This window comes from Sorghum bicolor, chromosome 1 (assembly GCF_000003195.3).
Source record: "Sorghum bicolor cultivar BTx623 chromosome 1, Sorghum_bicolor_NCBIv3, whole genome shotgun sequence".
Lineage (NCBI taxonomy): Eukaryota > Viridiplantae > Streptophyta > Magnoliopsida > Poales > Poaceae > Sorghum > Sorghum bicolor.
Genome location: NC_012870.2, coordinates 55,034,216 through 55,105,208, shown reverse-complemented (window position 1 = coordinate 55,105,208; position 70,993 = coordinate 55,034,216). Strand labels below are relative to the sequence as shown.

Genomic DNA, 70,993 nt, shown 5'->3' with positions numbered 1-70,993 from the left:
CAGCCAATCCAATCATCAGTAAAATAGTAGTAGTACTACTAGCATCCAGTCCAGGCAGTCCGGCCGATGACCACTGCCTCTCCCTGCCTGCCTGCCGCCGCCGTCCGTTTCGCGTTGCCACCACCATTTCTTCCCTTCCCGAGGTCCCCTCGCTGTTTCCTGGCTTTAAAATCTCTCGCTCGCTCGCTCATGACCGATCGAATCACCGCAGAATTCAGGCGGCCTCGCTCCCTTCGTTTCCGCTAGGTTTTGTTTGTTAACCGCGCCCGCCTCCGTCGCAGCTAGCGGCGCCATACTATTTCTCCTCGACGATCGCAGTGCTGCAGAAATACAGGCAGATATCGGTGTGATTTCGATTGCAAAAATCGCGGATCCCGCGCTGCCCACAACCTCGTCCTCCTCCTCGTCTGGTCGTTGATTAAACAAAAGGTAAAAGAAAGAACCAACGACAAGATCTGGCGGTACGGCGGTGCCGGCCGACATCCACCCACTGTGCTGTTCCCAGCGCGGCGAGGGCTAATACTCCACTCCTACTCCTATATAGGAACCACTCCCTGCTGGCCGCTGCCGTCGGTGCCAGGTCGTCCTCGGTCCTCCTCCTCCTCCAGCTCACTCTCCAGTGTCCACTCCACTGCCATCCCATCCTCCTCCTCCAAAGGTAAACGCGTCAACGCGACCAGCAGCTCACCTCGTCTCATCGTCTTCAGATCTTCGCTTTGGTTGGATCGCGTATCATATTTGCATGCATCTCGGATGTCCGTCCCCTGCGTCTTTTTCTTTTCCTAACTAAAGTTTAATTTCTCCTCGTGCTGCAGTTGCAGACTTGCAGTGCTCGACGACGGAGAGAGTAGCGTGGCGTGGGCGGCGGCGCCATGAAGTACAGCAAGGAAGATAAGCCCGAGAGGGCGGGAGGCGCCGGCGCAGGGTCCAGGGCGGTGCCGGTGACGCTCGTCGTCATCGTGCTCTGCGCCTTCTCCTTCTACCTCGGCGGCATCTACAGCACGGGGCGGAGCCTCCTGGACGCCATCCAGCCGGCGCCAACGACTCTGGTCACCCTCGGCGGCGGCGGCACCACCACCACAACGACCCGTCGTTCCTCCGACAACGACCAAGCACGGCCGGCACTGGCCGCCGTGGCGTTCCCCGAGTGCCCCGCCGACCTGCAGGACTACACCCCCTGCACCGACCCCAAGCGCTGGCGGCGGTACGGCAACTACCGCCTGAGCTTCATGGAGCGGCACTGCCCGCCGCCGCCCGACCGGCAGCAGTGCCTGGTGCCGCCGCCCAAGGGGTACAAGCCGCCCATCCGGTGGCCCAAGAGCAAGGACCACTGCTGGTACCGGAACGTCCCCTACGACTGGATCAACAGCCAGAAGTCCAACCAGCACTGGCTCGTCAAGGAAGGCGACCGCTTCCGCTTCCCCGGCGGCGGCACCATGTTCCCCAACGGCGTCGGCGAGTACGTGGACCTGATGCAGGGCCTCATCCCGGGCATGCGCGACGGCACCGTCCGCACCGCGCTCGACACCGGCTGCGGCGTCGCCAGCTGGGGCGGCGACCTGCTGGGCAGGGGCATCCTCACCGTCTCCCTCGCCCCCCGGGACAACCACGAGGCCCAGGTGCAGTTCGCGCTGGAGCGCGGCATCCCGGCCATCCTCGGCATCATCTCCACGCAGCGCCTGCCGTTCCCGTCCGCCGCCTTCGACATGGCGCACTGCTCCCGCTGCCTCATCCCCTGGACCGAGTTCGGCGGCCTCTACCTCCTGGAGATCCACCGCGTCCTCCGCCCGGGCGGGTTCTGGGTGCTCTCCGGCCCGCCCGTCAACTACGAGAACCGGTGGCACGGCTGGAACACCACGGCGCAGGCGCAGAAGGCCGACTTCGACAGGCTCAAGAAGATGCTGGCCAGCATGTGCTTCAAGCTCTACAACATGAAGGGAGACATCGCCGTGTGGCAGAAGTCCGGCGACGCCACCGCCTGCTACGACAAGCTCACCGCGATCACCACGCCCGCCAAGTGCGACGACAGCGTCGACCCGGACGCCGCCTGGTACGTGCCCATGCGCTCCTGCGTCACGGCGCCCAGCGCCAAGTACAAGAAGCTGGGGCTCAACGCCACGCCCAAGTGGCCCCAGAGGCTCGCCGTCGCGCCGGAGCGCATCAACGTCGTCCCGGGCAGCAGCGCCGCCGCCTTCAAGCAGGACGACGCCAGGTGGAAGCTCAGGGCCAAGCACTACAAGACGCTGCTGCCGGCGCTGGGGAGCGACAAGATCAGGAACGTCATGGACATGAACACCGTGTACGGAGGCTTGGCCGGCAGCCTCATCAAGGACCCCGTCTGGGTCATGAACGTCGTCTCCTCCTACGGGCCAAACTCCCTCGGCGTCGTCTACGACAGAGGGCTCATCGGCGTCAACCACGACTGGTAACTATACATTCAATTCCGGCCTCTTTGATTGGTTGGATTCATATAGTTCAGAATGCACCGACTATTACTGTAACTAATAATCACGGTTTGCAGGTGTGAGGCGTTCTCGACATATCCACGCACCTATGATCTATTGCATCTTGATGGCCTGTTCACAGCAGAGTCTCACAGGTAAGAAAAGAAACAATCAACTCTAGTATAATTGAGAATTCAAAATTCAGAAAAAAGATCCTCTTTTTCCAATTGCAGGTGCGAGATGAAGTTCGTACTCCTTGAGATGGACCGCATCCTTCGTCCCACGGGTTATGCCATAATCCGGGAGAGCACCTACTTCCTTGATTCTGTGGCACCGATTGCCAAAGGAATGAGATGGAGCTGCGAGAAGCATAACACCGAGAACAAGGCTGACAAGGACAAGATCCTCATCTGCCAGAAAAAGCTTTGGGCAGGAAAGCAGTGACGACAGGATCATCAATCCAGGTATAAAAAGTAAGGCCTTGTTTAGTTAAGAAAAGTGAAAAGTTTTCGGTACGGTAGCACTTTCGTTTGTTTGTGACAAATATTATCTAATTATAGACTAACTAGGATCAAAAGATTCATCTCGTAATTTACAGCTAAACTGTGTAATTAGTTTTTATTTTCGTCTATATTTAATGTTTCATACATGTGTCACAAGATTCGATGTGACGGGGAATCTTGAAATTTTTTTTGTTTTCAGGTGAACTAAACAAGACCTAAGTAGCCTTAACCTGGATGGATGGATGATGATGAGTAAATCTGCTGCTCAAGGGCATCCAGATCAGCTCAAATGTGCTGTGGTCTCGGTCAACAAGGCAGAGGCGCTTCACCGTTCAGTACACATGGAAGATGAACAAGTACTCTGATACAATGCAAGAAGGTTTACAATTATCAAAATAAATAAGCTGAGTAAAACTCCGTATAGGATCCAATAGTTAGTACTATTTGTCATTAATCACACAGTTAATTCTTTTTTTGTACCACAACAGTTAGGGGTGGGTCGATTCATACCATGATGAGCAAATATAAGTTACTCCACAGAGCATGGTTGGTGCTGTGGTTGTAATTGTAATAATTGTAATAGCGGGCCATATATTTATTTAACACATATGTGGATCAATATGATGTCTGAAAGCGACGGATTCTGTTGAGTGTTGCTATCAGTTGACGTCACAAACTCACAATGCATTATACTTGAGCAAGCAAGCAATTCCTCTGAAGTCGAAATAGAAACAAAGAAGGAAAAGGAATCGATAATACAATGTAGCCAAAGGGGGCAAAAAAAAGAAAAAAAAAGAAGAGGAAACACTGAGTAAGCCGTGGCAAAAAGTATTGTTAGCTGATTTGCTATGAGAGAAAAACACTGCTGAATGGCTGACAGATTCGGCTGATAAGCTCAAACGAACAAGATTGTCACACCTATGTGTGACAGCATTCACCGTCTCTCTTTTCAGCCTAGTTAGTCCATAGTTAGATAATCATTGTCAAATACAAACGAAAGTGCTACATTTTCTAAAACCAAAAAAAATTTCCAACTAAACAAGGCCTCATAAGAAACCTTTCCTTGGATAACAAGAGCGAGTCTGCATTCTACGGACAGCAAGGCGGAATAATTGGATAAATAATTTATATGAAAAACACGCTTGGATCATTCTTGAGAACTTAAGAACTTTCTGAATCAGATATGTAATGTTTCAACTATTTGATCTATGTGTTCCTTCAAATCTAGCTAGTAGTGTTACCAAATATCACCAATGGTTGTGCCTCTAGCCCTCTAGTAACTAAAGAGAACTATTTGAGGCTTACACTACTACATTATTTTTTACAGAGGCGGGCAAACAAAACGTCTTCAATGAAATGTGACAGTAAATCAGGCATTAACCGAGGCGGTTATTTTACCCATCTCGGTTAATGAATTAAAAAAACTAGAGCCCACCAGTGAGCCCATTCTGAGCCCACCGGCGAGCCCTATTCTAGCCCTAACGCCAGCCACTGCAGTGCCGCCAGAGCACACCATCCCGCCAGATCTGCCACCGGCGGGCTTCTCCCTGTCGGATTTGCGACGTGATGGAGCCTTGGAGGGAGAGGAGGGGCATGGCGCCAGTAGTCGAGGTGGATCCATCTCCTCCATGCCGGATAGGGGGGCAGCCAAGCCAGAGGAGGAGGTAGTCGCGACCCGCCTTGCCACGTCCATGCGCACATCGTGCCAACACCCGCACCGCGGCATGCCTCAACCACCACGCCAGAGGAAGAGGAGAGGCGCCGCCGCGAGGAGGCTGGATCTAGCTACCACGACACCAGATCCAACATCCATCTCACGTGGCCGCAAGATCCGGGGAAGGGGGCGCTTGAAGTGTCGAGATGGTGGACTAGAGAGGGGGTGAATAGTCCTTTCTCAAACTTATCACGCCGGCTAACCGAAACAAATACGGAATTAAAACTATCGGTCTAGCCAAGACTACACCCCTCTATCTAAGTTCTCTAGCACCTTGTAAAAGATCGTAAACAAGCAAATAAGATGCTACCTTAGCAATATCTCACCTAACCAAATCTAGGTGCAAGGTCACACAAACCTATGCCACTAGTACTTCAAACACCGAGGAGCTCCTACACAACTAGTAAGCAAAAGCACAAAGCTCCTAAGCTCACTAGCAAAGCTCAATAACAAGGCAACTAATGCCAAATTAGAGAGCATAACTTACTTAGCTACACAAACTAAGCAATATGACTAATAAGGTTACACAAACCAAATTAGCCATGCAAGAGGTCTACTTCTAGCTACACAAGCAAAAAGGTATCTAGCAAGCTACACAAGCTAACTAATTACAAGAGCAACTACACAAGTATAAGTATATGAATGTAAATACAAGCTTGTGTTAGGAACTTGCAAACCAACAGGAAGAACAAGGCTGACACGATGATTTTCTCTCGAGGTTCACTTGGTTGCCACCAAGCTATATCCCCGTTGTGTCGACCAACACTTGGTGGTTCGGCGGCTAAGAGGTATATCACGAACCTCGTCCTCACTAGGACACCGCAAGAATCTACCCACAAGTGAGGTAGCTCAATGACACGCACGATCCACTAGAGTTGCTCTTCGCGATCTCCGCGGGGTGAGCATCGTACCCCTCACAATCTCTTCACCGGAGCACCGCACAATCTTCTTGCGTGCTTCGACGGAGTCACAAGCCACCAAGCCGTCTAGGAGGTAGCAACCTCCAAGAGTAACAAGCACCACCGGCTTGCAATACGAACACCTAGTGCCACTCGATGCAATCTCTCAATGCAACACACTAGAATCGCTCACTCACACAATCGAATGATCACTATCAAGCATATGTGAGTTAGAGGCTTTACTAGCACTCCTCAAGTATGGACACTAAGTCCCAAGGGTGCTCAGCACCAGCCAAGGTCGGCCACCACCTCTATTTATAGCCCCAAGGGCTAAACTAGCTGTTGCCTCTTCACTGGGCAAAAGTCGTGAGCACCGGACTCGCTGTAGGGAGCGACCGGACGCTCAACCCCAGCGTCCGGTGCTCAGATGACAGCCACGTGTCACTAGCCGTTTGAACTCGACCATTGCCGCCAACGGCTAGCACGCGCACGCACTTGCACCAGCCATACCGGATGCTCTGCTACTTCACACTGGACGCGCCCTGTGCACACCGGATCCGTATGCAGAGAGGGTGTTTTTCACCCAGGGTCACCGGACTCACACCACCGGATGTGTCTTGTGCACACCGGACTCACACCACCGGATGCATCCTGTGCACACCGGACGCGTCCTGTGCTCATAGTTAACTAGTGCTTGAAACCGATAGCGCACTAAACACACAGGTGTAGCATCCGGTGCCTCTGAGGCCAGTGCTCAGTGAGTGTTTTTCTAGAGGACACCCTAGGAACTCCTCCTCCTTTGTAGATGTGCTAACACTACCAAGTGTACACCACCATGTGCAAGTGTTTTAACATTTTCACAAATATTTTTCCAAAGGAGTTAGCCTCTCAAACTTGCCACGCTACTCGATCCTAACACATGCAAAGTTAGATCACTCAAGTGGCACTAGATGACCAATATGCAAACAAGTTTGCCCCTCTTGATAGTACAATCATCTATCATAAGTCCGGTCATAAACTTCTCTACACACCTATGACCGGTGAAATGGAAATGCCCTAGGTTATACCTTTGCCTTGCGCTTTCCATTCCATCTCCTCCAATGTTGATGCAACACATGCACCACCCAATCACCAAATGATATGATCCACTTTATATCATCACGTGACCGTATTGGTTCATTGATCTTGACCTCACTTGCTCTTCACCATTGCCTAGGTCCATCGGCGCCAAGTCTTGCTCAAGCTTTACCGTCACAAGCGGTCTCTCGCTTCAAAGCCTCCGACTTGCCCTTCACTCTTGCAACCGGTCCATCAAGCCAAGCCTCCTCTTGATCTTCTCCACCTTGGTCACATGACTGCATTTCATGTCTCATATGCAATGAGCTCCTCCATTGTTGACGGTCCTTAAGTACCAAATATAATCATCAAATACATAAAGAAAAGGATCCAAATGCAACCAACACCTAGACTTAGGGTTTTATCTGACAGAATTCCATGAGTTTTGGTGTTTGTCTATTTCTGCAGGGGGGTATCAAGAAATAAGGAAGAAAGGCCCACATGTCAGGATTACATAGAGATATCAACGCACCGCGCAATTTTCTACCATCTAGAAGACTCCAGAAGCCACGGGAAGAAAGCAGAGGCCGAAAGGGGCCAGGCCCAGGGCGCCCGCCCTCTTTCCCTGGGCGCCCGCCCTGTCCTGGACTCCGTTCGGGACTCTCTTCGCACACGATGTTCCACCGACCTAAAGGATCAAGGATAACGTAGTACCACATCGCCTACCGACCCAAAAACGCATAGAGGAGAAGGACTATATAAGGAGACCCCCTGGCCCCTAGAGGAGACAAGAAGTTATCATAGAGATTGAGGGGTGCCCTCGAAGGAAAACCTCTTCTCTAAATAATATTTCTTTTTAGGCTTAGCATCCAATGTAAAGTAGAAATAGATCTTCTAATTTCTACTAGATTGAGAGAGATAGAGTGGAGGTGTAGATCGGAGGAAGGCCGGCCTGTCGGTGTCTACTCCGAGTTGTACCTGCGGGATCAAGTCTTCTAACCCGAGGCTTGCTTCTAAGATTCTTCAGTAATTCGACTTCTAATTCTAGTAAGTTCTTGTTTTATTGTTCTTTGGTTTATGAGTTTACTTTAATCCTCTTCCGGTTGAGTATTAGAGTAATCATTGCTAGCGTAAACGTGGAGTTTAGGCTAGGGTACTCATAGATATCCCCTGACTAGCTGGACCGTGGTAGTAGCGAGGAACGTGACATTTCCGAGTTACCTTTGCATCCCACATCTCGTTAGCAGGACGGGTAGGTTTATAGGTGCGGGTCGAACATCCTTTGTGGTGTCTAGATTCCGTAAGCTTCCCCATTAGAACAGTAGATCATCCTTACCAAGGTTAGAACGAGACTACGGTTGCAGTCTTCTCTATACATCACTCACAGCGAGAAACATTCTTTGTAGCCTAAAGGGATAGTAGCAATAGATTTGGTTAGTTAGATGCACCCTTTCTCCCAGTGGTAAGAATATAAATACGATACTCTGGAAAACCTCCCGGGTGAAATGCTCACCGATATCCGTGCGCTTGCAGATCATTTCCTTATTGCGTTACCAAATATCAACATCCATCATCACATAATCACCTGTGGACTAATCTCATGTGTATCTCACATAAACACTATTAGTCAACCTAAGTTGTCACTCAATTACCAAAACCAAACAAGGACCTTTCAGCGCTGCCAGCCACTGGGTTGGAGAGGATATGGGTGAAAGCCCTAGTTTGGTTTTGGATAATTGTTGAAACCCTAGTATTAACCTCTATACTAAGTGTGTATAGATTTAATGAGGTTGGTACATGCCAAGTGTTATCCTTGGGCGATCTTGAATATTAATTAGTACACTCACGTTCCCTGTGGAAAATTGATACTCTGGAATACTCCCGGGTGAAAGCTACATCGGTATCCGTGCGCTTGCGGATTTTTCTATTTACGTTTAAAATACCCAACAGTGGGCCCAACTACTTAAGAGGTTCTGCCACAAATAGCCAACCAAGTAGCCAATGTCACATCTTCTTTGGAACTTGCCCAAGTGTTGGCGCTTCTTGTAGATGTAGCATTTGCACCCAAACACTCTAAAGAATGAGACATTGGGCTTCTTCCCATTGAGCAACTCATATGGTGTCTTCTCTAGGAACTTGTGAGGAAAGAGCCGGTTTGATGCATAGCATGCGGTGTTGATTGCCTCGGCCCACATCTTCTTCGAAGTGTTGCACTCATCAAGCATGGTTCTTGCCAAGGTGATCAATGTCCGGTTCTTTCTTTCCACTACCCCATTTTGTTGTGGTGTGTATGTTGAGGAGAACTCATGTTTGATTCCAACTTCATTACAATATTCTTCTATGTTGGTGTTATCAAACTCTTTCCATTATCACTTCTTATTTTCTTGATCTTGACATCAAATTGATTTTGGGAATTCTTTGCAAACTTCTTGAATATTGATGCAACTTTGGCCTTGTCTTGAAAGAAGAATGTCCAAGTGTACCGAGAGTAGTCATCCACTATGACCAAACAATACTTGTTGCCACCAAGACTAGCATATGTGGTTGGTCCAAACAAATCCATGTGAAGTAGCTCAAGCACTCTTGAAGTAGAAAGGTAGGCCTTTGTTGGATGATTGTTTGCCACTTGCTTGTCGACTTGACATGCACTACATAATTTGTCCTTCTCAAATGTCTCATCCTTCAAGCCTCTAATCAATTCTTTCTTCATCAACTTCTTGAGTGTGCCCATTCTAACATGTGCTAACCTTCTATGCCATAACCACCCAAGTGAAGTCTTGGTGAATAAGCAAGTCTTGATGTCAACTTCATCGGAGGAGAAATCAACTAGATATAAGTTGTTATGCCGGAAGCCTTTGAATACCATTTCATTGTCATCCTCCTTAGTCACTATCACTTCTCTCTTGTTGAATAGGCATTGGAAGCCAAGATCACAAAGTAGTCCAACCGAAAGCAAGTTGAAGCTTAATGATGACACATAGAGCACATTGGTGATGGAGTTGTCATTTGATATAGCAATCTTTCCTAGACCCTTGACCTTGCCTTTTTAATTGTCATCAAATGTGATCTTCTCTTGATTGTCTACATCTTCATCAAGTGAGATGAACATCCGGGGATCTCCGGTCATATGTTGAGTGCAACCACTATCAATTACCCAATGTGATCAACCGGTCTTGTAGTTCACCTACACACAAGAGATCAAGCTTGAGTTTTGGGGACCCACATTTGCTTAGGGCCCTTAACCTTCTCAAATAGTTGTTTTGGCACCCAAATCTTCCTTGGCCTTTGCTTGTTGGGCGGCCCCATGAAGCTAACTTTGACCTTGCCACTCTTGTCTTGCCTTACAATGTAGTGAGCATTGAAAGCAAATGGTATTTCATACTTGGGCAAATGAGATGGTACTGGTGCTTCACACTCATGAGAAAAGTGACCCTCTTGTCGACACTCAAAGCATCTCTTTGGCTTGGACTTGCTTGGTTGATCATGAGTTGCTAGTGACTTGATAAGCTTGCTTTGTTGAGCCTTGTAGCCAATTCCACTCTTGTCCATCTTCATGATGGTGTTCATGAAGAGCTCATTTTGTAGGTCCTTCCCTCTAGTGAACTTAGCTAACCCGTTGGTGAGGTGCTCCTTCTCTAGCTTGAGCTTGTTGTTCTCTTGAGTTAGTCTCTTGATGATTGGGTCATTCTTGCTTTCTAACTCTTCCAAAATGAAAGACTCATCTTCTTCTTGCTTGTCATATAACAAACCAAGCTTGAGATATTGGTTTTATTCTTTGAGCAATTTGTTCTCATAAGCAAGCTTCTTATCATGATTAAGTGACGCAATCACTACGGTGTTGTGCTTGACTTGCTCTTGCAACTCTTTCTTGAGCTTCTCATTCTCACACTTGATCTTTGCATTTTCTTATTTGATCTTGATAGTGTCCTCATAGCTCTCAACCACTACCACATTCTTGCCTTTGCAACCAACACATTTGCTAATGCTCTCCACAAGTAAGTCATCACAATATGTGGCTACATCAAGCTTAGCAACATGGTTAGTAGCAACATGTGTTTCATTAATAGCAAGATCATAAGCTAGCTCAAGATTGTCATTGTTTGCTTTTAGAGTGGTGAACTCTTCCTTTAAAGCTCTATGTCTAGTAATGAGCTCATCATGCACACTCTCAAGTTTATCATGTTTTTCTTTGAGCTCTTTTAGAGAAAGTTTAAGCTCCTTGAGCTTAGTGGTCATGATCTTATTTTTGTCTCTAAGCTCATCACTAGATTTAAGCTTTGCAAGAAGAGACTCATTTTCATTTTTCTAGCTTATTATTTTCATTTCTAGCATTTCTTATGACTTTAGTGTATTTGTTAAGCAAGTGCACAAGTTCATCATAAGAAGGTGATTCATATTCACTATCACTCTCACTACTCTCATCCTCACTTTGTACCTTCCAGTCACCCTTAGCCATGAGGCATAGGTGTGTAGAGGATGAAGATGATGGAGAGGATGATGGTGATGGAGCATCAATGGCAATGGCGACAACCTTCTCATCATCACTTTCGTTGCCGGAGGAGTCACCACTTGAGCTTTCAATGTTGGTGAGCCAATCACCAACAATGTAAGCCTTGCCATTCTACTTCTTGTGGTACTCCTTCTTGCCACCTCTCTTCTTGAATGCCTTCTTGTTGCTCTTCTCATCATCACTTGAGTCATCTTGCTCCTTGTTCTTCTTCTTGTACTTGTCCTTCTTGGGTTTAGGACATTGATGAGCAAGATGATCAAGTTCACAACAATTGTAGCAATCCATCTCGGAGATGGGCTTCCTCTTGCTACTCCATTCTTGTTGAGCTTCTTCAACATCTTGGTTGTTCTTCTCACCAAGAGGGCAATGGAAGCATCATCATCACTTGAAGTTGATGACTCAACTTCAATCTTCTTTGACTTTCCCTTGTGAGAAGCCTTGAGGGCCAAGTCCTTCTTCTCTTTCATGGTCGATGAGGAGCTATCTTGGGGGTTCATATGCATGTACATCTCATGAGCATTGATCTTCCCCAAGATGGATTTCGGTGTGGCGGTTGAGAGATTGCCTTGGTGAAGTACGATAACTATGTGCCCATATTTCTCAATGGGGAAGACACATAGTATCTTCCTTGCCACATCCGTCGGACTCATTTGATTGAGTCCAAGTCCATTGAGCTCCTCTACAATGACATTCAAGCCAGAATATATTTCATTAGCATTTTCTTTAGGAAGCATCTCAAATGTATTAAGCTTGTTCATGACAAGATGAAAACGCTCCTCACGCTCACTCTTGGATCCCTCATGAAGCGCACAAAGTTCCTTCCATAGTTCATGGGCGGTTTTGTGGTTCCGCACACAGTTGAACACCTCTTTGCAAAGACCTCTAAAGATGTGGTTTTTGGCCTTTGCATTCCACTTTTCGTTTTCTTGCTCTTATGGAGTAAGAGCGGTGTCTTTGGCTGGAGGTGTGAACACTTCGATCGCGGCTTTTAGGCACTTAGCATCATAAGCTTCGAGGTATGACTCCATCCGTATTTTCCAATACGGAAAGTCATCACCATCGAAAATGGGTGGCGGTCCATCTCCGTTAGACATCTTTCTCTAGGCAGTGAAGCCTAAATAATGAGCACTAAGTTCCGATACCAACTGAAAGGATCAAGATGCCCAAGAGGGGGGTAAATTGGGCTTCTCTAAAAATTTAAGCAACCTATAAGCTCCAATTCAACCCCTAGTGCCTAAGTGTGTTCTAGAGAGGTACCGGATAAAAGTTTTGCAACCTAGTTCCAATCCTATTCTAGCATGGAAATTCTAGGAATGTAAATACTCAAAGTAAATGCTAGAATATAAAGGATGAGAGCAAGAAGAACGCAGCGATGTTTTACCGAGGTATCGGAGAGTTGCCACTCTCCACTAGTCCTAGTTGGAGTACCCACGCAAGAGCCTTGCTCCCCTTGGTCCGCACAAGGACCAAGTGCTCTCTATGGGCTGATTCTTCGACACTCCGTCGCGGTGAATTGTCTAAAACTGCTCACAAGCTTGACATGAGCCACCCACAAGAACTTCGGGCGGTCTTCATGCCTCTAATCACTACCAAACTATCTAGGTGATGGCGATCACCAAGAGTAACAAGCAAAGAACTCTTACTTGACCCAAACAAGGCTCTAGAGAGTGGTGGATGCACATTTAAACTCTTAGAACTCAACTAGAGAAGGATTCACTCAAGAAATCACTCAATTCTCAATCCTCTCTAGGCTCTTGCTTCTCTCTTGCACCACAAGGTGTTTCTCAGCGGATCAAATGGGCAAGAGACCTCCCATGGATGAGGTGGAGTATAAATACTCCCCATCAAGTCCAAGGGCTAGCCCCCTAAATTCCACAGAAAACGGGAGCACCGGACGCGCTCAATGTTGCACCGAACGCGCTGCACAGAGCGTCCGGTGCCCCATTAATGGCTAATTATACTTGCCTCTAACAAGCATCGGACGCACTCATAGTGATTCCGGTGACTCACCTGGACCGCGTCCGGTGTGAAGGGTAAGCTGCAATACTCTCTGGGTACGGGACCAGACGCACCACGGTGGGTCCGGTGCCTGCGTCCGGTGTGAGGTCAAAGTGCAAACCTCCCTGGGTATGGGACCGGATGCACCCCGGCAAGTCCAGTGCATGCGTCTGGTGCCTAACCCTAGGCACCCAGGCATGCTGACCCAAGTTAGCACCACCGGACATGCTCACAAAGCGTCCGGTGCCTATTTCACAACCAAACCTCGTCAAAACGCAACCTTTCCAAAGATAAGTTTGCTTCTCTTGATCTAAAGACTTTCTCAGAGCTGCCTAGTGCTAGGTTTACCAAGTGTGTACCACACCTAAACCTAAAGCCTTGCCTAGATCAAGCTACCCGCTCAATGCTCCCATTAATAGTACAGTCAAAGGAAAAACAAAGTCCTAAACTACTCTAAGTGCCCTTCTTCACCATATGGCACCTAGACCTAGTCTAGTCTCGACGATGTCCAACCATCCTTTGAAAATCGAAACAATTTCCACCATTAAGTTGGTACGAACGATCTAGTCCATCGATCACCATTACCATGACCTAACATAAATGACTTTGTCTCTACAAAACACACGTTAGTCATAGTAATCAACATTGTCATTAATCACCAAAACTCATTAGGGGCCTAGATGCTTTCAGTGATGAAGGTTTCTTGTTTGGTTACTCCACTACTAGTAAAGCTTATAGAGTTTGGAATTTGCCTAGTGGTACTCTTGAAGTGGTGCATGATGTTGAGTTTGATGAAACCAATGGCTCTCAAGAGGAATATGAGAATCTAGATGATGTGAGAGGCACTCAATTAGCCGATGCAATGAAGAATATGGATATTGGTGATTTAAGGCCTAGAGAGGTAATTGGTGTTGAAGATGATAAATATCAAGTGCTTCCTGCCTCAAATGTGCAAGCTAGTGGTCCTCATGATCAAAATCAAGCTAGTACAAGTGGTACACAAGTGCAAGATCAACAAGCTAGTACATCATCTCATGATCAACCAAGTCCAAGCAATCAAGTGCAAATACTTCAACCAACCAATATTGCAAGAGATCATCATTGGATGATATCATAGGTGATATTCAAAGAGGAGTACAAACTAGATCAAGATTAGCACCATTTTGTGAGCATTTCTCCTTTGTGTCTCACATTGAGCTAAAGAAGATTGATGAAGCATTGAGAGATGTTGATTGGGTTATGCTATGCATGAAGAGATTAACAATTTCAAGAGAAATCAAGTATGGGAATTAGTTGAGAGACCTAGTGATCACAATGTCATTGGTACTAGATGGGTCTTTTGCAACAAGCAAGATCATGATGGGATAGTTGTAAGGAACAAAGCAAGATTGGTAGCACAAGGCTATACTCAAGTTGAAGGTCTCGACTTTGGTGAAACATATGCCCTGGTTGCAAGATTGGAAGCAATTAGGATCTTATTGGCCTATGCTTGAGCACATAACATCAAGCTATACCAAATAGATGTGAAGAGTGCATTTCTCAATGGCTATATCAATGAAGAAGTTTATGTTGAGCAACCTCTCAGTTTTGAAGATGACAAGAAACCCAACTATGTTTACAAGCTAAGAAATGCATTGTATGGTTTGAAGCAAGCACCTAGAGCATGGTATGAGAGATCGAGAGACTTCTTACTCTCTAAAGGTTTCAAGATGGGCAAGGTTGACACCACTCTCTTCACCAAGAAGATTGGCAAGGACTTGCTTATGTTACAAATATATGTTGATGATATCATATTTGGATCAACCAATCAAGAATTTTGTGAGGAGTTTGGAAACATGATGGCTAATGAGTTTCAGATGTCAATGATTGGAGAGCTTAGTTACTTCCTTGGTCTTCAAATCAAGCAATTGAAGAATGACATATTTGTGAGTCAAGGCAAGTACATAAAAGACATGCTCAAGAAGTTGGTATGGATAATGCAAAATCAATTAGCACTCCAATGGGAACAAATGAAAGCTAAAATAGTGACACAAGTGGAAATATGGTGGATCAAAAGTTGTATCGGTCTATGATTAGAAGCCTACTCTACGTGACCGCATCAAGACCAAATGTTATGGTTAGTGTATGCATGTGTGCAAGATTCCAAGCTTCACCAAGAGAAAGTCATTTAAAGGCAACAAAAAGAATATTGAGATACTTGAAGCATATACACAAAATGTTGGTCTATGGTATCCAAAAGGTGCAAAGTTTGAACTTATTGGATATTCCGATTCAGACTATGTGGGATGCAAAGTTGAGAGAAGAAGCACATCGGGCACATGTCAACTATTAGGAAGATCACTTGTCTCATGGTCATCCAAGAAACAAAATAGTGTTGCACTATCAACCGCCGAAGTGAAATACAATGCGACCGGTAGTTGTTGTGCACAAATCCTATGGATGAAGGCAACATTAAAGGACTTTGGAATAAATTTCAAACAAGTTCCATTGCAATGTGACCATGAAAGTGTCGTGAAGCTCACCAACAACCCAGTTCAACACTCAAGAACAAAGCACATAAATGTCTGCCATCACTTTATAAGAGATCACCAACAAAAAGGAGACATTTGCATTGAGAGTATAGGCACCGATGATCAACTTGCTGATATATTCACCAAGCCACTTGATGAGAAGAGGTTTTGCAAGCTAAGGAATGAATTGAACATACTTGACTTCTCAAATATATGTTGATGCACCCCCCATTATTTGATATGCCTCTCCTTCAAGCAAAGCAAGGTGAAAAACATCTAGGCCCCTAATGAGTTTCGGTGATTAATGACAATGTTGATTACTATGACTAACGTGTGTTTTGAAGAGGCAAGTTATTTGAGTTAGGTCATGGTAATGGTGATCAATGGACTAGATCATTCATGACAACTTAATGGTGGAAAACGTTTCAGTTTTCAAAGGATGGTTGGACATCGTCGAGACTAGACTAGGTCTAAGTGCCATATGGTGAAGAAGGGCACTTAGAGTAGTTTAGGACTTTGTTTTCCTTTGACCGTACTATTAAGAGGGGAATTGAATGGATAGCTTGACCTAGGTAAAGTTGAAAACGGACGGGATAGATCCCGTTTCGTCCGCAACCGTATACCGTATTTTCCGGTTCGTTTTCGTTTTTTACGGGATAAACGGAAACGGAACCGAAAACGGGACGGATTAAAACGGGAGCGGGATCGAAAACGGTAGAGCGTTTGTCCGTCCGTATTTGCGGAATCCCGTTTTTTACCGGGATATCCCGTTTTTCATAAAAACGGGAAAATAGCCCAACATAGTCCCCAAGCCCAATATGACCTAAAATGTCTCTTGTCTTATGTGATGTATGGATAATTCATATTTGTGTGAATTGTGATCTATGGACTATGGATATATTCTTATGCGATGTATGGATAATTCATATTTGTGTTAATTGTGATCTATGGAATATGGATATGTGGTATTGTATTATTGTGGTCACTAGTCACTGGTCAGTGCATATTTGATATTTGGTATTGCATTTTGGTCCCCGTATTTGCGCTATCATATGCAGCTTTACATGTTCTGGTTCAATCTTTCACTTACCGCTCGTTTCCGTCTATTTTCCGATCGTATTTACCCGTTTTCGTATTACCGTTTATCCCGCTACCGTTTTCGCTCCCGGTTGTCCGGCTTCCGCTTCCGTTTTCGTCTAAGAATATGAAAATGAAAACGATAGAGCGATTTTCCGTCCGTTTTCAACCTTAGACCTAGGCAAGGCTTTAGGTTTAGGTGTGGTGCACACTAGGTAAACCTAGCACTAGGCAGCTCTGAAAAAGTCCTTAGATCGAGAGGAACAAACTTCGTTTTGGAAAGATCGAATTTCGACGAAGTTTGGGTGCCTAAGTAGGCACCAAACGCTATGTGAGTGCGTCCGGTGAGGTTGACTCGAGTCAGAGTGACTGGGTGCCTAGGGTTAGGCACCAGACGCTTGCACCGGACCTACTGGGGAGCATCCGGTCCCATACCTACGGAGGTCTGCAGTAGACCAGAGCACCGGACGCTAGCACCAGACTCACTGGGGAGCGTCCGGTCCAATACTCAGGGAGGGTGTAAATTCCCCCTCGCATCGGACGGTGCCACCAGACCCACTGAGGGTGCGTCCAGAGCTCTATCAGAGAGACTACAGTTAGCCGTTAATGTGTTAGTGGACGCTCGGTACAGTGCGTCCGGTGCAACATTACTAGTGTCCGGTGCTCCCATTTTTAGTGTAAAACGGTTGGCCGGCCCTTGGACTTGATGGGAAGTATTTATACTTCTCCACCTCATCCATGGGAGGTCTCTTGCCCATTTGATCAGTTGAGAATCACCTTGTGGTGCAAGAGAGAAGCAAGAGCCTAGAGAGGATTGTGAATTGAGAGATTTCTTGAGTGAATCCTTCTCTAGTTGAGTTCCAAGAGTCAAGTGTGCATCCACCACTCTCTAGTGCCTTGTTTGGGTCAAGTGAGAGTTCATTGCTTGTTACTCTTCGTGATCGCCATCACCTAGACGGTTCGGTGGTGATTGGAGGCACGAAGACCGCCCGGAGTTCTTGTGGGTGGCTCGTGTCAAGCTTGTGAGAGGTTTTGGGTGATTCACCGTGACGGAGTGTCGAAGAATCAGCCCGTAGAGAGCACTTGGTCCTTGCACGGACCAAGGGGGAGCAAGACCCTTGCGCGGGTGCTCCAACGAGGACTAGTGGGGAGTGGCGACTCTCCGGTACCTCGGCAAAACATTGCCGCGTTCCTCTTGCTCTACTCCTTTACTTCCTAGCATTTACTTTGAGCATTTACATTCTTAGAATTGCCATGCTAGAATAGGATTGGAATTAGGTTGCAAAACTTTTATCCGGTAGCTCTCTAGATCACACTAGGCACAACGGGTTGAATTGGAGCTTATATGTTGCTTAAATTTTTATAGAAGCCTAATTCACCCCCCCCTCTTGGGCATCTTGATCCTTTCACAAGGTAAAATTGATTGACATGTCATTCATTCTTTGCTAAGGACTTGTTTAGTACATCTAGTCATTCCTTGCATGTCTTAGGCTCATTCATGAAAATGAAATGAATTTGATGCTTGTATGGTACCACTATTGCTTCTATGCTTAACTTGATCTAGTGGTAGCATATGACATGTTTGTGGGCATGCAGTCCTAGTGTTTGATCTAGAATATGAGCTATAAGTGTTTAACTCAACATGGTACAAGATAACCCTTCTTTGGAGGTGTAAAAAAGCTTGTCCTTGGATCAAACCGAGTTAAATATCTTAGGCAAGTAATCTAGATTGGACCAGTTTGATAAAACGATCTCACTTCACATGGTTTCACACTAACCTATGTAAAATTTGAGCTCACGTGGTCCTTGATGACAAAGGGGGAGAGAATTTCCCAAATATTTGCTAAAAAGGGAGAAGTACAAAGATAGGATAGCAACATGATAAAAGAAGGGGATTAATTAAATTTTGAAGCACACAAATAGGGAGAGCAAGCTCATAAACTTGGATGTTGCATTTGAATGTGCATCACATATGTTTGCTTGCATTTGCAATAGCTTTAGAAGTTTTCTCTCTGATACCTTGCTTGTGTGGTGTATGCTAGTTGTAGATAAAGAACTAGCATGTATAGGTAATGTAACTAGACTTTTAGTTGTTTCACAAGTGGTACTAGAACCTTGTTTATAATGTTGATCTCACGGGATGTTCTAGTTTTGTGAATGTCTAGTTACTAATGGTGCTAAGGATGGTATATACTGGCAACTCCGATTGGTATCAGTATCACGCTTCAAAGGTTCATTCTTCATACATTAGCATCATTTGGTAGAAATTGACTCCTATATTTCCTATTCAAGCATATGTGCAAGCTTTCAAATCCAAACTCTCAGCACATATGTAGGGCGAGCAATTGCTACCAATTTGGGTTTATGAAACTTGTCCATAACCTTTGCACATGGTAAAATGCTTGGGCAAGCAACATGAATCCAAGAAAATTTTATTGAAATCTTTGTAAAAAGGGTTGTCATCAATTACCAAAAAAGAGAAGATTGAAAGCCCTAGTTTGGTTTTGGATAATTGATGAAACCCTAGTATTAACCTCTATACTAAGTGTGTATAGACTTAATGAGGTTGGTACAAGTCAAGTGATGGAGCAAGAGATGATCCGGTGGTTCATCCTTGAGCGTCTGGCGGTCTCGTGTTTTGCCTAGTAAAAGAGCCAATAGCTCTATTTGTTTGAGGGGCTTATAAATAGTCTTTGGTTGGCTTGGGGCTCACACTCTTGGCATTCTTGACTACTCGACACCCTTGTGAGCCCAAGCAAACACCTCCCACTCATATCCTTCATAGATTAACCATCTTTGTGAGATTGGGAGTAATTCCAAGTGCATTTGCTTGAGTGATTGCATCTAGTAGCACTTGGGAATCGATTTGGCTACAGTTTTCTTGTTACTCTTGGTGGTTGCCGCCACCTAGACGGCTTGGAGCAGCGGAGGAGCATTTGCACGAGTTGGTGATTGTTCGTGGCCATCTCCCGGTGATTGTGAGGGGTTTTGTGCCTTCCCCGGCGGAGAGCTGAAAGGTAACTCTAGTGGATTGCTCATGTCATTGAGCTACCTCACTTGTGGGTAGGTTCTTGCGGTGTCCTAGTGAGGACGAGATTCGTGCTACACCTTTTAGCCACCGAACCACCAAGTGTTGGTGAACACAATGGAGACGTAGCATGCCGGCAAGTACATGAACCTTGGGAGAAAAATCATTGTCTCAATTGTGTTTGATTGGTATTCTCTCGATGATTGGACTTCATATTATTGTGATTGGTTCATCCCCTCTACGCGGTGGTATAACAATCAAACCCTCTCTCTTACATTCCCGCAAACTAGAGTAGCTTACTTACTTGTATAGAAACTTTAGGTAGATCTCTAGTGTAAGTAGAGACATAGTTCTTGTGTGCCTAGTAATTATAGCAACTAGAATTATTGGTTAGATGGCTTGCAAACACCCCATTAGAGCTAGAGCAAAAAGCTTCGCTTTGTAATTTACTAACCTCTTGTTCTAGTGAGTTTGTAGAATTTTTAAATAGGCTATTCAACCCCCTCTAGCCATATTAGGACCTTTCAATGGGGCCGCCTGCCGCTGATCCACCAGCCACCGGGTTGGAGAGGGGATGAGGCCGCCTACCGCTGGTCCGCTGGCCACTGTGTTGGAGAGGTGAAGAGAGCCCTACCGTGCGTGCCTGTCGCTGGTCCACATGACCGGAGAGAGGGAGAGCGAGGGAGAGGAGAGAGAAGGAGAGGTGAGTGGGGCACCGTCGTGGGGAGTGGGAGGGGCGCGACTGGTGTGAGAGGGGACAGGCGTAGCTGCGGTGTGTCGTGTGCGAATGGAGGGGCACGACTGTCGGTTGGGGGAATAGGAAGGGAACCCTAGATGTCGGTATATATACAATAGCGCGATATCAGGCCGAATGGGCTGCCTACTGGGCCATGATTTACTGAGGTGGGCTTTATAGATTAACCGCCTCCGAAAATTAATTTACCGAGGTGGTTATTATAAGACGTCCGCCTCCGAAAATAAACTATTTTTGGAGGCGGTTGGCTTAAAATGACCGTCTCGGTAAATCAATTTTGTGAGGCGGTTATTACCAACCATCTCGGTTAATAAAAAATGCCTGCTTCGATTAATCTGAGGCATTAACTGAGGCGGTTGGAAGTCCTGCCCGCCTCCGAGGTCTTTTTTAATACACCTCGCAAAAGATTTTTTATAGTAGTGCTAATCATCAATGGTAGTGTAACCGCAAGCAATTAGCAGAAGGTTAGCCAAAAGAAATTTGACTCCATGGTGCTTCTCACCTGCTGAAGCCTAGATAATTTGTGGCCACTAACTCTAGTAGACAGGATCATCTTTTCTTTGGTTGTTTTCTAGCAAAGGCTCTTTGATGGAGCTTATTTGTTGTTTTTGGTAGTGTTTCACCTCTAAGTGTTGTGAACTTATGTTGAAAATTGGTGTAAATAGGATGAAAAGAAAATAGATTATTTTTACTAACAAGCTTTTGTTGGCCTATAAGGCGGAAGGATCGCCAACAAATACATAGTACTTGGCGTTACTTAACTCAACATGTGCTTGATTAGTACCTTAGATCTACTCAAGTACTTGCTTGGCACCATGGCCGCTAAGCCATCACTTGCTTTTGACCTTCGCATAGTTTCTCAAAGCAAATTCCTTAATACCTCCACCCTATATAGACATCCTCAAGTAAAACCTTACTTGTATCAACAATATGCCCATCATTTGAAATCCTTTTCTTATTTTGACCAATATAAAATCCATTATGAATACTTTTTATTTAACTGGCACGTCAGACATGTGAAACCAACTCATATGCATTTAATCATGTCTCTTTATCTCTTTTCATATATACTTGCCATCTTGATCAATTATGTAATTCCAATTCTCATATCCCACAATATGAACAAGCCTAATGCAAGACAAATTAAATATGCATCTATCCATGCCTTCTTTTGTCATTGCCAATTGCTTGCAATTTCTTCACTTATATAGTCATGGCTCATACTTTAATCTTGATCAATACTAATGAACTATTGATATATTCTCATTATAAAGGAAAAGACTACTTTTCCTCCTCTAACTTTCATGATAGTCTATTCTCCCTCTCAACTCTAAAACCGGGCAAATCACTTCTCTTAACTTTTCAAACCATGCATTTTACCTCCCTGGAGCATTTTTGAAGATGGTTTTGCTATAGTGAATGGTGGTTTTGCTACAACGATGGTGGTTTTCTCTATTTCTTTTATTTATTTATTTCGGCTAAATCTTTGAAAAATTAAAGTAAATCACAGAAAAATTATAAAATAGAAAAATCAACTCCACATGAGTAACACATTGAACATATAATATGGTATGCTTTAGTACAAAAAATTATTTATTTAACATATAATGAAGGTCCACATGAGTAGATATACACATTGAACATATAATGAAGGTTTGTCTTTTATTTATTTATTTTGGCTAAATCTGTGAAAAATTATAGTAAATTAAAGAAGAACCAAAAAATGGAAAATCTATTTTTGTTAGACTCCACATGAGCATATCTATACAGTCAATATCTAATATGGTATGTGTTAGTATAAAATTTTTATTTTAGCTTTAGATCTATATTTTTCTATAATTAATTAGTTGCAACTTTTATAATTATTTTGTTGGACTAAAGCATATCATATTATATGTTCATTGTGTATATCTACTCATGTGTTGTCCAACAAAACTTGACTTTCTATTTTATGATTTTTCTATGATTTATTATGATTTTTCAAAGATCTGACCAAATAAATAAAAAAGACAAAGACAAAACCTTCGTCGCAAAAACTTTATAATGAAACATACCATATTATATATTCACTGTGTAGATTTAATCATGTGGAATCTAACAAAATTGGATTTTCTATTTTATAAATTTTTAAAAATTCAGCTGAAATAACTAAAAAAAGAAAAATACAAAACCATTGTAACTGTAGCAAAATCACCATTCACTGTAGCAAAACCGCCTTCAATACTGCTTCATGGAGATAAAATGAGCGGTTTGAAAAGTTGAGGGAGGTGGTTTATCTAGTTTTGGAGTTGAGAGAAATGGTTTATCTAGTTATAGAGTTAAGAGAGAAAAAACAAACTTTTATGAACGTTGAGGGAGAAAAAGTAAATATTTTCTTATATATAGCCTCTCTAATTCTTTAGCTCATACAAGTCACCTATATAGCCTCTAAGTTTAGCCCACCTTTTAAAAAAATAGCCCATCTAGATATCTAGGCCTTTGTGACCTGCGAGTTCTGACTCACTGAAGAAGCCCGGCCCAGCAGCAACATTGGCTCATCGTTGGTTGGTTGCGTTGCGTCCATGACCTCTCTTGTGCATCTGTTCTTCGATTTCGATCTCACCGAGACCGACGGAGCAGACGACTAGGGAGTCCACTATTCCTGAGAAGAAAGCGGAGCGGAGAATCCAGGAGAGGGGAGGAGCTCAGCAACAGCTGTTGTAGCTATGTTTGCTAGATCGAGTCGATAGTCACTTGATGTTGTGTTTTTGCTACTGAGGAGAGAGGGATCTGAGGGAGGGGGGATGATGTTGTCGTCCTCGTCCTCCTCGGTGGTGTACGAGGGGTGGATGGTCCGTTACGATCGGCGCAAGATCGGCCGCTCCTTCGTCCACACCCGCTACTTCGTGCTCGAGCTACGGATGCTGTCCTATTACAAGCACAAGCCGCAGCACAAGGCCAACAAGGTCGGGGGGAAAGCTCCCATCAAGTCCCTCCCCATCGATGGCAATTGCAGGGTCGAGGACAGGGGGCTCAAGATGTACCATGGACATGTACAACTGTTTTCCCTCTCTTCTTCATTCTGGTGTTTTTCTTTCTTTATTATCATAATTCTGCGATGACTGTGACGCAGATTCCATTCGGGCATTACTAGTGGCGGAGCTAAAAGTTTTATCAAGCCTAGACGTAATGTCATACTAATATTAACAAGATAAATATAATGCAAGATTATAAGAGGGATTAAATACTAAGCGAGCAATGATTCACTGACTAAGTTCAAGCATGCTTAAGCGTTCCTAATCCTTAAGAGTTTTGTGATGGACTAAACATTACAATTTTGATCTTAAACCGAATAAAGAGAGAAGAAAGTGGAGAACAATTGAGAAAGAGCAAATGAGTATAGAAGTCCTGGTTTATCTCCCCTCTTTCTATTTTATAGGAAATGTGTGAGAGAAAAAATTCATAATTTTCCCTAATAAAGTTTGTATTTTAAAAATATATTTTTAAAGAAATTATTATGTCACAATGTTATGTGATTGGGCCCTAGAGACACTAGTATTGTTCTAACATATATTATTCTAAATATATATAGATATTAATTATATATATCTATTTATAAAGAGAGAAAATTTCAGTGTGCTTTTTTTTCTGTCCGCCACAATCCTGTCCGCAATCACGTCGTCATCTTTTCCGTTTTGTAGCGTGTCTCCCTGCCTAACAACAAGTCTCTCCCTAACACGTCCCTTCCAACCCGACGGAGACACACGGTCCCCCACGGTGCGCAGGTGGCCTTGAGGACCGAGGTGGTGATCCATCGAAGCCACAGCCTTGTCTAGTTTGTTTAAAAGTCAAAACCTTTTAAGATTTTTTATCATATTAAATCTTATAGAATATGTATAGAGCATTAAATCTATATCTATATCTAATAATAAAGAGGTAAAATTTTAGACTATCTCTCTTTAACTATCAAACATTGGGGAGTTTCTTTCATCAAAACTTTTTAAGATTTTTTATCATATCAAATCTTACGAAATATGTACGGAGCATTAAATCTATATCTATATCTAATAATAAAGAGGTAAAATTTTAGACTTTATTTTTCAACCATCCATTTGTTTGATCCATCTCTCTTGAACTACCAAACATATATATATATATATATATGGAAATTTCTACTCCCTAGGAGTAGTTACTCCCTCTTTCAACCAGGCACAGATACTACACCGGTCTCCCCACGTTTGATCTTTCTTAGCGGGTTAACAACCAGACCCGCTTAGGCCTTGTTTAGTTCACTCCAAAAACCAAAATCTTTTCAAGATTCCCCATCACATCGAATCTTACGGCATATGCATTAAGTATTAAATATAGATGAAAATAAAAACTAATTATACAGTTTACCTGTAAATCACGAGATGAATCTTTTAAGTCTAGTTACTCCATGATTGGATAATGTTTGTCAAATAAAAACGAAAATGCTACAGTTTCGAAAACTTTTCAGTTTTTCGGAACTAAACAAGGCCTTAGAAAGTACGATCCTAAAATCTAGGATCCTATGTTGCCCTGCACAAATACACTAGCCGCATCATTTACGTTTGACCACGGCACGCATTTTTCTTTCCTCTCTTTCTCTACCGATTTCTCTCCTTGCTATTTTTGGATCTCACGCATGGTGCTCTCCTCTATGCGACCAGCACCCTGGCTTGGCCACGACGACGACGTGCTCCTCATGGCTGGGCGACTCGAGCCGTATGGGTGACCGCTGGCTCCAAACGGCGGCGCCGCAGCCATGTCGATTGCACGACATAAGCGCAGATTTGTTCTTCAACGCCTCTAGTATATGCTAATATTTTTCAGATTCTAGTATATGCTAATACTTTTCAGATTCTAGTATCTGCTGATACTTTTCAGATTCTAGTATCTGCTGATACTTTTCAGATTTCTTGTTTCATATTATAATGTCAGTTCATCCCGAGTAGTATTACGGCAGCGGCGTGGTACCAATCTGCTTTATCTCGACATATATGTAGTGTGTGCACTCATCTATTTAGTGTGAATCCATTAGAAGATCAAATAGGCTTGTCTGATCATGTAATCATACTCGTATATATACTCAGTGCATATATGTAATACTCCTTTCAGGAAAAAAAGTATGCTTACATACTCCTTTTAAAAAAGTATGAATATGTACTCTTATACGAAAGAAGTATGTGTACACTTCTTAAAAAAATAGGTATATGCACATATGCACACCCACATCGCCGCAAAAAGTATCCATACATACTTCTAGGAAATCTGGTATATATACATACTACCATTTAATTGGGTTATTTAATGCACACATTTCAAAAAAATATGTACCTAACCGCATGCCAACCCAGCATCAAAAGCAAATTGTTGGAAAAAAACGTCAAAAGCAAATGACTAAACCTGATCCGCTTTTCACGGAAGTTATCAGCTATATTTTTTTTTCCTCCACGTACATACTCTCGACCCTTAAAACCCGTTAAGCATCCCTGAAACCGCACTGGATGGCCCTTCCTTCGTATCCTATAAGGTGGGAGTAATTACTCCTGGGAGTATAAAATATATATATATATATATATATATATATATATATATATATATATATATATATATATATATTCCTTTGTACACGTACGTGTAGTTACTCTCATCTACATTGTGTATGTATTCATACTTGTTTATCGGTTTGAGTATGTTTATATACTTATATTAAGATACTCTAGATCTTACCACACGAAAAATTTTCAAAAAAAATTATATTTTAAATATATTACTAAAATGCCACTACTATATTATATACAATAAGTATAACCATATACTCTATGTATGTGATATGTATGTTAAGTATGCATACATACATAGAGTATATACTCCTATCTTCAATAAACCACATTCCGTATGTATTAATATTTATCAGTTTGAGTATGTTCATATATTTATATTAAGATAATCTATATCTTACCATGCGAAAAAAATGTAAAGGAATTAATATTTTTTAATATATTATTAAAATACCACTACTGTAATACATATAATAAGTATAACCACATACTCTATGTATACATGCATACTTGACATATATACTAACTTAGATGATTTAGTATGATCATATACTTCATCTACATACACTTCATTAGGCCATATACGCCCTAAATCTAGAGATATACAAATGAGAGTAACTACTACCGGGAGTAAAAAGGAATTATATATAGCCTATACTCAGACAAGTTAGAATAGCTTTTGTCTAGCGCGATATAGAGTTTGGTTCCAAAACTTATTAGATCTGGAAACTCTAGGTTCCTAATCTATATCTATACCTATTTATAAAGAGCCAACAGTTTGCCTATGTTTTCTTCCTTCTGCTCCTGTTCACATTCCGTTTGAGCCTCCTCCGTCAAACGTTCGTAGAAGGGTAAAAACAAAATAAAAAACATTGTAGGGTTCCCAATGTAAAATCTCCTATTACTTTTCCGATAGCCTGTCCGGGCAGATAGCCCATAAAAATTTTTCTAGGGTTCCCAATGTAAAATCTTCAATTTACTTTTCTTTTATTTTTTAAATCGGCTGAAAATTGATAAATCTATACCTATTTATAAAGAGCCAAAATTTCAGTTTGCCTATGTTTTCTTCCGTCTGCTCCTGTTCACGTTCGGTTTGCCTAATCCGTCGCCTCCTCTATCCAACGTTTGTAGAAGGGCAAAAACAAAATAAAAAGGGGCTATTGCGTTCTTACCCTTATTTAGAAGTCTAATCGTGATTTTACCGTCATTTTTGTCACTGTTGCGATTTTACTCTTGCTCTGTGAAAATAAAGCTTCAGTTTACCCTTACTCCGTGAACAGCAGAGTAACGGTGTTAAATGGGCTCGGTAAGGACAAGTTTGCCCTTACGAAAATACCCCTACTTTTTTGAGTACATTGTGATTTTACCCCTATTTTTTAAAAAATGGCAGCAACATTGGACAACTTGTTACATATAATTTCACACAATATGCAAATATAGATAGATAATATCACATCAAAAGAAAGTGTAGCAAGCTGAAGCTATGCATGTAAACAACTTAAAGTAGGCAAGGTTCTACCTTGTTGCCATGATTTTGGTCCCCCATCTGGTAAACTGAAAAAAAATGACAGAAACTCTAACAACTAGATTTAAATTCATGTTTCAAATTCATGTGATTTTGCCTACAAATCAGAGTAATTGAAACCAAATTAGTGCAATTGCCTAAAGCCTGAGGTTAATTCGTCCCACAGTTGACCAATACACACTTAGAGATAAAAAAATTATACCTGGACACCAACTCTTTGGCTCTAAACCCGCTACCCTCTGGTTCCATGGCTGCCTACCTACCTACCCACGCAGCTGTCGTCTCATGCATTGGGCCTATGTGCCTGCGGCTGCACCACTAGCCAAGCCATGCGCTGGATCCGTGACGGCAGCCTGCGATAGCCACCCGCGCTGCACGGGGCACAGTGACGCTCATGACCCTGGCTGCGAGGGACTGAGGGGGTGGCCTCTCAGGGCCCTGCCCGCATGGCGCTAGGAGCTACAGCCTCCCTTGTTGCCCAGACCCGACACACTAGGGTTTTTGTCCTAGAACAGGAGTACGGGAGTACGCGAGGAACGAAGGGTTTCAGTTGTAGAACAGGAGAAAGGAATCAATAGAGGAGAGGATGCAAAAGGGGTATTATTATCTTTTGGTCTTTCTGTGAGGGGTTTTTTTGTTTTTTATTTATTTTATTGCAAAAAAACTAATAGAGTTAAAAGTACGGGTAAAATCACAATGTATTCAAAAAAGTAGGAGTATTTTCGCAATGACAAACTTGTCCTTACCGAGCCTATTTAACACCGTTACCCTGCTGTTCATGGAGTAAGGGTAAACTGAAGCTTCGTTTTCACAGAGCAAGGGTAAAATCGCAATGGCGAGAAAAACAAGAGTAAAATCACAATTAGACTTCTAAATAAGGGTAAGAACGCAATAGCCCCAAATAAAAAATATTATAGGTTCCCAATGTAAAATCTGCTATTACTTTTCCCGTAACCCGTCGGCGCAGACAGTCCATCCGGAATCGGTAGGAAGAGAGAAAAAAGAATAAAAATTTTTCTAGGTTCCCAATGTAAAATCTTCAATTTACTTTTCTTTTATTTTTTAAATCAGCTAAAAATTGATAAATGCATATTAATTCATAGAAAAATCTAAAATTTATAAAATAAATTTTGTTTAGCTCCACATACGTAGATCTATGCAGTAAATAAAAAATACACAAAATTTATTACACTTTTTTTTGTTGGAAATGTTTGCCTATGCTTTTTAGTGTAAAATTAAAATTGTAGTTATCTTACTCCAAATTCATAGAAAAATCTTAAAATTATAAAACAATTTTTTTCAGCTCCACATATGTAGATCCATGCAGTAAACAAAAAATATCATAAATTTTAGTACACTTTTTTTTGTTGGAAATGCTTGTCTATGCTTTTTAGTGTAAAATTAAAATTGTAGTTATCTTGCTCTAATTATTATAAAAATTCTATGTAGCCTATTTAATGTGATGCTTGATTCATATTTCATAGCAATCCTAATCTAAATAAAAAATAATGCTAGCATCAAACTTCTCATGTTTTAATATAATACTGAGGTATATTAAGAGGTAATATTAGAGTGAGATAAAGTTTAACTATTTTATATTTTTATTATTAAATAAATATGTCTTCAAGCTACATATATTATAAATATTAACTATCTAATACCTTATGGTTATCAATAAAATAAATTATGGACTTTAAATTTTATAAAAAGGATAAATATAAATAGATATGTAACATTATGTCATCACTTTCTAAGGTCATTTGATGTTTTTCTTCCGTTGCAACGCACGGGCATATTTGCTAGTTTATATTTATATCTAATCTTTCTCCAATATATTATTGTCAAAATTTTAATTTACCAGAAAATTTTGTCCACCAACTCTTTGTTGCTAGGTTCGATTCGAACTACGTTTAGACTGGTTCTAGATGGAATTGGTTTGCTATTGAGTTTGGTTATAACTAGATTTAACTAGATAATGTAGTAGTCTAGAACGGGACAGATAAAAAATAATAGAAAAAAGGTAAACCAATAAAATAGAAAAATTTATATCTTTTTTATTTGCATTACTTAAAGATGAGTAATCTATTTGTATTAGAGCATCTCCAACGGTTCCTTAAAATCCACTTCTCAAATCTTGAGTTTTAGAAAGTTGATAAAAGTTTTAGGAAGTGTAAAATCATGTTATCTCCAATAGTTTGGTAAAAAGGCTTTCCTAAACTCTAAAACTAGGGCCCACTTGTACCTAATCTTAACAGATTTCTTCTCTAATAGTTTTGTATTCATGAACTAGATGTCTACGCTGTGTCTGCAGCCGGCCATCATGTATCTCTCAGTCAAGGCTGCAAATATGACAGCAGCAGCACTACTCACGTACAAGATCAAACATGAAATATATAGCAAGTATAAATATGAACTGCATCAATATAGAGTGAATATTTTGTAGTTCATACAATCTGAAACAAAGATATCCGAAAGCAAATATTTCTGATAAAGCAAACGACCATGCATCTCTCAGTCACACTCAGATTAAAAAGAAAATGTTCATGCATCTCTCAATCAAACTCACATTAAAAAGAAAGAAAACATATGGTGAATCAAACTTAAAGTGCCAGCAGGAACTAGATTATATTTCCACGGCGCTTAGCCATGATGTCTTGCTGCATGAGCTCAATCCATTCACGCTGCAGGGTGTTGAGGGAGGACATGTCGACGAGCATAATGTCCTTCTCTTGCTTAACGATGTTAGCTTCAGCTCTAGTCTTCTCTGCAGCAGCTCTTGTAGCATCGGCAGCAGCTCTTGTTTTCTCTGCTTCAACTCTTTCCTTGTCTAGCTCTAGTGTTTGCTTGTCTAGCTCAAAAGACAGCATAAACCTTTCATTCTTAGCCTTCTCTTTCTCAATGTCCGCAACCTCCTTCTTTGCCCACAACTTGTCAATGGCCTCCAAGCAAGCTTCACCACCTCCTCGCCTAAGCGACGCTTTAACCTTCTTGATCCCATCTCCCTTTTCGTTGCTACTGTTTCTGTATCACCACCATTTTCTTCTTGATGATCATTGTTTGACCCTTCAGGTTCTCTTGGCTCAGATGCTTTGCTAGGCTGTTTCTTCCTCTTCTTGCTTGATTTTGCTGCTGCTGCTGCTTCTTTCTCAAGCTGGAGCAGTTCAATCCTCTTGCTTTTCCATTTGTCCTCGTTCTTCAGCACGTTCCAACATGGCATAACATTGAACTTCTTGCTGTCCTTGTTGCCTAATCCCTCAAACATCTTGGTTGCTTCTGCAAGCTGAACATCAAATGAGTCAATTAGTAGCCGTCAACAAATTACGACATGATGTAAACAATGTGAGCACGTGTTACCTTGTCTTCGATAGTTACACCACTTTGATTTCTACGAGTAATCGCGTCATAACACGAACAAAACTTGTTCACTTGAGTTTGAATGATGAGCCATCTATGCATAATTGAACTTTCTGTCCTTGGAATGTTACGCCTGTTGTGCTCATTAAAAAAAGCAAGAACCCTACCCCAAAACCTCGACCGATTTTGATTGGCCCCGTGGAGAGGATCTTTGCTAGCATTCAACCATGCCGAGCAAACAATTTCATCTTCATCAGAATTAAAATTTTTAGCCCTCTTTACCTTGGTACCAACACTAGCAACAACTTGCACATCGAGATCGTCACTGATATTGTCAGTTTCCTGTGGAGTGTTTGGAATGGCCAGATTATCCAAACCATCAACATGTCCATCGTACAGGATTCCCGACAAGAATTCATCTCCTTGCATCTCCATGAGTCTAAAAAAAAACTACTGTATGAGTGCACCTATATTTGAACGAGGAGCTGAATCATGTAAGAACTGAATTTGGGCTACAGAATATCAGTAATCAGTTTCCTCAAGTTTCCACAATGAAACTCCTCCAGCGAATTCTAGTCAGCCACCCGTCCAAAATCAATATACATACACGAGCGATCAACGTACATACGCGAGCGATCAAGATCGATTACCTCCTGGCAATCTGTCCTCCTGGCCACGGTCTCCACCTCGCAGGCCGGCGATCGATCTACTCCCGCCAGGCCGGCGATGGCTCCTGGCGAGATCGGTCCTCCTGGCGGCGCCCAGCTGTTCCCTCCCTCCTCGCGCACGGTTCCTCGCTATATATGGCTGCGAATGAAGTTCGATTGGCGCGCGCGAATGAATATTTTCACGGCGTGATGAAGAAAATCGCGGGAAAGAAAATTCACCGGCCGCGCGAGTGAACGACGGCCGCGCGCGCGAGGATATACGCAGCGGGATTTGACGCGGAAATTTACGCCCTCCAGGACTCTTTTTGCGCTTCTCCTAAAAATAGGAAAGGGTTTTAGGAAATTGTTGGAGATGTGTTTTTGATGTTTTGTCACAATTTTAAGAATACCAACAAGTTTTAGGGAACTCTTGGAGATGCTCGGATTAGGATTAGGATTCCTAGCTATCAAGATTAACTTATGTAGTATCAATATAAATCTGGAATCAAACTTTTGAATTAGAATTCCTATTTAGCTTACTCAAAAGATTAAAAAGATTAAAGTAATCTATTTATATTAGTATTATGACTTTTTCTAGCTATCAAGGTTACCATATATAGGACCTATATAAAACTAGAATAGAACTCCATATCATATTAGACAAGAGTTATTTTAACTCGTATAAACACAAGTTATATATAATTTCGGACGAAAGAAACTCTGCATTGTCCGGTAGTTGGAGGGAAACGAACAAAAAATAGATGGACAATAAAATAGGCTAAATTTTTGCCTCTTTGTTATTATATATAATTATGTAATAAAAATATAGATATAGATTTGATAACTTTTTTCTCCTATTGGAACGCACAGGTATTTTTGTTAGTAGATGCTAATTTGTCAAAAATGTTAGAAAGAAAAAATAGAAGTTGATAAAAGAAAGAAATGAAAAAGAAAAGAGAGAGAAAAAATTGTATGGGCTTTCCCACTCGCGCTCAGACTCGGTCCAGGGATCGGAGCAACTCCCCCTCGGCGGCGTCCAGCGACGGAGGGGCAGTCCCAGGCTCGGCGGCGGCGTCGGCGGCTCCCCCTCCCGCCTCTCGCCAGTCGCCTCGCGCCCTCGCCTCCGTCCTCCGCGCACCGGCCGGCGACCCTGCGTACGCACCTCCCTCTACCGACCGGCCGGCGACCCTGCGTACGCACCTCCCTCTCCCCTCCCGCCTCTGCTGTACCGTGGGAGCCCGGCCAGCTGCCCAGGGTGGCCGGGCCTTGGCTCCGCCGGTGACTATTCCCGAGAAGAAAGCGGAGCGGAGAATCCAGGAGAGGGGAGGAGCTCAGCAGCAGCTGCTGTAGCTACGTTTGCTGGATCGAGTCGATCTTCACCTGATGCTGTGTTTTTGCTACTGAGGAGAGAGGGATCTGAGGGAGGGGGATGATGTCGTCGTCCTCGTCCTCCTCGGTGGTGTACGAGGGGTGGATGGTCCGTTACGGTCGGCGCAAGATCGGCCGCTCCTTCGTCCACACCCGCTACTTCGTGCTCGAGCCACGGATGCTGTCCTACTACAAGCGCAAGCCGCAGCACAAGGCCGACAAGGTCGGGGGAAAGCTCCCCATCAAGTCCCTCCCCATCGATGGCAACTGCAGGGTCGAGGACAGGGGGCTCAAGATGCACCATGGACATGTACAACTGTTTTCCCTCTCTCTCTTCTTCGTTCTGGTGTTCTTCTTCCTTTTTGTTATCATAATTCTGCGACGACTGCGACGCTGATTCCATTCGGGCATTACTTCTCCTGCTGCAGATGCTTTATGTCTTATGCGTCTACAACAAAAGGGAGAAGCACAACCGCATCACGGTAAATCCATGATTTATTCATTCGGAGCAACTTCACTTTGTTTAGTGCATTCAACAGTAGATTACTGGATTTCAAACTGTAATATTATGCTAGAAGTCTTTGATTTGCATCCTACATGCTGCCTTCAGTTAAATACCACTCATTTAGCTTAATCCCTTTCTGTGGCATGCATCAGATGGCAGCATTCAACATACAGGAAGCTCTAATTTGGAAGGAGAAAATTGAGATGGTCATCGATCAGGTTCAACACGTGGAAACCCTAAACTGTGCTAATCTATTACTCATATTGCAAAGTACTAGTAGAACATGAAAGTGATTATGAATATGGATGCGAATGGATGCCACCTAATGGTCTTGACCGACCCCTCTTTAGTTACTACTTCTCCAAAATTTGGTCACATTTTGGAAAACTAGTATTCATAGTATTAGAACTAAAGAACCTTAGGGGCAGCAATTCACACCCTAATTATGAATCTATGCAATAGCAAATTTTCCTGTGGTTTACACTTGTTTCTTTTTGAATGGTGCAGCGACAGGGGGTAGCGCCGAGTGATGGCAACAAGGCCTTTAGCACATCGCAGCAAAAGGCTAGCTTAGAAAATGGAAGGAAATCGTCTTCATCTGACCACGAAAGTCAGTAAGTAGCTGACTTCCATGGTTATGTTTCAAGTTGCATTTGTTTCTATGTTGTGGCTAAAGCATTTTTTGATACCCTTCTCTGCTAATGCTTTACTTGTACCAGTTTGGTAATGTTTTGGTTACATCTCCCATCTTTCTTATTTGGGCTCTCAACAGCTAGTATTTCTGAAAACGTCACATTGACAGGATGATTATTTTTCTTCAGATGGTATTCTTCTGAGATGCTACTTTGTGATCTAAACATTTAAACCTTTCATGATCTTAAATAAGTAAACACTGGGTAGGTGTGTGCCTGAACTCAGCACTTGGTTTTGCGGTAGTTTACAATGAAAGAAGGAAGAATGTCTTGTTGAATGCATTTTAACTCAAGTTTGTGTATACTCGACAAATCTCAAACTCTACTAGCGCCTGGATGTAATTTTGTTTCTGTCTGTTGCATGATAATATGCATAATTATGAACTTCTACCAAAATGATATGTGCCCATATTCTCTCATGGCAGGTACAGTCATGAAGAGGAAGAAGAAGAGGAAAATCAGCGATCATTGCTAAGGAGAACAACAATCGGGAATGGTCTGTAACATGCCACCTAACTTGGCTTGGCTGTTCCCTTCCACACGGATGCACGAGCTAGCTAGCTAAACAAATAATTATTTTCTTTCAGCGCTTAACAAATAGTTGTTCTACTGTTGCCTTTTGCAGGCCCTCCAGAATCTTTATATGACTGGACCCGTGAAAATGATTTGGGAATATCAAATCAGGGAAGCCCTGACCAAGTTTTCTCTAGAGGACACTGGCGCCTTGTCAGATGCCAGAATGGCAAGAACTTATATTTTGCTCGTAACTCTGTTTCTCTGCTGTGTAACTGGGTTGCTCCTCTGATGTGGTGTTGATTTCTTCAGGCCTCCGCATTTTTGAGGAGCTCCAAGATGTTGATTACCTTGTAAGTTGTTGATGGGTATAGCTATGTACAGGTAGTCTAAATCTAAGCCATATTCTCATGTTGCTTGATGCTTGTGTGCTATTCATAGGCAAGAAGCTGTAGCAGAGCAATGAAGGCTGTTGGTGTGGTTGAAGCCTCCTGTGAGGCTATATTTCAGCTTGTTATGAGCATGGATACTACTCGTTTTGAGTAATTCTTTCTTTCTAAGTTTAGGCCTTGTTTGGATGCATGTGTATCCACTTCAATCCACATATGTTGGGGTGGATTGAAATAGAACTTAGTTTAATTCCACTCCAATCCACTTCAACACATGTGGATTGAGGTGAATACATGCGCATCCAAACAAGGCCTTAATAAATTTGCTCCATAACTGTTCATTATTCTTTTCCTTAAACTTATCCATATCATTTTACTTTTTCGTTTTGTAAGGTGGGACTGCAGCTTTCAGTATGGTAGTCTGGTAGAGGAGGTTGATGGCCACACTGCAATACTATACCATAGGCTACAACTGGATTGGTTCCCAATGTATGCTTTACCTTTTGCTGGAAAATATTCCTCTCATGACCTTCTGTATCTGTACTCCACTAGAAGTGCAGAGTCATTGCAAAATCATGACACATTGTTTTCTTGGTCAAAAAATGACATGATGCCACATATTACATTAATGTATGTGTATGTTGGCTTTTTAATTGGTTGGTGCTAAGATGTACTATATTTCCTAGGAACATGGATTAAATATTGACTCTTGTATTTCATGATTAATGTTTATCACAATCTTCTTGAATTCAAGGTTATTTAATTAATTTTATGGAGCCTGTCATGGATTTGATGAATACTTTGTCAGGTTTGTTTGGCCTCGTGATCTTTGTTATGTGCGCTATTGGCGGCGCAATGATGATGGAAGCTATGGTTGGTACTCTGTATTTTGTGGTTGTTTGGATCTCAAGATTAGAAATTTCTTTTCATGAAACAGATATTATGAGGAGTTTTTGGAAAAATGAATTTTAAGTAGGCATTCTGTTATATTTGTTTATTCATTAGTGTGTTTGGATCGGTAGTAGTGGAACTTGTTTCATTGTAGGTTCCCAAAAAATGGCGCGAAATCAATCATCTTGCAAACTGATTGTAATTGTCAAAGGAGTGCTAGGTAGGTGAATCAATGGAAGTGCGAGATTCCTGGCCAGTGAAACAATTGCATCATACACTGGTTTTGATAAAAACGCCTTGGAGTCAGATTTGCTAAAATATGGAATTTTGAATTTACTGGAAACCAGTTTTTCTTATCTCCAAGTTAGTTGAGTGAAATAAACAATGTTTTACAGATGCCAAACTAAAACAAGTTTTAATTAATTTATTTTTTGTAAAACTTGAGATGCAAACAACCCCTAAGGCTTACTCATAGCCATGTTCCATGCGATATACATGTATATATGAACATGTTGGACGAGTCTTTTTTTCTCTCTGAAACACGCAGTCTGCGTCTGCATGTCATTATATTAAGAAGAAAAAGGGACAATAACCCTTACAAAACACACACACATACTACCAAGAAACTAGGTAGACATATGCACCTATTACAGTAGATAAATCTGACCCTGACCATTACTATACCTCAGTTGTCTACTGGCTGTATACCTCTTGCTCCAGCCTTTCCCCAATTGGATAAGTAGTTTTAGAAAACTGTGGTATCATGAAACATACAAACCCGTTGTTGTTATTTTTTTTGTTTTTTTGGGGGCAAAACTGTAGTATTTATCCAGTGCTCCAATTTTTTTACATCCAGACAGGTGCCGTAGTCATTATTTTTATGACTTGTATTTGATTATATTCAGTAATTTTATTTGCAGTTGTGTTGTTTCGATCCAGAGAGCACCAAAACTGTGGTCCACAACCAGGATTTGTAAGGGCACATATTGAGAGTAAGTAAATTGCTCTGATGAATTTGTTACTGCACAATCATTTGCAACTTTTGTTCATTTATAGCATGTTAGCAACCAGGGCTGACCGAGGAAAATGTATGGCAGCCAGGGCTTCCTTTTCGTAACTTTTCTTCTCTTTGACTTGCATTTATTTATTGTAGGTGGTGGCTTCAACATTTCTCCCCTGAAATCCCGTAACGGAAGAATCCGAACACAAGTGCAGCATCTTATGCAGATAGATTTGAAGGGTTGGGGGGTTGGTTATGTACCTTCATTTCAGCAGCATTGCCTCCTTCATATGTTGAACAGTGTTGCTGGTACAACTAACCTTCTGAATAAGTTTTGGATGGTATCTTTATTATTTTTCCGTGTTGTACATAGTACTCAGAGAAAACATTTGGTTTATCTTATTCTCGGTTAGGATTTGGAGTAACTTCTCAACTGAGACGAGACCTTTTTGTGTGAGGCTGCTGGCTTGATCAGTGTCGTTACACTTTTATGTTTGGTCATTTTAGGTGGCCCAGAGCTGATCATTGCATGTTAGATGAGTTTACAGGTTCCTTTCCTGTGTGTTTAAAATGGTTGCCATTGTGATAAATACTGACACCTTACGAAAATAATAAAGTAGTCTACTATTATATGCTTTCTGTTGAAGATGATGTTTGGAGAAATGTTTTCTTGTTTTTCCTTGCCCAGTCCTTCATGCAGCATGGAGACTCACTTTCAGCAGGACATTACAACTACGAGCCTATTGTCAGTTACCATCTTAGCAGTGGTTGACCTTCAGCATAAATCAAGGGGGTCCCAGAGCAGTTAGGAATAGTCCTTATGCATGACACGTTTAGGAGACAGTTGCTGTTTTCTTGTGCATGACTGTTCAAGCATATTACATATACTCCCTCTCCCAAATTTTAGGCCATTTTGATGTTTTGGCTTCTCTAAGTATATAGCTTTTGCTATGCACCTAGATACTATACACTATGTCTAGGTTCATAGTAAAAAGTAAAAAAACTATGTATCTAGACTAGAAAAGCTGAAACGACCTATAATTTGGAATAGAGGGAGTATTATGTAATATCAGCTAAGGTGATGCACAATCCTGCAAAAAATGGTGTATCCTTAGATTCATTGCCATCATGTACTCGGCATGCATCCTACGAGTACTCCATTTCAATTTTCTTAGACATAGGCTTCAGCATGTCCCCCTCGCCCCTCAATTTGGGAAACTGAATATTTTTTTCCTCCAACACTAGGAAACTGAATATGATATATGTTCTCTATTACTCACTGTGCATTTTTCTCCCCTGACAGGGCTCAGGGAATGGTTTTCACAAAGTGATGAGAGTCAAGTGCTTCCTAGGATTCCTGTTATGGTCAACATGACTCAATCTGTTTCTTCCAAGAAAGGCAGAAAAGCACAAGAGAGTACTACACAAACCAGCATTCAGATGGATCCAAGCAGACATTCCACAGCTCTTGAGGAGGAGTCTGATGAAGATGACGAATTTCTGATACCTGAATCTGAACCAGAGGTTGATGAGTTGTTTTTAGTTTTTCCAGTGGATCTTTTCTGTCATTTTTTAAACGAGACTATGTTTTCTATGCAGCCATCAACACGTGAGGATGCTGCAGATATTAGGCAGTCAGGTATATATATTCTATTTTCCTTGATTATCTGTACAAAGAGTCTAGTTCACTTTATGAATTCTATCTAGGGCGGAATGAAGATGATTCAGATCAGATTGATTTATCTGGGTTTTCTGGGAATCTACGTCGGGATGACCGTGATAACAGCCGTGACTGCTGGAGAATATCTGATGGGAACAATTTCAGAGTTCGAAGCAAGAATTTTGTATATGATAAAAGCAAGGTTTTGATCTTCCTCATCATTATGTAGAATCATTTTGTCTGTTTTCTAGGCCCTATTGTTTATGGTATTTATTCTTTTTGATAGGTTCCTGCAGGAAAGCCTCTTATGGAGCTTGTTGCTGTTGACTGGTTTAAAGACGCAAAGCGAATGGACCATGTTGCTAGAAGAAAAGGCTGTGCAGTTCAAGTGAGTTCATGTTTGAATCCTGATATCATTAACTAGTCTGTAATGCATGGAAGAAGGGAAATGAATAGCACCCTCTTCTAATTTTTGTAACACTGAGAAGCAAACCCTCTGTTTTTGAGCCTTAACTGTTCTTACCACTGCTTGTGGAAGTCCTTGTTGATAGGCTCATAAACGATGCTTGGATATAGTAATCATATTTTGCTGAGAGCCAGGGTTGTACTTGTATATGGAGTTAGTGTAGCATCATGTGTTGCACCAAGAGCCATGTTTTGTTCTTTCTTATTACATTTAGCTTTTCTATGTATATATTTAAGAATCCTTGCTTAGCATTTTTTTTTAACCTTTTGTGTTTAACCATGAATGTGTTTGATGTGGTGAAGCTCAGTTCCTGCTAAGTTGTTACTCTTTTCCCATTTGATAATATTTTGCTTCGGTTCTAGGTAGCGGCTGAGAAGGGACTGTTTGCATTGGCTATAAATCTACAAGTAAGTATTTCCATGGACGTTCCTACACAAAATGTGTCAAACTGTCAAAGCCATATCACTCTTTGCTCCTTATCTTCCTTTATATACATAGTTTTATTGTAATCTCATGTGTGCACAGTACTGTCCACTAGTGTTGAAAGGATGACCCTCTAATTACGGCATTACGCTACTCATTTCTAGTTTTTTTTGACATTTTTTTTTAATAAGGCTACTCATTTCTAGTTGTTGGTCTTGATAGATGTGTCTTGTAACAATACTATCATTGTCCACTGTTGTTGTGACTTGTGAACCAGCAATAATGATGCAAGTATGATTGCTTTTGCAGGTTCCTGGCACAACAAACTATAGTATGGTTTTCTACTTTGTTACGAAGAAACTGATACCAAACTCCTTATTGCAACGCTTTGTTGATGGTGATGATGAATATCGGAATAGTAGGTTCAAGTTGATACCATCAGTTCCTAAGGTGAAGTTCTCTCTATCCCCACCATTCTTTTGAAATCCTATGAGGTCCATGTGAAAAGTGTAGAAGAAGGGCAAAATAAAGGATACGATGAATCTCGCTATAAGTTGCTGGTGAATTCAATCAATTCCTTTTATCTGATGTAATTCACCTTTGAATTTCAGGGCTCATGGATTGTTCGCCAAAGTGTTGGCAGCACTCCTTGTCTATTAGGAAAAGCTGTTGACATTACCTATATACGTGGCTCAAATTATTTAGAAGTAAGACTGCGAGAAACCTTCTGAAGCTTATGTTTGTCTACCTTTTGGCTAAGAAATAGTATGTTGGCACATATTTTATGTTGCATTATGGTGATGTAACCGTGCAGATAGATGTGGATATTGGCTCGTCTACAGTGGCGAATGGAGTCTTGGGGCTTGTGTGTGGTGTGATAACAACACTAGTTGTCGACATGGCTTTCCTTGTCCAGGTAAGCCTCATTTACTTAGAGTCACATGTTTGTTAAAAAAACAAACAAACAAATAAATAAATAAAATAAAACATTGGCTGAACCGTTGAAGTGTTGGCCTTAATATTGTCGGCAGGCTAATACATACGAGGAGCTCCCAGAAAGACTGATTGGGGCAGTTCGCATGTCACATATTGAACTGTCATCGGCAATAGTTCCGGTGCTCGAGGATTAACCCTAATAGGCAATACTGCATGCATTGGGCTGACAGGATGAAGCCGCTCTGCTTGGATCACTGACAGTGTACACAATGTAGTAGGAAACATACTTCTCGACTTCTCGTACCATCTTCCTGAAGACCTTTCTATGCGATCATGCATGTATTGCGTATTTAGATGCGAGCTATGTAGGTTTTACAAAGGGTTGTGTTGGGGAAAAGAAAGAAGAGATTAGAAGAGTTAGGAATAGAGGCAGGCGAGACCCAAGCTGAGGTTTGAATAAATGGTCCATGCTTGACTTGACAGACCACACCATTCTTCATTGATACTATTTCCCTTGTTTGTAATGCTGTGATGCTTGTGCCAGCCATATCCCATCTGTACTTATGTATATGTATATGTATATACTACTATGAGGTTAGTTGGTGCCGTGTTCCTGAAATGTTTTCCTGTTCCAGGAATAATCCTGTATGCATATGTTCCTGGAATAACCTCTAAGCATATGTTCACCATGTATGTACACTCTTGAGGAAAAAAGTCATTTTTTTCTCTCCCTAATCTATCGTCGTAGTCTACTTTTACCCTAGGACTCTAGAACTCTTCTCTCAACTATTAAAACTGTTCAAATTAAAACTATTAGGACACGACGAATGATTTTTTTAGATAGCTTCAAAAATTAGCTTCAGCTATATTAAAATATTTGGAGCTTAAACTGGATTATTAAGTGTACATTGGAATCTTTTAACTAAAATAAATAAATAAAACCACCCTGAAACCCACTTCTAACTAGAGTAAGGAGATAACTTAAATGACTTTGGTAATTAAAGGAGACAATTTGATCGATTATAGAGACCAAGGAGGAAAATTTTGATGCGAAATGACTTTTTTCCCCTCTAAATAGTCAATTTGCCTCAGTCTTATTTTTCTCCTCAAACTCTATAACTAGACATCTCACCCCTAATTTCTCAAAACTGATCAAATAACCTCTTTATCTTAGTTTGATATGGTTTTGTCTTTTTTAGTTAAAACATTTGGTAAATACTTAACAAAGTTTTAAACCCATAAAAAACAACAAAGCTTCTTAAATCAATTTCAGGAAGAACTAGGGATAGATTTTGACATGAAGAATTAAAATAAAATATTTAGAGCTCATGAAAACATATCTACTAGTATCTCCAAAAAAAGATTTAGCTCTAGTAAAATGGAAAAGATTTGAAATATTCTAATCAATGCCTAATGTCCTTTAAAAACTATGCATGTCAAAAATATGAGATACAGCTAGCATGAAAACAACATACATTAATGTCATGCATTTGTGCTAGCCGTGTCTTTTGTTTTTTGTTATGCATTTTTTTCAAACACGCTAGGACATCAATTAGAATGTTTTGATTTTTTCTATTTTCGTAGAGATAAATCTAATTTTATAAGCTTTTAGATATATTCTCATGAGATGTAAATACTTTATCTGGATACATAATATCCTAATCTATCAATATGTGTTTTTTTAATGTTTTAGAAGTTTAGTGATTTTTTTTGGGTTTAATGACCATATCAAGTATTCACTGGCCTTTTTATGTAGAAAAAGGACAAAACCACATTCTATCCACTTTAAAATAAGTCAGGAAAGTAACTTGAAAGATATTAGGCCTTGTTTAGTTCACTCCAAAAATCAAAATCTTTTCAAGATTCCTCGTCACATCGAATCTTGCGGCACATGCATGGAGCACTAAATATAGATGAAAACAAAAACTAATTGCACACTGTAAATCACGAAACGAATCTTTTAAGCCTAGTTACTCTATGATTAGACAATGTTTGTCAAGTAAAAATAAAAATGCTACGGTGTCGAAATCCAAAATTTTTTCGAATCTAAACAAGACCTTAGTTTTGGAGTTTGAGGAAGTCGGGGAGCTAAAATGGACATTTTTCCCCTTTTCCTATTTTGATTTGAAGTGAATGGGTCCTCGGCCCAATATCCATAACACCATACCTGGGAAGCCTGGCCCATCCCCAGTTGTTGGGCGAACAGAGAGTCGTCTTGCTCTAGTCCTTCAGTCTTCATTCACTCGACAAGAGGCGAGGAGCCGAGGAGGGAGTGCAGTGCAGCGCGGTGCGGGCAGGGGAGGGAGCCAGTCGGAGCTGATGGAGGCAGCGGCGGCGGCTCCGCCGGAGAGGGATACGTCAGCGGACTGGGGGGATGGCGTGGTGGCGCTAGGTTTCCGGGTGAAGGCATCCTCTCGCGAGTCGCCGTCGCAGAAGGCGGGGAACTTGCTTGAGGCCGACCTGCGTTCCCACTGGTCCACCGCCACCAACACCAAGGAATGGATCCTCCTTGAGCTCCAGGTCCCCATCTGCTTCTACAGCTTATTCTTCTCCCTCTTCTCCCAATCTAGTTGGGGATCGAATTCGAATTGAGTAGTCACTCCCTCCCCAGTTGCTTGCAGGAACCGTGCCTCCTCTCCCACATCCGCATCTACAACAAATCCGTCCTCGAATGGGAGCTCACTGCTGGTCTGCGATACAAGCCCGATGCCTTCGTCAAGGTGCGCCCCCGCTGCGAGGCCCCCAAGCGCGACATCGTCTACCCCGCCAACCACACCCCTTGCCGCTACCTCCGCATTTCCTGCCTGCGCGGCAACCCCATCGCCATCTTCTTCATCCAGCTCTTTGGCATCCCCGTGCCTGGCCTCGAACCTGAGCTCCAGCCACTGCTCAGCTACTTGCTCCCGCAAATCACATCCTCCAAACAACCCCTTTCTCACAACATGCACCTCCAGGTTCTCTTCTCACTACTCCGTTTCTTCTTTCTTATTTGACCCTTTGGCTTTGGGGGTTCACCATGTCATGAGTTCCTGATGCATTTCTGCCCCATTCATTCTAGTTGCTTAAAGACATCTCCATCAGGCTACCTCCATTTCTTCCCCAGATTGAGGTGAAGTCAATCTTTCTGGCTCCTAGCTAAATTGCCATTTCTCGAAGCATGTTGTGTACTGCCCTTTAACAGGCTGCTGTATGTTTAGTTCAGGCTGACCTTAATAGTGTGGCGGACACCCCAGAGAGCAGCGTGCGGTTCTTGGCTCTACTTGCTGGTCCATTTTATCCTATCCTTCACCTTATAAATGAAAGGTGTGTCTTCCTTGTTTAACTTGCAACCATGTATCAGTTGGATTTATGATACATGCTATGTTGCCTGCCGTCATATATTGCACTTGTGTTATTGTGAATACGTGTTTGCACTTGCCTGCCTGTATGTGGGCGATGGTATCTGAAATGTCCTAAATTTACAGAGATCCTACCAAATCTTTGTTTGGTTCTGCTGATTCAGATGCCCTCAGAACCAGTCTGGCTTCTACTCCAACAGTTTCTTCAAACTTTGAGGCATGTAACCTTTTTTTTGGCTTATGTGCGTCTGTTTCTCTCGTTCTTGCGACTTGCTACAGTAGGTGTGGAAGGTGAAGGTTACGGCACTGCAGCCATGTATGCTGTAAGATTGATCACATGGATCTGCACTTGCAGTCTTAGTCATACATGGTTTCCTGCTTATTTGAAGTGGCTAAAACAATCATTTATATTATGTCCTTTTCCCCTTCCTGAGAGAACTTTGGGTAACATTAGTGCTGATTGTCATTATATGTGTTGAGCTCCTTTGTTAGTTTCAAAAAGATAGTATAATGCAAATTCAGCCCGCATTGGAGCTTGCCTTGATTAATGGGTGACTGATAAAAGTTCTAGCATGGAATACAAAATATTTTCTGGTAGGCAACTTGAATAGCTCAAATCAAATTTGTTACCACAGAATGGCTGCTGAAGATCTGTCACTGTGATTAAGTTAGGTTGATGTTACCGGGGATCTTCCTGTTACCTTTAGCTGTTACATGTTAAAAATTTTAGTTGGGCTGTACGGTAGGCATTGAAATGCCAAAAATACTATCTTCTGATCAGGTTGTTAATTTCTTGCAAGCATTCATGGAAGATGGTTGTCTTTTTTCTGACCATCCCATTCAAGGTCACATTTTTCAGAACAGTAAATAGTTTTCGCAGCTGGGCCAGTTCTGCTTTCTGATGAAACTTCTAAATAACTAGCTTAGTTTGCTATTTGAAATATGGCCAGAAATGTTTAGAAATGAGAACTAAATGGTTAAGCGCATAATTTGTTCCTGGTGTTTTCTTGGAGTGTGAAACCTAATGCATTCAATGACTGGCCCTAAAACCTTTTTTTGGGTCCAAAATGGTATTGCCATCAACCTATCAGTTCACATAAGGATTTTATTACTCTGCAAAATCATAGTATGAACAGTGAAGAGATGGCAGCCTTTCGTGCTCCACTCTCTGACTAGACCTACTACAAATCCTTTCTTTTTATTTTACCAAAAACATGGCCATCATACAAGTATGCGCCCTGAAAAAAAATGTGTTTAGATCTCTGTCTTGCTTGAGCTCGCCTCACCTCGCCAGGCAAAAAACTGGAACATACAACATGTTTGGTTTCTTTGTTTGCTTTGTTGTTTCCTTGCTAGCTTCGGAGAGACAATTTGGCTTGCCCACGCTGGCAAGGCTTACCTTGCTGGGTGAGGCGAGGTGAGGAAATTTAGCAAGCCAACCAAACCGTGCCAAAATGTCCTATGCAAAATGTCCCTTTGCTCCCTGAAAGAAAACTGCCTCATAAGCCAGTTAGAGAAGTTGAGGGGATTGTCAATTAGTACATCAAACATAGATGTTTAGGTGTCTGTTATTCTCTTGGGGAACATAGAGGCACTCCTTTCAGTTTGTCCACCTGATGTAGTATTCTGAACTCTTTCTTCTAGGCACAACCGAGGAGATCACGGAGTCCATCATCTGTTCAGCCTGCTTCGTATTTGCTGGCATTTCGATCTGAAACGGCTATGCTCCTCTTAAGGAAAGCGCATAAAGACAAAACCCTTGGAGTTGTTTGCCTTCGAGTATGTTCTTTGACACTATATTTTTCATTTTTTGTTACATGCACTTTCCTCATGGAGGATTTGCTACCCAATTGTTTCTTTTAACTTAGGCATCGAAGGTATTGCAAAAACTATTGGAGCCTGAGCCATTTTTAGACAAATCAATGAATACTAGTGTCATGCTACCAAGCCAAGTCTCTGATGAAATTCCTAAAAGCGATGCTTTCAGTCTAGTACTTTCTACAGACTACTCCAGTATGTTTGGAGAAGAATTTAGCCTGTCAGAAAATCAGTTTGATGGTTCATTCGTGAATATTTTGGATATTGCTGCTGTGGAAGAAGGCATTCTTCATGTACTATATGCAGCTGCATCACAGGTTACCTATCTTATTGTTCCATCCTCATATCTTTTACCATATATGTACCATTCTATTTGAAGATACTTATGTTTTCTTGGTTTGTAATTATAGCCTATAATATGTCGCAAGCTTGCTGATGTTACTTCAGACATTTGGTCTGTCTTACCACTTGTCCAAGCCCTACTTCCAGGTAATGTCTGTGCAGTATACATGTTTTCTTTACTACTTTTCATTGAAGTATACATCCATTTGAATGATTAGAATGTTTGCTATGGGTAGATCCGTACCTTCATGCATGCACACTCACATGTCACTTGCTCTAATCATGGTTATATTTAGGACATGGAGATACATGATGTCTAAGCACACTTTTGATCATCCTTTTCTTTTGCAATATAATTTTAAAATATTATAAAACTATCGCATTATAAAAATATTTTTTGAGAAAATTTGTAAAATTTACCATTTTTCATGTGACCAACTTGTAAAATAAGTTCATAGTTAAAATAACTGGACTGATATGTAGGTGTGTGTGGGTTTGGCTCGGGTGGGACGGCTCTAGCCTCGCTCATTTGTATCTTTTTCTTCCTTAATGAAATGACACGAAGCTCTCCAGCATCATTCAAGAAAAAAATTGGACTGCATAGATTCCATAACCTAGGCCTATGTGGCTAACTAATTGTCATGACTCTTGTGTCTTGGCTGCTCTTTGAGTTTGACTAAAGAAAATGTTGCAGTTGATTTATTTTGGTCTGATATATGATCCACAAAGATGATTATGATAATGTGCATGCATTTGCTGAGTAGTTGCTCTTGTGTGTTTGTAGCACTTCGTCCTCCACTCAGTTCTGGTCCTGTTGAACATATTGATGATTCTTTTAGCCAATGGAATCATTCAAATGTTCAAAATGCTCTCTCTCAGGTACCTCAATGGCTTTGATTGATATAATTTGTTATACCATTCCTGAAGATTATTGTGGCTGCAGATTGTTACGATGTCAGTATCGTCATCAGTTTTTCATCCTCTTCTCAGAGCTTGTGCTGGTTATCTTTCATCCTACCTTTCATCACATGTTCGTATCTCTGCTGCAATCTTTTTCTCTTCACTTTTTCCAGAAATTATTTATGCTTTTGCTACCTGTTTGCTTACACTCTGCTGAAAAAAAAGAACTATCCCTCAGAAAGTTATTCATGCTTTCTTTTTTTGACTTATTAGGTAAAAACGGCTTGTGTTTTGCTTGACTTGTGTCGGGGCCCATTGGTACCATGGGTACCGATGATAACAGCAAAGGTCTCTTTTATAATTTTGTTACTAAGGATTTTCTGTTAGCATTCCTTTTTGTGACTTTAGTCTCTTAACTCTTCATATACTTTCAAAACAGGTAGATCTTGCAGTTGAACTTCTAGAGGATCTCCTAAGTATCATCCAGGTATGTGCACACTGGTAACTTAGCAATGCTTGGAAAATTGAAATTAACTTTTGATGGCTGTAACCTGGTGCATTTGTATCCTACCATACTTAGGTCTTGAACTTTTGCTACTATACCAAATGAAGTTATGTTCTAATTTATTTACCGTTGTGGTGTTAATGCTGTTGAAGGGATGCACCTGTATTTGAGATGAAACAATAAGCTATTCACAACTTTGAAAAATATATGTTATTGTGATAGTACTACTTGACCAAAACTGGAATTCCTTCCTTTGTGATATCCTAAATCAACATCAACGATTTGTTTAGTACTTCAGTAACTTTTAAGTTGATTTCCACTCCATATTTATATTGTGAACCAATTAACTTTGTTCTTTATCATGTTGGTTAGGAAGCTGGCCAATCTCTTGCTCGTTCACGTGCAGCACTGAAGTATGTTGTATTGGCAATTTCTGGGCATATGGATGATGTGCTCACAGAATATAAAGTACATGTTTCCCTTTCTGAAAGTGGTTCTTTGTAGTGACTTCTGTACTGCTTCCTTAACTTTCCTACTTTCAGGAAGTCATGCATAAGTTACTTTTCATTCTGGAGATGCTAGATCCTTTTATCGATCCTTCTACAAGTGCCATGAAAGACACAGTAATATTTGGTAGTATCTCTGCTATATATTTGGAGAAGCAGTCAAGTGTATACGATATTGCCTTAAATATTATCCATAAAGCAGTAAAGAGAGCTGCTGTTCTCCCTTCTTTAGAACTTGAATGGCGACGAGGAGCCGTTGCCCCAAGGTTGGTAAAGCAATATGTATTTACAGATTTGACATAAGCTTGATACTACAATAACCCAATTGTCATGATTATGCAAGCCAACCATCATTAGCTACTACTCTGCTCACAGTGTAATGTTGCCATGGACTTGTGTATAATTTTTTTTGAACATTAAATACAGCAGGGGAGGCCCCCCACTTTAGAGAGATTTTACTAAGAGGGAAAAAGGAACTTACTGTACAGAGAGCTACTTATCCAATCCAACTGATGTGTAAATTTGTCTGCCACTTCCATACAAAGCTTATTGTGGCCCCATTTACTTTCAGAAGATCCAGATTGCCCTCTGAACTTTCAGACATGATTTAATTTAGGTCACTGGTTGATTTGGCAGGAAACATAAGCAGTTGCTTATATTTCTTACCAAATTAGCTAGTAGCCTCAACCAAACCATTTTCCAGGACCAACTTTCCTTTTCAAAATTTGAGCCAATTTTTTTTCCTTGAACATACAAGAGGTATGTCTTCATAAGCCACCCACACACCTGTCCTGTTGGGAGGGCAATCTGAGCTATAAGTGGAAGTTTGAGGTACCAATTTGTGCACAAACATGTATCTTTCAAACGTTTTAACTAGTCAGGTGAAAATGGCAGGATTAGATTTTCCACAAAAATAATTCCATAATATTAATTTTCTATACTCTTTAGTTATCATTGGTAAAAAATGATTGTAAGTTTCATCTTGATGTCCTTAAGTCGAAGCACGAAAAGGTTCTTGATTGAAAGGAGTGAAGTTATTGTTACTCAGGATTGGGGAACCTTTTGTGTGTCTACTAGCAGCTGTCTTCTCTAGTATTTGATGAGTGATTTACGCTTTATGGCTTATGACATGCAATTGATGTTTTCTTTCCTGAATCATCTTTTTGCTATCCTAGCTTCTAATTTCTAATAAAGGTCATTCTGATCTGCACCATTGAATTGGGTTGCTTTATAATGTAGACTGGCTAGGTTTGGTATCCATGTAATCATAAGAAATTTAGATGGGGGAACAATATTTATTACTGTATGCCCATTAGCTGTCTGGTTTATAAAAGAGAGTATGGGCATCATGGATCAATCCAATTAAGTGGGCCACATGGACAAAGACATACCATGGGCTTGTTTGGTTCTTGCCCTGGGAAACACGCCTCAGCCAGGTAGCAAAACCAGGTGTTCAATTGCGATCACCTGGGGTTAGATCAACCTGTCTGGTGTGGCCACCCAGGCGAGGGCATCAACCTACATACATATACTGCACTTAATATGACGAATTTAGTTTACATTTCAAGACCATGATGCAAAGTTCTGAACCATGTGACTTTAATGCATGCATGTGATGGCATAGTAGATGAATCATTTCTCTAGCATAACACTATCATGCTTGCTGGTGTAACATGCCTGACTTTTGGTTTGCAGTGTAATTCTCTCTATCTTGGATCCGCACATGCCTCTTCCTCCTGACATTGACCTCTGCAAAAGTTCAGCGCATGAGATTGATAATGTGCCTTTGGCTGTTTTGGATAATGGTGCACCACATCCATGCAATCCAGAAAATATTGATGGGCGAGATGCATCTGAACCAACTGTTCGGCCTGAAAATTTTGAACAGTGCAGTTTTTTGTTTGCTCCTGAAGAATTAAACCAATCTGAGTTGACTAGTCTTTACACCTTGAAAGGAAAAGGCTATGATGTAGTAACTAAAACAAGTTTGAACCACGACATCCCTGAAGGCAGAAGCAATGAGAAACTATCATCTGACCCTTTCCTGCTAGATAATATTGTTGCAGCTGATTATTTTGATGCACAGGCTGATTATCAACAGCTGGAAAACTACGAGGACTGTGAGTTAAGAGCTCAAGAATTTCATCGCATAGCACTGAACCTATGCATGCAACAAGAACCAACATTAGAAGGGCATAACGCTGGAATTGATGCTTTGTTATTAGCAGCAGAATGTTACGTTAATCCATTTTTTCTATTGGAATTCCAGCCTAATTTAGAGCCTCTGGACAATATTGAACGTATTCATTCGGAGTTGATGCAGGGGAATGCTTCCTCTGCGTTGAAAAAATTCCACTTCAAAGATTTAGATAAAAAGGCAATCTATAATTTGGAGAAGAAGCGGGATAGATCTGTCATAGATTTACTCCTACAAGCTGCCAGATTTGACTGTGAATATCAGGGAAAGATACCTGAAGGGGAACCATATCCAAATATTGCTGAAGATGGCATGCGATCTGTAGAAATCTCACCTGAAGCTCTTCAGTTTGCTGATTCTATAACTTTGGTCAGAAAGAACCAAGCTATGCTGTGCCACTTTATTGTGAAGCAATTCCAAAGGAAAGGACACTTGTGTAGTGAAATTCTCCTCCAGAGCTTGTTGTTCCTGTTGCACTCAGCAACTGATCTATTTTGTCCACCAGAGAATGTAATTGATATAATTTTGAAGTCTGCTGAAAGCCTCAATGACCAGCTTGCATGTCTTTACAGTTTTATTAACACAGGGAATAAGAAATTGGATAGGGTAAAAATACATGGTCTAAGAAGACGTTGGGCCCTTCTCCAGAAACTGGTTCTGGCTTCATCAGGCAGTGATAACACTAGAGAACTTGCAAGAAATAAAAGAGATGGTTTCCGTTTTAGAAGTTTAGTCCCTCCATCAACATGGATACAGAAGATATCTGATTTCTCCATGTTTTCTAGCCCACTCCCTCGATTTCTCGGATGGATGGCAGTGTCTCGCTATGCCAAGGAATATTTAAATGAGAAGCTGTTTCTTGCTTCTGATTTCTCACAGCTTACATCTTTGTTATCAATTTACATGGATGAACTTTGTTTGATGGATGGAGTTGCAACTCCGAAAGTCATGTCTGCAAAAGGTGAACAATTTAATTGTACGCACTTGTTCAAGAAGGAAACTACTCTGTCAGACCAACCAAGCATGACCAAACAGTTTAAAATCTTACTTCCGGAGCTACATTTCTTCTTTCCAAGCATGGGAAAATTGTTTATTGCATTTGGGGAGAGCATCTTGGAGGCTGTTGGGCTACAGTTAAAATGTCTGCCCAACAGTGCAGTACCAGATGTTCTTTGTTGGTTTTCTGAGTTGTGCTTGTGGCCTTATCTTGAACGCATTAAGGAGCATCTTATAGTCGCAAACGGAGTTAGTTATATAAGAGGAAATATTGCTGCCAATGCGAAAGCAGTTGTCTTCTACCTACTTGAGTCTATTGTTACTGAGCACGTGGAATCCGTTATTCCTGAAATGCCGAGGATAGTGCACATTCTTGTGTCTCTCTGTAGAGCTTCTTATACTGATGTGGCCTTCCTCAAGTCTGTCCTATGTCTAATGAAGCCACTCATCTCCTACTTCTTAAGGAAGGGAACTAATGATACAAAAGTACTGGGCCATATAAAGGAGGGCAGCAATTTGAGTTGCTTTGTGTTGAAGATTGTATGAAATTGTTCGTTGTGGTAAAGATTCGGTGGATACAGCTGAAAATAAGATTCAGGCACCCTTGCTTATCTTCATTCTGGGATCAATGTTTCCTGATTTCTCATTTGAGAGAAGGATTGAAATGTTAGGCTCCTTGTTAGTATGGATTGATTGCATCAGTTTTGATCCACCATCATTGTTATGCAGCTATCTTCAAGGTTTCCAGACACTTCTAGATGGTTGTGAAGCTGTACTAATTCAAAATATTGAACTACTTGGTGTCAGCATCCTTTCTGCAACAAGCCAGTCTATAGAACCTGCTGGTTCCTTAGGAGTTGATGGCACTATGCTACTAGAGAAGAATGCACAAGATAGTGAAGAACAAGCACTAATGAAATCCACAGCATATTGTGAGAATGATGGAAGTCATAAGGGTCTTTATAATCTGCATCCTAATAGTATCATAGAATTTTGTGGCACCCTGGAGAAGTTCATTTCGCACCTTACTTTATATATTGAGGATAGTTGGAAATGGCACCATCAGTTGGCCTCTAGGATCTCTTTGTCTATGGCGAAGTGTTTGTTGTTTGCAAAATTTTTGAAGTCCATAGTGCAAGAAGACACAATATCTAGTAGCAGTGAGCAAGATGTTGCTGTGAAAATTTCCTGTGAGCTTGCACAAAAGCATTGGCAAAGTGCTCTTGAAGGTCTAGGAGATATCATTTTGGTAAATCAGGAAACACAGTTCTGGCAGGTGGCATCAGCTATGCTCGATTATATAATGGGGATACCAAACATCCTTGCTTGGGGTAATGTTCTTAATGCCACATGCTCTGCAGTCAAGCACTTCTGTTCCCATGCACCTAGGATATCCTGGAGGCTGCAGACAGATAAGTGGTTGTCATTATTAGTTTCCGGTGGAATTGAGGGCTTCAAGAACAGTGAGATATGTTTGATTGATCTTTTCTGTACAATGTTGAATCATTCTGAGCCAGAGCAACGTTCTGTTGCTGTACAGCAGCTTGGGAGGATTATTAACAAAACAAGTTCTACTGAAGCTGATTTGAAATATCCAAACTATGACCAAAATTTCCTCATATCGGGTTCAACAGTAACATCCCTTTTGGTAACTCATACATGGGACAGAGTAGCAGCATTGGCTCTCCATGACTCTTCTATGCTATTAAGGAATCATGCAATGGCATTGCTTACTGAATATGTGCCTTTTGTTGATAGGAAGCACCTGCAGTCCTATCTTTCATCCAGTAATGGTATCCTGAATGGTTTGGGACAACTTTCTGGTGTAATTGAAGAGGGCTATTTTACACGAATGTCTTTGCTGTTGTTTTCCAAGGCATGTCTTTATTCTACTCCTGAAGATATCACTTTGATACCTGAATGTGTTTGGCAGAAGTTGGAAAACATGCAAACATCAACAGGTAAATCTGTGATAATTGAATATTCAGATTTCTGAGCCAACATATGTAAATTCCATTGTATGACCTGTATGATGTTCTGATTGTTCAAGCTATTTTTTTTCTCATTATGTACTAGGAGGTCTTGGATATATGGAGAAAGATCTCTGCCGAGCTCTGTGCCAACTAAAAAGTGAATCAGATGCTACAACTGTACTGCCCCTCCCCCCTTTCCGGTGCTTATGTACCGTAACATGTTTACTGAGTACTGACTTTAAATCTCTTTCATTAGGTTGTAAAAGAAGTTCTTTCTGGATGTACTAGTCAACCAGTCAGCCCTGATTTCAAGAGCATCCGTGAATCAATCCTTCAGGTCATAGTGTTCTGAATGATTAATTTTTTTGGTCTTCTCCATCTGTATTGTTGCTTCTGTTTTGACTTTATTGCACAGTTATCCATTTCAGTTCATTACTTGAATTATGTTCTCATTGTTGATTGTGCCTGCGTATCAGACTCATTTTATATTTCGTTGACAGTTTCAATCTTTGTAATAACTGCACTTAGACTAAGTGCGCCCCCAAAATTACTAGTGTTTGGAAGTTTTTGTTCATCTTTCTTCAAAGAAAGTTCTTTCTAGCATAAGGAAACACTGGCATGCTTGTATCTTGGTTCAAATTGATATTATATCTGGCATGCTTAATGAAATGGAAAGCAGCTCTCTTGCGTTGTTGAAGGGAAAAAAAAATAAAGTTGCTGAAATCATATGGTGCTAATTTTATGCTTTAGTTAGTACTGGGCTATCTAAACTTGCCATACTCATCTCGATAGGTGATGTCCTCTTTGAGTTCTATCGAAGCATACTTTGAGTTCTTCTCAGCCAGATCTGCACAAGAACATGAGGTGAGAAGTGCAACAGCCCTTTTCTCTCTGGCATCTTGTTTTGGATAACTTATTCAGAGTCCTAACACTTGATTAAATTTGTCACCAAGGAACTTGAAGAAGCTGAGATTGAATTGGAGCTTATTGAAAAAGAGAAATCAGTTCATAACTTTGTTGGGCACACCGATGATACTATGGTGCTTGCTATGCCATCATGTAAGCTCAATTACTTTCAGGGCTATTGCTGTCAATGCTACATTTTTGTATTTACATGTCTTATAATTTTGTTTACAGACCACAATGATGGTAGTGAGGTTAATAAACGGCTCCAGCAAATCCGGGAAAACATTAGGTCCCTGTAAGTTACATATTGTGACGGTCCTTCAAATTCACTATCGTTCATTTTTTTATGAAATTCCTACCGTAACAAGTTTGCTGCCGTATTGACTGCTATGTCGATCCAAGATATCCTTTTTCTCACAACATTTTACTTTGGATTCTAGAAGCATATTGAACTATTAATACTCATTTGGGGTATGTTTTAATTTGACAGGGAAAGGTCTAGGCTGAAAGAGGAAATTACAGCACGCAGGCAAAAGAAGCTGCTTATAAGACATGCTCGTGAAAAGTACTTAGAAGAGACAAACTCCAGGGAAATGGAGCTTATGCAAGAGCTTGACAGGTTTTGATGCGCTGCTCTTTTCTTTGACATGTCAGAAACAATAGGGTGTTTATCCTATTTCTTTGTTGTATGTCTTTGTAGGGAAAGAGCTCTCGAGATGGAACGTGAAGTAGAAAGACAACGTCAACTGGATATTGAGCGTGCAAAGTCTAGGGAACTGCAATTCAATATTGATTTGGAAAAAGAGAAACAAACTCAGGTACAAGGCAATTTATTTTTTCAAATTGACATAATCTGTTAGTTTTGGGAAATATATTGTTTTGCAATAAATCTTCCATACATCCATCATTAAAAGAAACTTAGTGCTAGCTTGGATTTGCTTTCAAGTGGCTTTTACTGTGAAACAGCGTTGAAAGTTTGAGTCACTTTCTTGTTTATGCCATATATATGTGTTTATTATGCGCAAATTCTTGCTTGAGCTATGATTCCTGGAACCTGTGCTTGCATAGTATGATAGGTCCTTATGTTATTTATTATACAAGTCTGCATGGCCTTTTATCTTTGTTTTCTCATTATTACTGTGTTGGTCTTTAGAGAGAGCTTCAACGTGAACTGGAGCAAGTCGAGTTGGGGCGGTCATCAAGGCGTGAGTTCTCTGCCAATCCCAACAGGTGTAGTCTGTGTAGTATGGTTAGACCGTATTACTTTGGTCTCCTCTATTCAGATACTGCGTTTACCATTGGTGTGATAAACCTAGCCATTTGCGACATTATAATCACCTCCGTGGGTTGCTCCTTCTGCAGCCGCTCCAGGGAGAGGTACCGCGAGAGGGATGGCGGCAGAGCACAGCAGGAGGCGGGGAGCTTGAGGTCGAGCAGCCGAGGCCAAGAGGGGGTCTCTGCTCAGGCGCCCGCACCGGCCGGGGCCCCCACCGTCATGCTCGCCGGATCAAGAACGTTCTCAGGGGGCAACCTTCCGACGATTCTGCAGCCTCGCGAGCGCTCTGCCGACGAGGACAACGCCTGGGCCGAGGATGCCAGCAGCAATGGAGATCCTGAACTGGATGGCGTGAGGCCGCATGGGCCACGAGGCGGCGGCAGCAGCAAGCCATCCTCGAGGCAGGTTGTGGAGCGGAGGGAGCGGGATGGCGGCACTGCTGCCGGCACAGGCAGGAGAGAAGGGAAATGGGAGAGGAAGCAGCACCCGTGACTAAAAAAAAATTTGTCCAACAAATAGGCACGCTGAATAGCATGCGTTTGGCTGTTGATGTCCACATATAGTAGCCATTGCGTTAAGTCTATTTGCTATTGCCTTCTACGGAGGCTTCCTCAATTGCATTGTATCGTATGGACACTGGATCAGGTCAGGCGTCTGCTCGGTCAACAGTATCGTGCATTGATCAATCAGCTGCCTTCTCAGTCAACAGTAGCCTCAGTGCCTCACACTCCTTGGATCGTCCGCACACTCCGAGGAGCTCCATCGCCCAGGCGCTCCATTTGCTCCGGCGGCCTCAGCATCCTGAGCACCAGCAGCCCGCTGTACATCGTGGCAGTGCTGCGGTCTAAGCCTGAGGAAAAACTCGAAGCTATAACGAGCTAACTTGAGCTAGCTCATGAGCCGCTCGCGAGTCAAATGAGCTATAATTTTAAAGAAAAAGTTGACATAACTTATATTAATTTTGTATTACTTCATGTCTTACATTTTACAAATAGTTGATATGTTAGCTCATATAAATATTCTGTTTGACCGAAGATTTTTGGATATATTATTTTTGTATTATTACTATTTTTAAGTTTTAGATAAATGTAAATATTTTGATGTACTTTTTATATTTGGCTCGCCGGCTTAATGAGCCAGCTTAAGCTTGTAATAAGTTGAGTCGAGTTAGCTTTTTGACTCGTTAAGATAATGAGCCGAGCCGAGCTGGCTCTTAATCCTAATAAGCCAGAATGAGAGCTGCCTTGTTATTTAGCCTTATGGGCACACCAAGCTGGTGCCGATGCGTGCAGCAGCGAGTGTCCCCATCGCATGGGGGCTTTATCCTCACAGCAAAATAATAGTGTTTTCTTTCAAAATAAATTAGAATTAGCATTAGCTGTTTTTTCAGTTAGCCGACCACAATGAGTTTATTAGTGCCGCTCGTCTGTCACGCTGGTCGATGGAGGTCCAATGTATGCTGTGGATCCACTTCACCATGCGCCCATACACATGCGTTGACGGTTGACCGTCTGCAGCCCGATGGCCAGGTCCGCCCACGGCATGGCTCAACACTTGAGTTGGTCTGTATGTTGCAGTGTGGGGTTCCAGAATACCCTCTCTTAATCCAGTGAAAACACTAAGGCACGGTTGGAAGTAGAGAAAAGGGCTGAAAGTATCTAGACCCTTAATGAGTTTCGATGATTAATGATAATGTTGATTACTATAACTAACGTGTGTTTTGTAGAGGCAAAATCATTTGAATTAGGTCATGGTAATGGTGATCGATGAACTAGCTAGGACGTTCATGTCGACTTAATGGTGGAAATCATTTCGGTTTTCAAAGGATTGTTGGACATCGTCAAGACTAGACTAGGTCTAAGTGCCATATGAAGTTGAAGGGCACTTAGACTAGTTTAGGACTTTGTTTTTCCTTTGACCGTACTATTAAGGGGGCCATTGAACGGGTAGCTTGACCTAGACAAGACTTTAGATTTAGGTGTGGTGCACACTTGGTAAACCTAGCACGAGGCAGCTCTGAGAAAGTCCTTAGATCGAGAGAACCAAACTTCGTTTTGGAAAGTTCACGATTCGACGAAAGTTTAGGTAGAGAACAAGCACTGGACGCTGGCACCGGACGCCACAGTGTCACTGTTGGCACGTCTGGTGTATGTTGGTTTTGAGCCAGCACGCCGAGTGCCTAGGGTTAGGCACCGGACCCTACGGGGTGTGTCCGGTCCCTTACCCAGAGAGGGTTGCATTCCTGTTTCTCACTGGACGAGACCTAAGTGAGACACCGGACGATCGTTTGGTGCGTCCGGTGTAAGGTAGGTTTGCAAGTACAACTAGTCGTTAATGTAGCACTGGACCGTCTGCGGAGTGCGTCCGGTGCACTCGTTTTCTGTGGAATTCGAGTGGCCGACCCTTGGACTTGATGGGAAGTATTTATACTTCTTCACCTCATCCATGAGAGCTCTCTTGCCCATTTAATCAGCTAAGAATCATCTTATGGTGCGAGAGAGAAGCAAGAGCCTAGAGAGAATTGAGAATTGAGTGATTTCTTGAGTGAATCCTTCTCTAGTGAGTTCCAAGAGTTCAAGTGTGCATCCACCACTCTCTAGTGCCTTGTTTGGGTCAAGTGAGAGTTCTTTGCTTGTTACTCTTGGTGATCGCCATCACCTAGACGGTTTGGTGGTGATTGGAGGCACGAAGACTGCCCGGAGTTCTTGTGGGTGGCTCGTGTCAAGCTTGTGAACGGTTGTGGGTGATTCACCGCGACGGAGTATCGGAGAATCAGTCCGTAGAGAGCACTTGGTCCTTGCGCGGACCAAGGGGGAGCAAGGCCGTTGCGCGGGTGCTCCAACAAGGACTAGTGGAGAGTGGCGACTCTTCGATACCTCGACAAAACATCGCCGCGTCCTTCTTGCTCTCATCCTTTACATTCTAGCATTTACTTTGAGTACTTTACATTCCTAGAATTGCCATGCTAGAATAGGATTGGAATTAGGTTGCAAAACTTTTATCTGGTAGCTCTCTAGAACACACTTAGGCACAAGGGTTGAATTGGAGCTTATGGGTTGCTTAAATTTTTAGAGAAGCCCAATTCACCCCCCTCTTGGGTATCTTGATCCTTTCAAGGGCAAATGCTGAGTTTCGTGTACAAGTGACTGATTTATCAAAGAAAGTGCAAGAATCTAATCAGGCAAGGATTATGGACCGAGAGAAGATAAAGAGGACTTAATCCGAGATGAAAGCAAAACTTGATCTTTTGCTCAGTTAAGTTCGACCAAGTTAAGACATGCATGGTGCTATATCTTTTGCTACTAACTTCATGCATTTTATTGTTTTTAACTTATGTCGAGTCAATTTCGACCAAGTTAAGCTATACATGTATATCTTTTGCCGCCGCTGCTGCTTGCATTTTGTCGCTGTTGTCAGCACTATTTTCAACAATAGAATAATATTTTTCTCTCACAATAAATCAACATCAATACCACCAACAACTTTTTTTTAGCTAGCCGAACAAAGTCATTGCTGCTGCTGCTGCATACATGCATTTTGCCACTACAACTATATGCATTAAGTTGCTGAAATGTAATTTCTAGAATCTCTATTTGTTATAAACTGCAAAGTTGATGGGATGTTGAATGAAAACTTATGTATTTTGATGTTAGATTAAAATTCATGTGATATGATGTTGGATGGAAGTATAATATTATTTATTTGATGTGCCACTACAATTATTAGCTTTATAGGCTATGTATATGTGTTGTGTATATGGGTTGTATGTGTGAAAATGGGTGATGTATATGGGTCATGTGTGCTGTAGTGTGAGCTGAAAAGTGTGCTAAAATTGATGACAAATTTGGGCTTCAAAATGGCTCAAAGTGGGCTGCCAAAATAGCTAAAATTGGGCTAAAAATTGGCCCCATCTTAGACTTTGACTTGCTAATAAATGGCCTAAGGTAGTATCTATGTCGTTATCCATGTAAGTATCCATGTAAACATTCACGATGACGAGGCAATTCATCCAAGACCCTTTTTTTCCATCACAGGAATAGACTTGAGCTGAGTTAACTAGGCCTTAGGCTTTATTGTGATGATTTAAGATCGTCATCGATTTTATTAATCTGCAATGATTTCTAACAAAACGTCATTCAGGTTAATCTATGATAATACTAAAATCATCATAGATGCTGCTTGGTCAAAACTTAATGCTCAAAACTTTTACGGGGACTGACTCAGATCCAATAAACGTTGAGGAGAGGAACAGACGCGAGCGATCTGTCTTCGATCTTGTCGATGCCTGGCCAGCCTTCAATTTGCATCAACAAGCGATCTACTAGTAACATTTATGATTAAGGATAAGGATCTACACTTCGCATGACCGATTGGGATCAACAGCTATCAGTTTTTAAGCATTGCTACATTTCTCTCAAAAAAAAGTTTCTAAATATTGGGCCATGCGTTTTGCTTTTCTTCCACTCATGTTAGGACCATTATTCCACATGAAAAAACAGATCGAGAGCAAGGCCTTGTTTACTTCAAAAAAATTTACAAAATAAAAACAGTAGCAGTTTTCGTTTGTATTTGATAAATATTGTCCAATCATGGGTTAATTAGGCTGAAAAAGATTCATCTCGCAAATTACAGGTGTGCAATTAGTTATATTTTACGCAATATTCTATGTGATGAGGAATGTGAAAAATTTTGTAAAATATTTTGGGAACTAAACAAGGCCCAAGCATGCTGACAGCTACATATTATGGTCAATAATAACTAATTTAGTGATCGAATCTCTATTAGTAGCTAGCAAATCAGGTCGATGATCTTGTAGTAATTAATATAAGCATTTTTAAGCATTTAACTACTCATCCCTCCGTTTTAGAAATGTACTATTTATTATCTCGCTCTACCACTCATCTGCACGCCATTGTTCTTAATTACACCAACTTTGTCGTGCCACTGGAAACCAAGCCACCACAAGAACTCTAGAGCTAGCATAACGTACTGACAGCTATAGCTATATATGTGATGTTAATTTGTAAATGTATCACTATTAATAAACTAATATCAAAGATATGATTCCTCTCGCGTGGAGCATATGGAGGACGATATAGGCCCAGCCGGCCCTCAATGTGCATGATTCTAAACCAAATCAACGCGCCACTACTAGTGATCTGCATGATCCACAATCAATAAGTTGCATCATAGTAACATATTGGACCATCCGATCTACTTCCTGTGTCCCTTTTTATTTGTTGTTCTCACTTCCTGAAAAGGCAAACTACTTAACTTTGATAAATACTCAATCCATCCCAAATTATAAGATGTTTGACTTTTTTGACATCAAGTTTTATTAAAAAATTTGTGCAAAATTTTACTTTTTTTTTTATCGTGGCTTGCTTTATTAATAAAAGTTCTACAAAAATGACTTAAATTTGACTCTATTTACACAAATATTTTGAATAAGACGAGTGGTCAAACTTAAGATAAAAAAAATCAAATGTCTTATAATATGGGATGGAGGGAGCATAAAATAAAATATTAATATTAATAATACATAATTATTATCATTAGATAGATTGTATCTATTTTCAAAGTAAACTTACTCGAAGAATTAAATGTTGCTAATATTTTCTATAAACTTAGTCAATTTTTTGACTATCAAGATTCCCATAGGCACTTAGTGCTGTATTTATAGGATGTTCGATTTGAGGAATCACTCTTGTACTACTAGATGATGAGGTGGTACATCATAAGTTTATTATTACTCAAATTTGGTGAAATGATTCCATTTCTCATGCATAATAGTATTATTAATTACATATTCACTTGAGAGAAATAACGTGTTGATGAATCAACTCATTTCATTTCACAAACTAAATAAAAAATAAAGAGTGAGAAGATGATAGACTAAATTATTTTTCAAACCAAACACCTTGCCAATTTTTTCTTAGATGAAGCAACTTGGATCGGGTAGAACTTGGGCATGCAAGCGGAGTGAACTTGCACAACATGCAACTCTCACCTAAGGAGAGCCATGCCTTAGTGCATGCACTGATGCAAACAATGAATCTAGATATGGCAAAAGCTATGGAGATGCGACCGCAACCGCACAGAAGCTCTTGCCTTCTAATGCTATGTCGCCATGGCACAATTGGTGACGGTGGCTCGGTGCCACATGTTCCAACAACTATGCATGGTCGGAGCGTGTGGTGCAAGCAGAGGAGAGTAACTCATGGATAGGTGGGGGGAAACCAAAGAGATGGATCGAGCAAGATAGCGGCAATGATGGGGCAGGTGTCAACAACACTAGATCGCACGTGTGCCGAAACAAGATCAACATGACACAACAATAACGGAGCTCCATGGCTACCACTTCAGAGATGCAATTCAGAAGATGCATACATGGGGCTCAAATAATCAAAGACGCGTAGTGAATCTTATGTGTCGTCTAATGAGGTTGTTCAAAATTACATCAGAGACACAAACTATTTAGTCGTATCTTTGGTGGTGTCCCATTTCATTAGAGATGCAATTTGACTAAGATGGGTTTGCGAAGGGATGCACATCAGAGACGTTGGTTATTTAATCTTGTATGTGATGGGAACTCCTTTAGTCAGAGACACTGGTGAATTATGGGGCATCTTTGATGGCACTCATAGTAGAGACATGTCTCTCAATTATGTCCTCTCACCAAAGACAATGGAGAAGAGCAAGCATGCATGGCTAAGGTCAATGGACTATGAAGTCCATGTGAAGCTATGGAGAGGATCAAATCATTCATAAAGATCAAGCCAAGTGAAGATATGTGAAGATATCAAGTTGCTTAATGGAGTGAAGGTGAGGAGCCAAATACGTTGACAATGTAGATGTCAAGTGGCTCGATGAAAGAAAAATATGGACGAGCTTCATTGCATGAACAATAGTCAAGTGATAAAGATATGAGTTGGTCCACACACACTTGTTCAACATTTGGAATTCGATGAGTTGGAGAGTGGATGCTCGCAGGCATCACCAATATGGAGATGAAATGAAAATGCGCAAGAAAAAGGTACACGCTTATAGGGCATTTCATTTCCCTGACCTAAGGTTGAGTAGAGAAGTACTTGGCTTGGTTTAGAGAAGTACCTGACCTAAGGTTTTTTTGGCTAATCGCTTATCTAGTGCCACTAGTTGAGATCTAACTCGAGAGTTCATTTGTATTGAGTGGCATGGAAAGGAAGCAAGAGAAAACCTTCACAAAAAGTTTTGAAAATGCTTCCTCATTGTTAAAGGTGTTGGGGGTCTTGATGGACACCATTTGGGACTTAGCCATTTGAAAACGGTTCAAGAGATGTGCTCATAGAGCTCTATGGTGGGCACTGGAGTTGCCCCACCAGAGAGTAAAACAAAGGAACAAGCTTGAAATATAAAAGGGTTGTTAGTTTCCAACCTTAGAACAAGTGGTGTGCACCCTTTGAGAATTGAGAGCTTCCATAAGGAACATGCCGAACAATAGACACGAGAATAGTGAACGAAAGGGTGAGAGTCATGGGTAAACATTTAGAGTGATGAAGAATAGGAGAGAAAAGGGGTTTTGGTCGCTACCGATTTTTACTGCCAGATCATATGATGAACCGGCGGTAAAAACCATATTCACTGCCGATTCATAGTAGGTGAAGCTTACTTTCTCTTTGACCCAGCAGTTCACCATCGGATTATCTTTCGAACCGACAATGATAGCATTTTTCACTGCTAACTCAAATGGCTACTACCCCCATCTACCATAAAAAATGGTGGTGAACCTTCTTACCATGGGCAATTTGTAAGTGTGTGGTGTAGTGGGCGAAAAACCAGCGGCGAAAACTGTTTTCACTGTTGAGTCTGCATTTGATATCCAGCTATGATAACCGCTACTATAGCTGTTGTCGGATCATATATCGACCTGGAGGTGAAAACAATTTTCACCACTAGTCGCACCACATTGTCCAACGGATAGTCAAAGTGTCATTAGTGAAATAATGTCGGCAGTAGTATGTGAAACCCTATCCCCCACTCAGGGCAATCCTAGTCAGAAAACTAGATGGTTTCTATAGCTATTAATTAGTGTGCTAGCTAAGCAAAATGCTAATGTGTCACTGTTGTTGTTGAAGAACGAGAAGCAGATGGTTTCTTATGTAGGAAACTGTTGATGCAAAAGTTGATCTGCAAACACAAAGGGCTAATACCCGATTTCAACGTTAAGGCGTGCCAGCCGATTTGACCTTACTATCGGCAAAGGTGATAACTCGAATACTTTGGTCCCGACAACAGCGATGCGCCCGGATGCCACGGCCAAGAGGTATTCACGCGGAACTTGAGAACACGCCGAGCTTAAGTCGACGAATTCCTAAGAACTCGTAAAAAAGGAAAAAGTATGACGAAGTCGTCGAAATAGTAGATGCTGGAATATGAGTAAAAACTTGCGTTTGATTGATTGATTCTTGATTCCATTATTACAAGGTCCTAGGGTTTATTTTATACCCTGCTCAAAGAGCTACAACCAGACACGATTAGAATTCGAATTCCAAATTACACGGAATCCGTATACAAAACGATGCAAATAATTAAGGAAATAATAAAACTATCCTTCGTGACAAACCGAAACTCCTCCACATGACAACTGGCAGCTTCTGGACTCCTCCTTAGCATCATCGGCAATCCCCTTGCCATAGTCATCGGCAGACCTTTTTATCCGGCCATCGGCACCATATTACTGCCTGTGGACTTAATCACATTCAAACTCTCCCTCATCGGCAACCATCCTCATCAGCAGCCCGCATCGTACTGCCACCCTATCCTGCCATCCTAGACACGTGCCCAAAAACGGTGTCAACACATGCCCCCCAGTTTCGGAGTATAAAACTATTAATGCTCCGAAATTCTCTGCAGTAATGATGCCTTCTCCGCAATTAATGCTCCTAATCTGGGAACCGACAACCTCAATCTGGACAACTCTGATCCTAATCCTCCGCAGATTCCTCGAAATCCCCAACTTCCTAAACGGGCATCTTTCTTGGTCGTACATCGGCAACAATACCGTTACAAAGATCTGCCGATGCTCTGACCAGGATATTCGCAAAAACGGTTACCTCCCCTCTATCCGCCCATCGGCAAGATGACCGTTATAGAATATCACCGATGGACCGACCAGGAGATCTCGCACAGTAAAATATCTTCAGATAATGACCGCTTCCCGTCAAATCACCTGCACAATCCCTGGATTACCGTGCGAACAGTTACCATATCCACCTGAGTACCCTCGGGTTTCTCGGATGCGGCAAAGAGATAAATCGGATTTGCCCTTGCCCATCTTGTCTTATAAATAGTTCCTTCTTGGGTACTCCTCCCCCATTACACCATTCTACTATCCACCTTTGCTTTTCCAGCGGCGGCGCCATTTACAACCCTCAAGATCTCCGACAAGCACTCCTCTCCATCAACTCCGGTGCCCTCCAACGTCCTCTTCACGACAAGATGGCCATTGGCTTCGTCGTCCCTGAGGTCAGACTTCCATCTCATCTCCTGTACCTTTTCTCGCATTCCTGTTCATCTGCGATTCATCTTACTGAATATCTTCCTTTTCCTTTTTCTTTGTATTTTTATTCCCCAAAACACTAGGAGTTGTCCAACAAAATTGTCATCCCTACCGATCAACCACACCTTCAGTGCCTCGGCCCTCTAGGGAATCCAGATCCAACCGACCTTATCAATGCAGAAACCAACAGGATTCCCTTTAGAGCCTAAAACTTTTCTTTAGATCTGTGGAAAGACACCTTTCGCTCTTGGCCCAGCCCTACTGTAGGGTGGAAAGATTGGTTCTTGAGGGTCAGCAATTCTTATGAAGTCCAGTGGGGTGAGAGGAAGCTAGCTCAATGCATTAGGCTATCCATTGCCGATATGCACAGGAACGAGTCACTGCTGATAGCTGCATCCTACTTTTGGTCAGACACTCTCGATGCTTTTGTTTTTGGCCACGGCCCTGCTTCTCCTACCCTTGCCGATGTAGCCATGCTCACTGGGCTAGATATATCTTCTGCCGATAGCACCCACTTTTTTGATACTGCCCCCAGTGCCAAAGTGGAGACTCGCGCTATTGGCGGTTGGTCAGGGTACATCCAGAAGTACCACGGGAGAGGGCCTGTCACCCTAAAGGAGCAAACCACCTTTCTGAACATGTGGCTGGACAAGTTTGTATTCTGTGGCCGATCGGCAGGACCGACTTCTGTCTATCTATCGGCAGCAGAAAGACTGGCTAGCGGTGGCCAATTTCCTCTCGGCCGATATTTGCTCAGCGCTGTTTACCACCTTCTTCATCAGGTAGCCCAGAAACTCCTGCTTGGCCAATCCATCGGCAACTTGGGAGGCCCCTGGTGGTTTATTAATATGTGGCTCAATCTGCACCTGCATAAGCGCCTTGATTTCAACTTGTTCTCACAGCACTTCCCAAGAGATATAGCCGAAAATCATGTGTTGGGTGAAGAGGAATCGGCAACGCGTGCCCCCTTGAACTTTGGCGAAGCCGTTATAGTCTTACCCGGTTCAGGGAACAATCCGGATCAGATCGGCCGATTCTTCGAGACTCTGTATGAGGGATTGGCCAGAGATGAACGACCATGGTTGGCCTATGATGACCCAGACAGCATGCTCCCTCTAACCTTCAATCCATTTGATGAAGCTCTTGACAGGGATAATGAGGTGATGATGGCAATTGTGACTCCCAGAGCCATACCAGTGAATTTCTTCGGTAGCACAAAAACCTCTCCCCAAACCTATGAATTTTACAATCCATCGGCATTAGCTCGCCAGCTAGCTTTCGGCCAGTTGCCGATTGCACTTCCTTATGCCGATGTGATAAAGCCCAGAGAACCCATCACCAACCTTCTCGAGTGGACTCGAGTAGCCCAGCTACCACCAAATGCCGATACAGATGTAGATCTGTCAGAATGGGTTCCAGCTGCCTTTATCACTCAGGCATACAAGCTATGGTGGGCAGAATGGAAAGAAAATCTCTTCTGCAGATCGGCCCTCTCATACCGCGGCATGATCGACCCTGAATACGAAGTCCCTGATGACACTGTAAGTATTTTAAACCGATGTCTCATTTTCCAATACTATTTCCATCGGTAACTTACCCCTGTATTCCTTTTGCAGGTTGACAACACCCCCCCATCGGTTAGCAGGAGTGGCAAGCCGATCGACTTGTTCCCCTCAGGCCCGATCTCCTCAATCGGCCACAATGCTCCCACTCTGGCTTCCATCGTGCATCGGGGTGTGCGCCTCAAGAAAGTTACCACCAGGAAAACTCAGACATCGCCAACGGTAACTGCTTCCACTCTGGCGTAAGCTTTCAAGGCAATTTGTCAAACCCTTTTCATTTATGCTGACTATCTTTGTATCGGCTATCTATGCTCATAAACTCCTTTTTGTTGTTGCAGCAAACTGGTGCATCGGCAAAAGCCAAACGCCAAGGTACCGATGCCCCCCAGTCTAGCCAGCCAAAGAGGAAGGGCACCCAAGGTGCTAAGGCTGGAACAAAGCGCCAGAAAGTGGCAACTCCCCCTCCTCCTCCGGTGTCTCCAATCCTGGTGGAATCTTCCCCCTCTTCTCCAGAAGTCCAGACACAGCAAGCACCATCTCCCCAACCAATGCAGGAAGCACCACAGATGGAAGAACCCCAGCAGGAAGAACTTCAAACAGAAGGTACATCAGCTGACGTGGGTGAACAAACAACTGGCCCGGCAGGTCCAGTTATATCATCGGCGGTTTCCCCGATTCAGACAACTGTTGTTCCTCCTCTGGGTAACATATCTCAACAATACTTCCGCCGATAAACTTATTCTCATTTAGTCTCATAACCCTTCCTGTCTTCTTTCAGGCGATATCGTTCCATCGGCAACATTTGCCGATCGACCTGTAGCTCCATCGGTATCTTTGAGTCAAAGGCAAGAAATTGCCTTGAAACAAGTAAGTCATCCAATTTTTCCACCAGCGTCGTCTGCCGAAGCTTTGACCATAAAAATGACTTATTTCATTCTCATTTTCAGGAACAAGATTCTCCCGATAGTTTATTCTCCTTCGCCATTGATATCTTCGAAGAAGAAGGTGAGGAAGCAAGCTCCTCTCGGGCAATTGAGACTGTATCGGCAGAAACCAGGGCTAAGCTGGAGGAGCTATCGGCCATACTTCATCAAGACACAGCTCAACTGGTCAACGATTCTGACCCAGCCAAGGCCCTGTTCAAAACCCTTAGAGGCCAAATTCCTGCCGATGCTAAAGAAACCCTCTTCCATGCTGCACACCTAGAAAGCCGCCAGCTACAGTACCAGAGAGCCACTCGACGCCTTGCCGATAGAGCCGCTCAAATCCAGCTTTCTGAGGAGATGATGAAAGAAAAACTCTTAGCCGATGAGAAACATAAGAACATCGGCACCTTAAAGTCCTCAGGTGACGCGCTGAAGCAGAAAGTATCTGATCTATCAGCAAAAAGAGAAGCTCTACTGGCCGAACTCAAGCAAGTAGAGGATGCTCTGTCCCAAGCCCAGCAAGAAGAGAGTCAACTGCCGGAGACCATCAAGCACCTTGAGCAAGAACGAAACGTCCACGGTCGCAAAGCGCTGCAGTTGAAGAGGAAGCTGAAGCCGATAGAAGGTTCTGCCGATGATGATATCAAAGAGATAGAGACAGCCAATCAGATCCGGCTGCGCGCCATATCGGCAATCCAAGCGCTGCTGAACATCTGAAGCTTTCATCGGCAACACACCTTTGTTTTCCCGCTTTTAGCTTTTAGTCTAGCCGATAAGACTGTTATCGGCATCTTTTGAAACATCAAGTCTGCCCCCAAACATTTAAATCCAGCCGATAGGAGTGTTATCGGCACTTAAACTTTTATGCATCGACCCATATGCTGGGGTAGTACTTCTTTAAATATTTGCCATTTAATGCTCTGGGAAATTCAACTCCTTCGAGAGTTTCTAGAATATAGGCATTACCAGGAGCCGAGTGTCTTATCCGATAAGGACCTTCCTAATTAGGAGACCACTTCCCAAACTTCGAACTTTTAGTCCCGACTGGCAAAATCAACTTCCATACCAAATCCCCATCGGCAAACTCCTTAGCCTTTACTTTCTTATCATACCATCTAGCAACTCTCTTCTTATTTTCTTCTATACTCATTAAAGCCTTTAACCGATGCCCTGCTAAATCATCTAACTCATCGGTCATCAAAGTGGCATAATCATCGGCAGCCAATTGATCTTGAAAAGATAATCGCCTAGATCCAGCCTTAATCTCCCAAGGCAACACTGCATCATGTCCATACACCAATTGATAGGGTGACACCTTGGTTGATCCATGACAAGCCATCCGATAAGACCATAGTGCTTCATTTAACAATGTATGCCACCGCCTAGGATTTTCTTCAATCTTTCGTTTAATAAGCTTGATAATTCCTTTGTTAGACGCTTCGGCCTGCCCATTGGCTTGAGCATAGTAAGGAGAAGAATTCAACACTTTAATTCCCATACCGATTGCGAATTCATCGAACTCCCCCGACGTGAACATGGTGCCCTGATCGGTAGTAATCGTCTGGGGAATCCCAAATCGGTAAATAATATGCTCCTTCACAAAATCAATCATATTGGCCGATGTGACTTTCTTCAAAGGAATAGCTTCGACCCACTTAGTGAAATAGTCAGTGGCAACTAGAATGAACTTATGCCCTTTGCTAGATGGTGGATAAATCTGGCCGATCAAATCGATGGCCCATCCCCGGAACGGCCAAGGTTTTATTATAGGATTCATAGCCGATGCGGGTGCTCTCTGGATATTACCGAACTTTTGACAACCTTGACATCCCTTGAAATATTTAAAACAATCTTCAAGTATGGTTGGCCAAAAATACCCATTCCTTCGGATCATCCACTTCATCTTAAAAGCTGACTGATGCGCTCCACACACTCCTTCATGGATTTCCCCCATCAAACTTCTGGCTTCATCATCACCCAAGCATCGAAGAAGAATTCCGTCGATAGTTCGATAATACAATTCATTTTCAAGGAGCACATACTTGGTTGCCTGAAATCGAACCCGCCTTTCAACTTTTTTGGATGGATCTTTTAGATAATCAATAATTTCTTTCCTCCAATCACCGGCACCGACTGCCGATGTCGCATTAATCATTGGCTGATATCCCGAAGCATGCTGAGCTAACCGATTAGCGTCTTCATTATGCAATCGGGGAACATGCTCCAATCGGAAGTCCTTGAATTCCTTTAACAGTTGCATACTTCTCTCGAAATAGGTTATGAGAACTTCACTTCGGCATTCATAGCTCCCGGCCAATTGATTTATAACCAACATAGAATCCCCGAATATTTCAACAGCATCAGCACGAACTTCTCTTAACAACTCCAATCCCTTGATCAGAGCTTGATACTCAGCCTGATTATTTGTTGATGTAGCAACAATCGGCAAGGAAAACTCATACTTCTTCCCCTTAGGAGAAACTAATACAATGCCGATTCCTCCCCCCTGGTCACAGGTAGATCCATCAAAGAAGAGCGTCCAGGGTGCAATTTCCAAGGTTTCCACTAGACCGCAATGCTGAGTCACAAAATCGGCCATAATCTGCCCTTTGACTGCCTTAGCCGACTCGTAACGCAAATCGAACTCCGACAGCGCTAAAATCCATTTACCGATCCTACCACTCATAATCGGCATAGATAGCATGTATCGGACCACGTCATCTTTGCAAACAACAGTGCATTCGGCCGATAACAGGTAATGTCTTAGCTTGATACATGAAAAATATAAGCATAAGCATAGTTTCTCAATGGCCGAATACCTGGTTTCAGCATCAATCAACCTCCTACTCAAATAATAAATTACCCTCTCTTTCCCTTCAAATTCTTGAACTAAAGCTGAACCGATAACCGATCCATCGGTAGATAAACACAATTTGAAGGGCTTCCCTTGTTGAGGTGGAACTAAAACTGGAGGATTTACTAGGTACTTCTTGATTTCATCTAGAGCCAACTGCTGTTCTTCTCCCCAAACAAACTCTTGATCGGCTTTCAATTTAAGAAGAGGACTGAAAGCACGAATCCTCCCAGATAAATTCGATATAAATCTTCTGATAAAATTTACCTTGCCGATCAAGGATTGGAGCTCGGTTTTATTGGTAGGGGCCACTATTTTATTGATGGCATCAATAGATCTTCGACTAATTTCAATACCCCTCTGATGTACCATGAAACCAAGAAACTGCCCTGCCGATACGCCAAATGCACACTTGTTGGGATTCATCTTCAATCCATGCTTCCTTGTGCACTCCAACACTTTTCGTAAATCGGCGAGATGCTTTGAGAAATCTCCAGACTTAACCACCACATCATCAATATAAATCTCTACGAGCTTGCCGATGAACTCATGAAATATAAAATTCATAGCCCTTTGATAAGTAGCACCAGCATTCTTTAACCCAAAAGTCATGACTATCCATTCAAATAGTCCAACATGACCAGGACACCTGAATGCGGTTTTTGGAATATCCTCCTCTGCCATGAATATTTGATTGTAACCTGCATTACCATCCATGAAGCTGATGACCCGATGGCCAGCCGCAGCATCAACCAGTAGATCGGCGACAGGCAGTGGGTATCCATCCATCGGCGTAGCTTTATTGAGATTCCTGAAATCAATGCACACCCGAAGCTTCCCATTCTTCTTGTAAACCGGAACAACATTGGAAATCCATTCGGCATACCGACACTGCCGAATAAACTTAGCTTCAATAAGTTTAGTGAT

The 70,993-nt window shown here is 42.0% G+C and overlaps 4 protein-coding genes across 11 annotated transcripts; all 4 read left to right on the top strand.

The window, feature by feature from the left end:
* On the top strand, window positions 32-3,597 carry LOC8086276 (probable methyltransferase PMT21). 5 transcript variants are annotated; one of them, XM_021451156.1, is made up of 6 exons: window positions 46-429; window positions 545-658; window positions 816-2,425; window positions 2,522-2,599; window positions 2,678-2,917; window positions 3,147-3,597. In XM_021451156.1, exons 3-5 carry the CDS (start codon window positions 873-875, stop codon window positions 2,886-2,888), a joined length of 1,842 nt encoding a protein of 613 aa, XP_021306831.1. In that variant the 5' UTR covers window positions 46-429; window positions 545-658; window positions 816-872; the 3' UTR covers window positions 2,889-2,917; window positions 3,147-3,597. The 5 variants fall into 5 exon arrangements, with proteins under 5 accessions (XP_021306832.1, XP_021306831.1, XP_002467415.1 ...); XM_002467370.2 differs by having other exon boundaries at window positions 49-429; window positions 2,678-2,908; XM_021451155.1 differs by having other exon boundaries at window positions 49-429; window positions 545-719; window positions 2,678-2,908.
* Window positions 32,607-41,045, top strand: LOC8086274 (protein ENHANCED DISEASE RESISTANCE 2). Of its 2 annotated transcripts, none has more exons than XM_021448267.1 (21): window positions 32,607-33,261; window positions 33,380-33,433; window positions 33,609-33,674; window positions 33,964-34,070; window positions 34,574-34,644; window positions 34,774-34,890; window positions 34,974-35,014; window positions 35,103-35,203; window positions 35,444-35,539; window positions 35,859-35,923; window positions 36,862-36,933; window positions 37,095-37,250; window positions 38,245-38,465; window positions 38,541-38,580; window positions 38,661-38,803; window positions 38,888-38,989; window positions 39,430-39,474; window positions 39,800-39,940; window positions 40,102-40,197; window positions 40,305-40,406; window positions 40,522-41,045. In XM_021448267.1, exons 1-21 carry the CDS (start codon window positions 33,013-33,015, stop codon window positions 40,618-40,620), a joined length of 2,184 nt encoding a protein of 727 aa, XP_021303942.1. In that variant the 5' UTR covers window positions 32,607-33,012; the 3' UTR covers window positions 40,621-41,045. The 2 variants fall into 2 exon arrangements, with proteins under 2 accessions (XP_021303942.1, XP_002467413.1); XM_002467368.2 differs by having other exon boundaries at window positions 32,608-33,261; window positions 38,649-38,803.
* On the top strand, window positions 42,651-51,936 carry LOC8086273. The gene is made up of 15 exons (XM_021455770.1): window positions 42,651-42,946; window positions 43,048-43,380; window positions 43,485-43,535; window positions 43,629-43,729; window positions 43,891-43,981; window positions 45,409-45,543; window positions 45,633-45,899; window positions 45,993-46,071; window positions 46,709-46,803; window positions 46,868-46,954; window positions 47,098-47,172; window positions 47,264-47,311; window positions 47,702-47,797; window positions 47,872-48,101; window positions 49,531-51,936. Exons 1-15 carry the CDS (start codon window positions 42,746-42,748, stop codon window positions 51,572-51,574), a joined length of 3,933 nt encoding a protein of 1,310 aa, XP_021311445.1. The 5' UTR covers window positions 42,651-42,745; the 3' UTR covers window positions 51,575-51,936.
* LOC110429514 (J domain-containing protein DDB_G0295729-like) lies at window positions 51,619-56,344 on the top strand. Of its 3 annotated transcripts, XM_021455782.1 has the most exons (11): window positions 52,535-52,676; window positions 52,787-52,989; window positions 53,105-53,178; window positions 53,258-53,338; window positions 53,794-53,865; window positions 53,955-54,060; window positions 54,139-54,202; window positions 54,398-54,526; window positions 54,608-54,725; window positions 55,061-55,137; window positions 55,270-56,344. In XM_021455782.1, exons 2-11 carry the CDS (start codon window positions 52,881-52,883, stop codon window positions 55,673-55,675), a joined length of 1,236 nt encoding a protein of 411 aa, XP_021311457.1. In that variant the 5' UTR covers window positions 52,535-52,676; window positions 52,787-52,880; the 3' UTR covers window positions 55,676-56,344. The 3 variants fall into 3 exon arrangements, with proteins under 3 accessions (XP_021311450.1, XP_021311453.1, XP_021311457.1); XM_021455775.1 differs by having other exon boundaries at window positions 51,619-52,989; window positions 55,270-56,251; XM_021455778.1 differs by having other exon boundaries at window positions 51,619-52,989; window positions 55,061-55,112; window positions 55,270-55,471.

Bases quoted from the DNA above. Each gene is read 5' to 3' on its own strand.
- LOC8086276 (XM_021451156.1), top strand. From the start codon at position 873: ATGAAGTACAGCAAGGAAGATAAGCCCGAGAGGGCGGGAGGCGCCGGC. The intron at 2,426-2,521 runs GTAACTATACAT...CACGGTTTGCAG, and splicing joins ATCGGCGTCAACCACGACTG to GTGTGAGGCGTTCTCGACAT. The intron at 2,600-2,677 runs GTAAGAAAAGAA...TTCCAATTGCAG, and splicing joins TTCACAGCAGAGTCTCACAG to GTGCGAGATGAAGTTCGTAC.
- LOC8086274 (XM_002467368.2), top strand. From the start codon at position 33,013: ATGATGTCGTCGTCCTCGTCCTCCTCGGTGGTGTACGAGGGGTGGATG. The intron at 35,924-36,861 runs GTTGGTACTCTG...TTTTATTTGCAG, and splicing joins CAATGATGATGGAAGCTATG to TTGTGTTGTTTCGATCCAGA. The intron at 38,804-38,887 runs GTTTTGATCTTC...TCTTTTTGATAG, and splicing joins TTGTATATGATAAAAGCAAG to GTTCCTGCAGGAAAGCCTCT.
- LOC8086273 (XM_021455770.1), top strand. From the start codon at position 42,746: ATGGAGGCAGCGGCGGCGGCTCCGCCGGAGAGGGATACGTCAGCGGAC. The intron at 43,536-43,628 runs GTGAAGTCAATC...TGTTTAGTTCAG, and splicing joins CATTTCTTCCCCAGATTGAG to GCTGACCTTAATAGTGTGGC. The intron at 45,544-45,632 runs GTATGTTCTTTG...CTTTTAACTTAG, and splicing joins TTGGAGTTGTTTGCCTTCGA to GCATCGAAGGTATTGCAAAA.
- LOC110429514 (XM_021455775.1), top strand. From the start codon at position 51,657: ATGTTTCCTGATTTCTCATTTGAGAGAAGGATTGAAATGTTAGGCTCC. The intron at 54,527-54,607 runs GTTTTGATGCGC...ATGTCTTTGTAG, and splicing joins CTTATGCAAGAGCTTGACAG to GGAAAGAGCTCTCGAGATGG. The intron at 55,138-55,269 runs GTGTAGTCTGTG...CTCCTTCTGCAG, and splicing joins TTCTCTGCCAATCCCAACAG to CCGCTCCAGGGAGAGGTACC.